Source organism: Musa acuminata, chromosome BXJ2-1 (genome assembly GCF_036884655.1).
Source record: "Musa acuminata AAA Group cultivar baxijiao chromosome BXJ2-1, Cavendish_Baxijiao_AAA, whole genome shotgun sequence".
NCBI lineage: Eukaryota > Viridiplantae > Streptophyta > Magnoliopsida > Zingiberales > Musaceae > Musa > Musa acuminata.
Genome location: NC_088338.1, coordinates 4,046,051 through 4,109,305, shown reverse-complemented (window position 1 = coordinate 4,109,305; position 63,255 = coordinate 4,046,051). Strand labels below are relative to the sequence as shown.

The following is a 63,255-nucleotide window of genomic DNA, read 5'->3' as shown; positions in this document are numbered from 1 at the left end:
GGTGGCTGGTGCTTGAGAACTACCGAACTAGCTGGAGTTCTCCCAGTTAATTTATCTTGGGATGTATGGGTCATTGTAGGTTGATTAATACTTCAGGTGTATATTCTGTGATGTGACAATAGGTTGTTGAATTGGAGCTGTGACGCAAACAAATGCCTGAGACTACGGCTGGTTTGGGTTTCCACAGGTGCATACAACTGCCTGCCTTCTTGTTATTCTGCATCCATTATCATGCTTCTGTCATTCTCGGTGGTCACCCTGATAATATATTTTATAATATATTGAATTAAGGGTAATTTTTTAAAAAAATCTTTAAGTTTTTATTTTTCTCCTCATAGAACATTTATTTTTTACTTTACTATCATAGAATGCTCATTTTTAAAAAAGATGAAATTATCCAATGACTATTGCTCACCTTTGTCTTATAGTATTGTCTCCCTCACCTTTGTCTTATAGTATTGTCTCCCTGTGATCGACTTCATCTTAATCATTCTCTCATTTTTTTATTATTGTTGTCCTTGTTTGTTATTGTCGTCATGACTTTGTTCGTTGCCTCTTATCTCATTATCTTTTGTCAAGTCGATTATTATTTTAAATGATTGTGTCATTGTCTTCGAACCTTATTTTTATCTCTGCAAATTGAATCATCTTAGTTCTTTTATTAAATACTTCATCGAGATAAGATGTATTTGTCTTGAACCTTCATTCAACTTTGGTACCATATACGATGAGTCTGCTCTGTCATAATAAGGGACCTATAGAACGATATGATTTCGCTCATACCTCTATAAAAGTCTTTATAAAAGTGTCTTTATTTGGTGTAGCCTTAGGTTGCTCCCTCACTTGATCTCGCAATGCGTTTATCAACGTGTAAGATTATGTGATTATTCATCGCTATTCACTCGCTCCGTTAAATTTTATGGGGTTATTATTTTGAAATATCCATTCTCAACATGTGTGATTCATTGTACATGATTCTCTCTTTAGAAAATTGAGACATATCCCTTATTGATATCAATCCCGTTGGAGCAATTTTCTTCTAAGTCTCGGAGATCGTCATCTCCTTGAACTATTCTATCTTAATAAACTGTACACTATTATGTTTTTACGAATGCACTTGTTAGATTGCGACTCTAGGCCAATACAACCCTCACTATGTCTCTTAAGCTTAGTTACATGTTGAACTTGCTGCACACTTTAACCTCTACAAATATATCATTCTTATGCCGAAGAAAAAGTTTCAATGCTTCATGACGTCGAGTTTTAGTCTTAGGATAGTTATGAATAGTCCATCATCTGTATATAAGCTTTTTGCATGAATATCGACTTATTTGTGTTAGCAATTCTCCTCACCTTTGTAAGTTTTGCATAACTTTTTTGGTCACCGAGCAATCCATATTTTCTTACACTATCTCATCCTTTATCAAACACCTTGCTTGCCTTGAGTATCGTCAAGTTTGGTTGCTATCGTCGAGTCATAGCTTGAATTCAACCATCCCAATCTTTATGCGTTATGTATTCTTCCCAGCTCATTTGTCCTCGTAGTGTCTCATGCACAAAGGGCTAGGCATTCCTTTGAATGCCAATCTTGGATGCTTGCTCCTCAAGTGACTCATTTTCCTACGTCGCAATGCTCGTTTCCCTCAAATGATCCACATGTGTTGGTTGTCCTCAATGCAACCCCGCTAGGTCTCCATGTTTGTATGCTAATTATTTCTAAGTGTGTTTGTCCTACTCTAATACCATTTGTCATGAACTTAAACTGATTTTACCTAAATCATGCGGCACCCTTGTGTGTCCTTCCGTAAAGGATCAATCTCGAAAACTCATATAGTCCCTTAAGAACATATAAAAAAGAAGACGGATTAAATAAAATATTTAACTCGAGATTCCACAAACAACTATTTTAGCAAACACTTCATAAACAATGTAAATTATAAATATGAACTTTGCAAGCTCATAAGTAATACAAATTACAAACATGAATTTCACAAACTTTTAATGGTCAAATGATAAAGAGTCCAAGATACTCCATCACGACCAAAAATTCCTATGCCACTTGGATGTTATGTTGGTTAATATTCTGCTCTTGGATGTTATGTTGGTTAATATTACGAAGGTGAAGAAATGGGCTGAGGCCTCGAGATGGCAAGATGAAGACTAAAGATCATAACATTTTTAAGAAAAAAAAAATACTTTACTGGAATTACAAAAAAATAATATCTTAAAATTTATTTAGGATATCTGCCTTAAAATTAAATCTCCATACAACAAAAATGCTTCATGAGTTTCTAAGTACTAATCCCGATGACAATATTGGCCTGTAGAGAGAATTTTGCCCTTAAATTAAATCCTCATACAACAAAAATGCTTCATGACTTCCAAGTATTGGCAACCATTTGCAAACTCCTGAAGACACTTTGGATGACACGTTGCTTTGCTGAATGCAGCATATATATAATCACTACTAATGTCACAGACCAGCTCGGGTGTCACATGATAGAAACCAAACACTGAATGAGCTACGGAACCAAGATTTGATGATTGCCAACAGGGGCGTATTAGAGACCTAAACGAAACGAGCTATGAAGAGGAAAAGGCGTAGATAGACATGATTAACAGTGCCCACGAGACCAAAACGATGGAGAGAATGCACCATTAAGGAGCCACCACGGAATTCCCAAAAGGCCCCATGACCAATTTAGTGAAAAATCATATGAAGCCAAAAGCATCATCACCTGCACTACTCTTTGTCACTTTCTACTTCGCTTTTTACATATGCTACACCTGTCCATCCACTCCTACCACCTAAGTCACACCTTAAGAGGAGGGGAAGGAACAACAAACAAACAAACAAACATAGAAACACACCTCAATTCTCCCCTCTCCTCCACCCCCTGCCGTGCCCCCCTTGTCTACCACCGTCACATCACCAGCCTTGTTAGTCTTCGTTGTCGTCAGAATCGCCGTCTGAGGAGCTCGCTGAATCGGAGTCTGCACCAGCAAAGAATTAGCAACAGGAAGAGTTAACAACAATGGCGGACGTTGAACGTAATAAGATGCACTGCGGCTTCTGGATATACCGCTCGCCGAAGAAGAATCACTGCCGGAGCTGCTAGAGGAGCTGTCATTGCCAGTATCCTTCTGGATTTCCAACGAAGGATAAGTAATGGCGGGCAATTCGTCGCCGATGTCGACGTCTTCCTCAGCTGTGTCTCCTTTCTTGCTCTTCTTCGCTGCAACTGCTTCAGGCGTTTCGTCGTCAAACACTGGAGACTGCAAAGAGAGGTGACAATGGTATGAGCAAAAGCATTCACCAAGACACGCATTGGAATTGAGCAGAAGGTATCCTCGTCATTACCCGCTCACCACCACCACCGCCTTCATCTGGAATCAGGGCAGGGGCAGCGACCACAGAATGGCCAGCGGACAACAGCCCGCTCGCAATTGCTTCCTGCCTCTTCATCTTGCTCATCAGCTTCTTGCAATTGCACAAGAATCGATCGAGCGCCCAAAGGGTCTCCGTGTCTAACGCATCGATGTCCAACTCGATCTCATCCCCGCTCTGCATCGCGTCCACGTTGCCCTTCCTCACAATGTGCAGAACGTGAGCCATTCTCTCCGGCGGCAGGCTCTGCAACCCCTCGCTCAGCCTATGCTTCTCGTGGAAGCTCATTGGCCTCTTGTCGGGGTCCTTCGCCTTGGGCTTCGGCAGCTTTCCCGGCGTCGTCCGCACGACATTTGGTTGCTGCTGCAGCGGCTGTGGCTGGTTCTGCGGATGAATCACAGGAGGAGAAACCGGCACCGGTGATGGGATTTCTGGGATCGGCGACGGTGGCGGCGGCGGATCAGGAACCTCCTCACGCTTCATGGTGCTTCGCTGCTTCTCGTACGCCTGGTAGACAGGCCTAAACAGCCCCTCAAAGTGTCGAAGGAACTGGTCGGCGAGCTTGTGCACCTCATGCCCCTTCGGATTGTAAAGCAAGGCGTTGTTGAAGGTTAATCGGATGTCAGATGCGAACTCCAATGGTGACGGGTAGAGGCCATCATTGAGCTTCTTCTTCACCGTCCCAAGGTCCATCGGGCTCTTGATGATCTGGTGATAGTCATGGAGGCCCATCCCGACGACGTCCACCGGCGAGTTGAACCAAACGCTCTTCTTGTGCTTCATCAGTTTCGACAAGATATGGCCGCACTTCTTCATCATGGCCGCCAGGAGCTTCTCCAACTCCGGAAGCTTCGGGCTTCTTGGGGAGACCACAGGTAAGGTCGCCTTGTCGCCGGAAACCCTGGTCCCCTCGGCCGAGGCCGAGGCCGAGAAGAAATCTGATGACGCACCAAATCCGGCAGATCGGGTTGCGGAGTGCATCTCCCTCGACTGGATCCGGCTCATGAGGCTCTGGACCTGGTCGAGCTCAAAGACCAGCCGCCGCTTGAGCTCTCTCAGCTCCATCTTCGAGCAGGTGGAGATGCTGAAGGTCACATAATTGCCGCCGACGCCGGCACCGGGATTTCCCCGCTGGTTGAGGCCGGTAGGTCTTCGGTTGAACGAAGAGGAATTGTCAGACACGGCGGGAGCGGAGGTGGCCGGCGGCACCTCCTCCAGATCCATGGCCCGAAATTGGTCCGCCCGTCCGCCGGCATGGCCGCTGGGAAACAGGTTGGGGCAGGGTCTAGGGTTAGGGTTAGAAATGGGGTTCTCCCTCATATAAACCTTCGGTTCTCCCCAGCATGGCTCATTGCTGCTCGCGAGGAGCGCCGACGCCATCAACGGCGGGTGTGGACCTCGGATCGGCCGGGATCCAGCGAGTTCTTATCGTTCCGGCGCCGGGAGGAAGGGGGTAATCATCGGAGGTCGAGGCTGGGTGTGGGGTCCGTGGCCGTAGGCCGAAGGCACCAGCCGCAGTAGCGGCGGCCGGGAAATGGAAGGGTGAGGGAGAAGGACGACGACGAGGGTTGCGTCGAGGTTGGGAGGACAACCCTCGGCTTGGGCGAGGAGGTAAGGACTGGGTTGCTGCGCCTCTTAAAGGCGAGGAGATCTGCCCCGAGGGCGAGCCGGGCAGCGTCTCGACCGTCGGTTCACGAATGTGGCGCGATCGAGCGACGGAGACGGGGCCCATCGGGCTGACCGGGACGGTGACCGGCCCGCTTGTCACGGTCCGGGTTGATGGGACACGTGGCGGCCATTGGTGTGGCTCTTTTCCGTCCTCGTCAGGGTGAGGTTGGGTTGAGTTGAAGGTGGAAGTTTCATTTGTTCGAATGTCATGCGGGCAAGGTTTCATTTTATTTATCTCAACTCGTGAAGGACGACGGGGCCCAAAGGAAGCGCTAAGAGCTGGCACAGGAGGCAAAAAAAAAAATCTTTCGATCCCACGTGCACTAAGCTCACGCATACCGCGCGCCACCAACAGGTGCCCGCGGGGCCCGCCGTGGCATACGCCGTAAGCGGGGTAGATTTCGGGGTACTCGAAAGGGGGGGGGGGCGGGGATGGGGGTAGAAAACGGCTTACAACTCGCAGCAGGACCTTCCACCGCCAAAGTTTTGCTGTCCGCCAGCGAGGCGACGAACGCCAAGGAGGGGGAGACGGTAACGTCGCGAACCCTCGCAGGGGTAAGCAAACCGCTACCGGTGACGCTATCAGTAGCGAGAAGGGGGAGGCTTCAACGAGACCGCCGGGGTGGACGGCCAACCAAAAATTGACGGCTCACGTGCCGGAGGCGCAAAACGGGAACACCCTTATCGACCAGCTGATGTGGCACATCTCAGGCCATAAAAGAAAGAGGAAGTGGGATCCACCGGCACGTATCAGTCCTGCATGACGAAGACATCTTCTAAAAAGCCTCGTCTCCTGCAAGTGCTATCAACACATACAGGCTTATGTTACATATACTCTTTAAGGGTTGCAAGGAGACTGAATCAATATCTCATGTTCTTTAATTAAAAGTCCAATGCCTATTTTATAGAAGGCTATCGGGGTGGGTCCAGCCAATTAAGTCAACAATTTGAATAGCTAGCACATAGCAGGAGTAAGATTTTATCCGTCCACGCTATGAAGGCCAATAATAATCAGGAATATCTCAAAATTACAGACAATTATACCAACACTAACACGTTTGTCTTTGAGATCATTGTTACGTAACGTCTCAAGTTCCAATAGTTCGATATAATTAAAAAAACATCCAGCTTGAACATGCCAATGGAAAATGGGATGGCAAAGTTTGATACAAGTGTTTCGGTACGTTGATCACATCTTAACAGCTTAGAAACTGCCTGGTGAATGCGGTTTAACATCTGGTAATCGTTGCTTACCTGCCAATGCTGTAACTTCCCAATCACAGACTAAAAGAAGAGAAAGATCGAGTGGGTAGGCTAGAGGGCACTTGGGCCTAGAAACTATAAAGTTAAGCTAAGGTTGTAACTCAACAGTAAGAATACAAAACCTCGTATTTATGAATGTTAAAAATGTTGAGAAGGATTATCTACGACATTGCTATTAATATCTAAAATTTTTACCAGCTAAACTAGTTAACATTCTAAAAATAAAAAAGTCTCATCTTGTCTAATCACATGTATGTCTCTTGAGAATATTCACATATCTTTACAATTCTTTTACATTTTATGATTTATCAAAATTATGCCTAACTATTCATAAATGATATTTTTTGCTAGTTTTTCCTGGTGCTTCATATATCCACCCAACACTCTCATCACAACAATGCAACCTTTTGTGCATATTGCTTTAAAACCACCCCAAATTCAAATCCATATATAGTACAACTAGTACTGTGATCACAACATTTGACATCATAGTTTACATTTGACGCAATTATGAAACACCAATAGATACATCAAAACTTTAACGTAGCTAAGTACATAACTTAATGTACTCCTGTTTTGTGGCTCTGTTCTTGGACAACCAACTCGACATGAAAGCTATAAGAAAAATAACAGCCCATGGCATAGTCGGGACCAAGGAAGGTTGATGTACATGTTTGCGCATTACTAAACTAATCTTGCATGTGACGTTGTGCATTTACAGAACAAATGTGAAGTGTCGGTTCAAATCATCATAATATAACATGTTTGTGACAACTGTGTGCCTTCTAGTAGTATATGGACAATAACATTAACAATAAGTTGCACGATGCCAACTATTTGGGTTGAGCTACACAAACATATTTATATAATCTTAGATGATTCTTCTTTATTTTATCTATTAAGATTTGATAACCGACCAAAATGTGATGTAAATCGAGCAAAACTCAAATTAAATTTTAGCAGAGTACTTGTGAGATTTAACCTAGCGGTGACATACAGCTCTATCCTACTTTAACCATGTCCAATATTATGTTGCCTCCGATGCCATTTGTCACGATCTGACTTGATAGGATAATTGATCTATTTAACTTGTTAAGTCTGAATTTTATTTAACAAGGACGTTATAAGCCTAACAAATATTTTTTATTTATTTTTTAATTATATAAAAGTCAGATGATCATACAAAATGTTGAGTCCCTTCATACTTTACTCTCTAAATAATATTTTTCATCAATCTCTTTCCCTTGTTGAATAATAGTACCTAAAACTTTTATTTCAAAAGCTTTTTTGTCACTCCGTCTACTATACTTTTTGTTAGGACCCTTAATTGGCCCTTAATGTTTAAGGTTTTGCCTCTACGACTCAAGTTTAAAATAAATTTAACTAAACTCTTGTCAACCAAGATAATTTTTTACAAACAACACATACCATGAGATTCTTGTCTATGCCCAATAAGTTGGTTAACTATCAATGTATAAAAGCAAGAACTAAAGTGGATCCTTAATACAACCCCCAAAGCAAGTAAACAAAGAAGCATTTGAAAGAGTTTTATGCACCTAATACTTACCCCATTAACATTCAAAGATCATTCCATTGATACCAGAAAGTCTTTGAGAATGTCCCAAAGTACATGGGAGTTTCCAGGTCAACAGAAAAAATGCTTTTCTAATGGATATAAATAGATCAATTACCAAGACTTATGCTGCACCAATTCACATGAAATGATTTGAGTGATTACAACTAACACAACCAAGTGGCAATTTTTAAGAATTCCATCTATGAAACTCAATTCTTTATGGGAAATTAAAGATACAAGTAAAGTTATCGAAGTAAGTACACAGCAAGACCACATTGGGTCTAAATCAAATACACACAAGGTAAGAACACGAATTCGTGTCATTCTTGTGGGGGAAAGCATTGAGAGATTTAAGACAACACTACCATGAATCCAATTAAATCGACAATCGGAAACCTACATTGGCTGAAATTTTAAGGTTCAGCATAAGAAGTTGTGTTATGATTTGGAAAATTCTCCTCCCACATCATCCAGTTCGATTCGTTCTCATCCACAAACCAGAACAAACAGGATTGAGCAGCATAATCCTAGAGATTTAGGGCAAATAACATAGAAGAGAGGGGTAGGAAAAATTACCTGCGGAAGATGGTAAACGCCCATTGTTTGGTTTAGGATTAAGCGGATTCTTTCCCGACTGCTTCACAATCTCACGCTTCTCCACCGACTCTTGCCTCTTAGAGTCCTACAAGAAGGATCACGTCAACGGAACGTAGCGAGAGAGATCCGGAATCACTTCACACCATCATAGAACGATCCGGCCTAATAACCATCAGGAAGGGAAACAGAAAGGCGAAAGAAACCGGAGAAAGGGTTCAGCTACTTGCCGAACTCGGTATTCCTCCTCTCCCCGTAAATAGGGTTCAAGGAGAGAAAGGAAACAAGGGAGAGAAGAGCAATCCCTTTGGCGCTTCTTCGCTGATCCTGGATACATGGCGGCAGCAGAAAGAGGAGAGGTGAATTCGAGCAGTGGGCCACTGTCGTCGCGCTCACCACCGTTCGCCATCATCATTCGCCTCTCCAGTATGTATATATATACATGGACGAATTCGGGAAGCACCGCTAGATTAAAATGTTTTGAAATATAATCCTTTTCTTTAAAATGATCGATTTTCTTTTATTTGACCATCACTCTGAATGATTGTTTACAACCTTTACATGCCCTTATCGTCACTCGTGAAAAGGGCAAGGGATTTTTTTCTGTCTCATCGATCATAAATGAGAAAGGAAAAAGATTGACTCGTGCTCTTTGTAGTTTGTCACGAGGGAGCAAGAAGGCGAATGATAGTGATAAGATATATTTTGGGTTCGAGTCAAGTCATAATTAATGTCATGTCACGCTCTCGCTAGGTCAATAAAAGGAGCATTCTCACATGTCAAGTCAAAATTCGTACCAAGATGTTCCTTAGTACGTCCCATCCCGAAAAACTCGGGAAGGTGTTATATGACGTCGTTCCACGCTTTCCGGGATGACGACCGTACAAAGGTACCATCTCGTCTCTTGAGGATCGACCGTTATGCAAAACCCACGTACGGTCAATCCTCGTACAGTAGTATAAAAATTCCTAGCCGGCATATGGTCCAAGGGAAGGTAAAAACAAATCAACCAAGCACTGACTTACTCGTTGAGGGGCCAAAATCGGTAACCACCCAACGAGGGCTGTCTGTGCAGAAGAGTGACCACCCCCCGAGCCACGAGCATCCCAACGAAGAGCTGCCAACCAACGTTCCGACCAAGAACCACCAACCAGCATCCCGACCGAGAGCCACCAACCAACATCCCGACCGAGAGACGCCAATCAACATTCTGGCACCAACACCCCGTCCTGAGGGCATGACCGATCTCGGCGTCGGTCGAAGACTTCCAACATCGACCAGTGGACCAGGCCGTGCTCACTCATAAGCTATAGCGCATCAGTTCATCAACAGCTAGTAAGCGAAGCATGCAACATCTAAGCCGATGAGATAAGCAAAGGCAATAACAATGGGATCAACGAAAAGAAGATAAAACAACCTTTTTACATAACTAGAGACGTTATTTAAAAAAAAAATTAAGTAAAGATACTTTAAAAAAAATTTAAAAGTAGAAACTTTTTATGACAATTCACCATATAGCTTTTATTGAAGCACGGATAGTGTCATGTAAAAAATCCAAATTATGTAAAATCATAAGAAATTATATAAAATCTACTATGTCAAAATCCAAAAGCCTTACTTGGAAATGGATGTCAGTCACGTATGTGCCTACTTACGTTATGAAATGTTGGAGCTTTCGTGTCTTTTTAAATAATGTGTGTGTGTATATATATCAATATAACAAAACAAAACAGATGAATTATATGAAAATCATGAGCAAATATAAAAGGTCTACGCATATGTAACTTAAAGTCGATTACAGGAGTCGAGCCCAATATTAAAACCGGCAAACTAATCCTCTCTAAATTATGTGGTCTTACGTGAAATCTAGGATGCTACTTCGGCACTCAGTCTCTGTTGGTTTTGCATGGCCAGATGTCAGCTCCACAGCCTGCTACTTCCCTTGGAATCCTAATGCGATGGTTATCCATGTTTGTAATGCTCTGCAATGGCGAAGTCTGGTTCAGTCCAGGCAAGATGTCTGCATTCTCTGCATCATTATTTCCCATCCCTGTATTCTGGAATTGTCCAGCACATGGAGTGCCAACGTAACCAGGATCATCTGCTTGGACTTGGATGGCCGAGAGGAAATCTGGGGATGCCCGGGATGGTTGCTGAGGATTCAGGAACTGGGGTGATCCAATGTTGGTCTGGAGGAGATGGTCGAGACCGCAAGCCAAAGCACCTCCGGTGACCAAGTCTTCTGCCATCTTCACCTGAAATGGTTTGGCAAAACATTGTTCTTGTCTGTTATAAGCTCTGGGAAGTAACTGGAGTTCATGATTTGCTTTGCAATCTAACAAAGAAAGATTACCTTGATTCTCAACGCTTCCACATTTGACTTGAGAATGCGATGATTTGTGACTGCTTCAGTGAATTCATCACTGGCATCGGTTAGTTGCTTGAATAGGGACTCATTTTCTCCTCGGAGCTGATCCACCTGACAAACGACATGGGCAAGAAAAACTGAAAGTTTGAAGTGGATAAACTGGATAACTTGGCTTTCATTCTGAACATACACATTGTGATTACTAGAAATGATTTCCTTTCTTTTTATATGACTGAGATTTCCACTAAGCAGTTTTTAACAGATGTTTCGATATTAGAATATCACAAGTACCTGTAACATTATAACAAATGAAAAAAAAAGAAGAAGATAATTCTTGAGGATTTCCAAACATTTAGCATGGATGAAGGAAATCTTTGGATTTTCTGCAGCTTTTTTTTTTTTAATTCATTCAATGTGCCAATAGTGACCGGAAGGAGTTAAGACAGGTTTGTATGGGGAAAATGATGGCATTGAATCATGGAACACATTGTTCATCATGCAGAATTTGGAGAATAAATGGTATATCCATACATTCTTTTAGAAATTCCACTCAGGCATAATTTGGACAGGCAATGAGCAGATGACAGATTGCATTGGTAGTTAGCTGACTTGCATATATAATATATTTCTATGATTCCATTTGTCATGTGCTCCTTTATGTATACTCTTATTCCTGATATGAAAAACTTGCTGCTAAAGAGAAAAAAAAAAAAGAATATGTGAAGGTGTTTTGGCATTTATACAAAACACCCAATTTGGAGCATGAAGCCAATTTATTTAATCAGTGCTATTATTTAACAAACAAAAGTGTGGCACATAATTTACCTGCAACTCGAGATCAGCTAAGTGGGCTTGCTTTCTCTTTCTTGATCGCCTAGCAGATTCCCGATTCGACGCCATCCTTAAGAGCAAAATAAAATTATGAACATGATGAACAATAAATTATTCTTTCCTACATCTTCCATGTTCTAAGTAAGAGCTACTAAATGAAGTATTAGGTTGAGTTCTAGTCAAGGAAAATGCAAGGAAAACCGTTTTCTTTCAATGAGTCATGAGACGACATACAACAAAGAAAGAAATATAAGCAGATTCTAACATTGAAAAAGCCATGATTTTATAGATTTATTACCAACAGGAACATTGCAGCTAATTGTCTGCTAGAGAATAGAATATTTTGGACTTCAATCAGCTTAACCATCTGTCTGTCTTTCTTTATTTTTGCTTTCCAGAAAGTGCACTGGTTGAACAATTGGTTTATTTTTCCTCTTTTTATTATTATGGAAAATTAATAGGAAGACCAGATAGAAGATCCAAGGAAATCATGCTGTTTGATGTACCTTCGTATCCGCTTGTTGTCTATGACATCTGTGCTTTGTTCGTATTGCCCACCCTCTGTCTCTAAGGACTCCTCATCTGATTGCTCAGACCCACTTGTTCCTCCAAGAGTTTGACTAACTTTTGCTGTAGGCTTATGAGATGAAGTTGGTGTCTCAGCTAAAATAGAATTGAAAAGGAGAAGCAAGAATTTTAGTTTGCTCGGAACTTGGATAGCAGAAAACTAAGTTTCAGAAATCGAATCGCCACCATTGAAGTGATGAGTTTTCCAGAAGTTAATTCCAAGGAACAGAATTCATGATTCCAAAATTGAAAAAAAAATGGATTCACAGATGTACACCTACAATTAGTAAGAGTGGTACAGCTGAAATGTCCTTTTACAACCACGAACTTATTTCATGCACAAATCTTCTTCATAACAATGGGCTGCTTTCTTCATATCAATTCAACTGAACTATTTTTAAGAAACTCAATTAAATTTAGTTGAAATAAAAGAAACTAAACAACTTTTATCTATTAAATAACAAATGAAATTCAAATTCTGACGACTTATGCTCTCAGATTGGAACTGGGTACTAAATAGTTATGCGCAATTTCTGGCACTAATGAGCTTGGTCCACCTGATAGGGAGCTTTTCTGTGTATTTTTGGCCCCTAAAATCAGTGAATCAGAAATTTTTCCATCATAATATTATTCACACTAAAGGGATATATTTACAGCAAACAAGGGGATGCATGTCCTTTATACCTTTTTTTCTTCTCATCCTCACCATTTCCTTCTCTCATAGAAATTCTAATAAAATTTATTCTCTGACCGTTCATGTTGACAAACTTTCAAGAACCATTCAATCAAACTACCAAGATCTAAAATGATTCAGTTCTTCAAACCTTAATGACGTTCAAAAAGCTGTAAAGAATGAGTAAAAGATAGGTTACTTACAAAGGAAGCATATATCTTGATTGGGTCATTAATAAATGATTTAGAGTGGAAAAGATCAGAATAGAATTTTAGAAAGCTTAAAAGGGTCAAAGATTTTATTACTTCAATTTTTGGTGATTGAGGTTTCTATAAGAATATACTAGGGAAATTTGCCTGAAAAATTTACACTTACTCAAATATAATGTCTATCATAGTGAAATATGTAAGAACAATACATTCAAAAATGTAACACAAGATGATAAAATAGTGACAAGTGAATAGAAGTGCAAGATACGAGTGAGAACAACAGGATTTCATTAAGTTCTCTTATACAATGACATAGTATTGAATTAAGTGACTACTAATTCTAAAAGCTTAAGCTGATAAAAACTGATCAGACTTATATTTCAACTCTAACAAAAACAGGGTTAAGGATTCAGCGACTGAATTGAGGAGCATTCTTGGAGATCAAGAAGATTATAAGTCCTGATAGTAAGAAAACCTAGCTCAACAAAACTGTAAAAGGAAGTAAATCTGACTGTACATGCTATCTCTAATTTGGATTTGGTATCAAAATACTTCAAGAGCAAACTGATTGTGTTTGTAGAACCAAAAGGATAATTCCATGGTGACTAGTTCTTTCATTGTCCACCCATCTCCACACAGTTATGTTGTTAAAACAGTCTGATTTCTCAGGCTGAGCTATTAATGCTTAGGCACAGTGGCAGAAAGGTTCTCATGAACAGAGAAAGACATATCACCAAGAAGAAGATGTAAAGAACGGATCATATACCACACATGGATGACTGAGACTCGATGGTTGCAGAGATATTGGAGTTCTTGGGCGTCAGGTTGTGAGACCATGCATGGCTTCCCCCGGTGAGCAACTGCCCTCCGCCACCAGCCAAATGACAGAAAACGCCGTCCTGCTTTGATTCCCGTTGCCAGACGAGAACAGAGATGATGAAGGCACAAACGGATTAGTCCAGGGTCGAAGAAGAGATCGAGAGGGGAAGGGAAACCGCCAAGAAGCCACTGGAAGAGGGGGGGCGCTCACCCGATCGACGAATCCGAAGCCCAGAGACCCGGGGTGGAGGAGATCCTCCAGCGACGGCGGAGGCGGCGAGCTCAGCTCGTCGACGTCGCCGCCGTCCGCCCGGAAAAACGCCTCCAGTGCCAACTCCGACGGGCTCTTCTTCATCGCGCCGCCCTCTGCCTGCCTGCCTGCCTGCCTGCGCTTCTCCCTAAGTCGATGCGCTTCAGCACAACGTCGATGCAGTGGGCAATAAAAAGGAAAGTGAAAGAAAAGAGAGATGCAAAAAGACATAGGGACAAAAGAGGAGGGACGGGAAAGGGGACGGCTCGACTAAAACGCCATCGTCGTTTGGTCATAATAACCAGAACGCCCCTCTCCTCAAGACAGCCTATTATGCCCGAAGAAGGGGTAAGCAATAGGTTGGGCGATGGGGTTATTTAGGGGATTTAAGGCGTCGGGTAATGGATGTCGATTTGGATCCGCACCGACCAACGGAGAAAAGCAGGGAAAAGTTTGGGGGTTGCCATCCGATGCGCATAACTCGAAGTAGAAAGAAGAGACGGCTCGAAAGCGTTTCTCTATATGTTTATCAGTTACCCACTCGCGTACCTGCCCGGTGACCGGTAGCAACGAGGGTTTCGCTGGATGACTTTCGTGGGCCCCTTCCAGGGTAATCGACGAACCCGTCGGTAGTGCGTCGCTGGAGGAAGCTACGGCTTTTATGTCGTTGGCTTCCGCTTTCTCGCCACGTGGGACTCTTCCAGGTTCAGCTGTTCCCCCCTCCGCTTTGCTTTCGTTGACAGTTTGTTGACGTGTCAGTATGCGGCTCGTTTCGTGGGACCGCAGGGAGTAGGCTCTGACGTGTCTTGAGGTCATAACGTTCGTAGTTCTCATCATCTCGGCGTGCCGCGGTCCAAAAATACCGTTATAAAGCATCGTAACACAGTCATCGCCGAGGATGGTGATTAGTGGTGTTTATTTTAGATTCCATTAGCTGATCCACTCAAGCCAAATAAACAAAGAAGAATATATATTTAAAATTCAATCTGGTAAATTAGTTTATATTAACTTTTGAACTAGTTTGTTTTTATATAGGTTTACAGTATTTTTGTGATGCCATACTTCGATTCTTCTGTCTTATGCTCAAATAGATTATTAACTGACTTAATGACATAATAACGTGTGATGTTGGTGAACAAATATATCATGACTGGTGAATCAGTATGGCTCGGTCCACGAGTCGATATCGGGAGTCTTCTGCTTGCTGAGTTGGGCGTCGAGATAGGCCGGGCCCTTGCGACGGAGTGTTGATCAGCATTTCTCGGTCCAGGTACCGTCTACGTTTAGCAACATCTCTATGTTTCCTGGCTGGTTGGCAGCCCGCTTTCGTACACTGGATGACAATTCCCAGGTTGAGACGCTCGTGGCTCGATGGTGGTCGCTTTCCTGCAGGAATGGCCTTCGTCGGGTGATTCCCAACTTTGGCCCCTCCGACGAGTAAATCAGTTGTGGGTTGAATTATTTTTGTCTCTCCTCTAATTGGATGCCAGTCAGAGGTTTTTATATTATTGTACGAGGGTCGGTCGCACGCGGATTCGACGTGGTGGCTGATCCTCGGGGGATGAGACGGTACTATGCGCCCATTGTCCCGGGATGCGCGGGATGGCGTCAGACGGCACCATCCTGAGCTTCCGGGACAAGACTTACCGTCTCGGTACGGATTCTGACTTAGCGTATGGGGGTGCTCCTCTTGCTGACCCGACGTCGGTATCGATTCTGACTTAGCGTGTGGGGGTACTTCCCTGACCCAACTGTAGTGTGTGGTGGCATACGTGTCCTTGACCCAAAGTATAACTTATCATGTGGGTTAGCTTCACCCCATGAACTGGTCAAATATAAAAGATTGAGTTCCTTTTGGTCGGTCATTACGTAGAGACAAATTTGGGAATCAGGAAAAATGAAAGCACTGATGTCAGGAGGGCTTACTTCATGTCATAAAGTTCATCAAACAATTTTGTACTGGAATAACCACAAACAGATTACGAAGAAATATGCAGCATAGTTAAGGTCAATATATTGAACTGGGGAAGGTATGAATTAACACCCTATCTTCAGGTCACAAGACGACATGAACGGGCTGCTCTGGAATCTTTGACTCTAAAATCCCAATAACCGCTCAACCTTGGTCAACCTCGTTATTAAAACGGATCATATCATCATCGGAGGTAATTAAATAACTACCATTGTCATGACTCGGGCCTGATGGGTTAACTGGCCTATCAACTTTGTTTAGTCTAAATCACTGGCCAAAATGCTTAAGCTGAAGTTAATAGTAGTACACTCATTAGACCCTTATAAGCCAATCTTAGTCTTACCCACTTTCGATGTGGGACTAATCAGGATGTTACAACCATGCTAGTGATGCCATGTCTCTCACCATCGACGTCATCCATCACTGATTGAATATTAATTTTTTTTATTTTTTTTATTTTTTTATTACCATCGTAGGGATAAATTGATATAGATGTTTTATTTTTATAATTATATGAATACCAATATAATTTTTTAAAGTATATAAAATAAAAAACTAAAAATAATTAACTATATTGAATAATATAAAATTAATTTAATTAATTAACTATTTTTAATATTTTGATCTTTATATTTTAAAAAATTATATCGAGATTCCTATATTTACGAAAGTAAAACATTAAGATTCCTATATAGGATTAACAGATAATTTCACATGAAAGATTTTTCTAAAGTAATAAGGTTAAATATTTCACTCTTATAAATATAGAGATCTTAATATAATTTTTGAAAATAAAAATCGAAATATTAAAATTAACTATCTTATAAAGATTCAATATAATTTTTAAAAGTAAAAAAATCGAAATATTAAATTAATTAATTACATATATAATTAGCGCAGCAGAACCTATCACGTCGCACGAAGCTACGCCACCGTTAACATCTGAGACGTCCACCTTAGAAGAATAAGGTATACAAAAGTGTTTGTCGAAGTCCATCGTATATCACAAACCAACTCACGTTCGCAACCCTCAATTACATACACACATGCATACATACGGAGACATACATATATTATTTGCCGAGAAAGAAAGCGGAGTAGGAACGGTTGGGTGTCAGTCAGCCCACGACCAGGGAGTGGCCGTCGTCGTACTCCTTCAAGTCTTCGATCTTGGCCAGCGCCTCCCCCAGCTCGCATCGCTTGTCGGCGTCCGTGTCGGAGCAGGCTAGGGCTATGTGGAGCAGCTTCAGCATCTCCCCTTCCCCTCCCTGCGTCCCCTTCATGTTGCTGTCGAACACCTCGCCCGTCCACTCCTCCCTCACCACCGAGTTCACCCAGCTGGCCAGATCCGTGCCCACCCTCCCCTGCCGCAGGTAGTTCGCCGGGAACTTGCCCGTCAGTATCTCCAGCATCAGTATCCCGAAGCTCCACACGTCGCTCTTCTTGCACGGCTTCCCGCTCTGCACGCACTCGGGGGACTTGAAGGCCACCATGATCTGCGAGGCGTGGGTCCTGTTCATCACCGGCACGAGGGCGTAGTCCGACAGGATGGGCTCGAAGGCGGAGTCGAGGAGGACGTTGGAGGACTTGAGGTGGCCGTGGGGCACCGTCAGCATCGGCAGCTCCTCGTACAGGTAGGCGAGGCCTCTGGCGACGCCTTTGATTATTTTGAGCCGCGCAGGCCAGTCCAGCGGCGGAAGGTTCGACCCATGGCCGCCTGAACGCACGGGTGACGTGAAATGTGTCATGTCGTGGTGCCCAACACGTGTTCGAGGAAAGGTCTCTGTATGGGCTTACTTACCGTGAAGCATGTGAGCCAAGCTCCCATTGAAGACGTAGTCGGTGACCAGCAGTTTCTCCTCCTTGCGGTAGTAGTAAGCCACGAGGGGAAGAAGGTTGGGGTGAGACAGCCTTCCCAGCCTCCTCATGTGCTCGTGGAAGTCTTCTCTTCCGACTCCGTTCATCTCTTTGAACCTCTTCACGACCACGGCCGGGCCTTCCAGCAGAATGGCCTTGTAAGAGGACCCGAAGTTGCCGCTGCCGAGAACCTCGGCCGACGCCCTGAGCAGGTCTTGGATGTCAAACTTCACCGCGCCTTCCTTCACGAATATCAACTTGCCCTGCTCCTCCTTGGGCACCTTCTTCCCTCCGCCGTGGTGCGCTGGGCGATGATCCGGCTTGTCTGCCGGCAGGTGCTCGATCTTTATGGATTTACTGGACGGGAGTTGGGTTGTTTGTGCTTCTTCTTCCTTCTCCCGGCGCCGCGCGATAAGGATCAGCGCTGCAACGACTAGCAGTATCGAGATGGTTATCGATATGATGGCGATTATGAGCGCCGCCGAGAGCTTCGTTGAAGGCGACCCGCATGCGTCGCTGAGAGGTGCGCCGCAGAGATCTTCATTGCCTGCATGGGTGAGAAAGCGTCAGTTTGAGCTGATAAGCATCGCTTACTCTATGAATGAATCTGAAAGGTGTTCATGTGATGTTTTCTCTCGTCTTAAACACGAAAGCTTCACAGAATCATTTGAGAAATGGAAGAGGAAAAGGATTTTGTTTTCTCAACATATAAATATCGGATGGATTGTCCCAAATGATGCTTTCGAAGGATCAAAGCCCAATGAAGTCACCTAATCACCCTAATCAGATGAAAAGAGAAATCAATCCTTTTTTGTTGTTGTTGTTGAATTCGATTCGTCGTTCTTAATCAATCAAGAAAACTGATCGATACAACCATCATTCCTAATATGATTGAGGACAGATTCATATGCAGAACTTTGGGATAAATATTGTAATTAGATAGCCACAAATCCAAAAAGCTTACTTTTGGTTCGAAGCATGCATATGAAGACTTGTTATGCAAATGCAGAGGAGGAAGACGCACCCTCGAACCAATTAGGGCTCATCTTGGCGAGCCGGTGGGGGATCGGGCCCTCGAGGTTGTTGTACGACACGTTCACTAGCCACAATCCCGATTGCCGGAAGTCCGGAATGTGGCCCTCGAATTGGTTGTCGTCCAGCCTCAACTCCAGCAGCCTGGCCGCCCCCACCAGCGAGCCCGGGATGCGCCCGGTGAATGCGTTCCGAGACAGGTGCACCTTCTTCAGCCACTGCATCCCCAAGAACATGGCGTCCGGTATCGCCCCGGAGAACTTGTTCCCGGACAGGTATAGGGACCTCAAGGCGCGGAGCTTGGACATGTCCGGGATCGACCCCTCGAAGCTGTTGTTCTTGAAGCTGAGGGTGCGGAGGGCCGGCAGGTCCACGAGCACGTCGGTGGTCAGCGCGCCGGACAGACTCATGTTCTCCAGCTGCAGCCCACGCACGCTGCCGTCCAGGTTGCAGAGCAGGCCGGCCCACTGCGTGACGTTCGCCCTGCACGGGCTGGATCCCGCGACCCAGTTGTGCAACGCCACGTCGCCACCGCCGGAGGCCAGCGTCTCCTTGAACTTGAGGAGCACGTCGGCGTCGCGGGCCGCATCGGCGGCGGCGTCCTGAAACGGCGCGAGGAGGAGGAAGAGGAGGAGGAGGAGGAGGAGGGGGGGGAGGGGGAGGGGGAAGGGGAAGGGGAGCAGCAGGGGCCGCAGAGGCCATGGCGTGGCCTGGTCGGCCATGGCGCCGCTCCGGGGCCTAGCGGCGAACAGGTGGTGGGCAACGTAGGCCGTCAATGGTGCAATGGATAGGATCGCGAAGGAGGACAGATTTAGATGGCATGGCTTAGGAGAGAGGGAGAGGGGTTGAGCGATGGGGGGAAGAAGGGAGGGTGGTGGAGGAGACAGGGGTGGACGTGGGAACGCCTAAAAATAGAATTATATGGAACAAGAAAAATACAACAAAAATGTTGGTTGGTGAGGTGAGATAATAGAAGGTATTCAAGTGTTCCACTTGGCACGTCTAACTGTGCCTTCAAAAAAGGCATCGAGCTGTTCCCAGAACAACACACCACCCCCCGCCCCCGTCTTCCGTACCCAAAATTGTACCCCACATCGGCTTAACATCTGATCACCCTCTGTTCCACAATATTAGATGCAAGTGAGTCATGTCGAGCAATAATACTCAACTAATTTTTTAGATGTAAATATTTAGGAGAAGTAGTTTACGAAACATGATAGCTGCTCAGTAGCTTATTTTAAGAAAGAATATATCGACAGAGGACGCTTTTCACAGTATGGTGGTGGGTTTGTGGTGATCACGTCGGGGGAAGGACGCATCAGGCGGCAGCTAAGCATAAGATGATGAGCACAAAGAGAGTCTGATGTATAATATATCAATCCATGGAGAATTAGGAAATGTTGTGTTGGCTTGGCATGTGTTGATTTCCACATGTTAATTCTTTTATTTGATTTGCATTACAAGGATGTGCTATATTTTCAGCAAAAGTAAATTAATCCATGAATTTCTGTACTAAACATCGATATAGGGTTCTATTAAGATTAGAGCATAATAAAATATTTGCAGCACTAGCTAAACCCCTTATTGACATAGCTGTTTTAGCTCCTGTTGAGTTGGATGAATCAACAATTTCTGATTTGATGACAAAAGAAATCCTCTTGCAAGAGTTGAGAATGAAATAATAAGCAGATCCAATTCTAGGTCGAAACATAGCTGACTTCAGCATGTGAGACTAAAAGATACAAGCTGCATAGTAAGCATTAGCTATAAAGATACAAGTTTGACACTATAGAAGACTCTCCATATTCTGTAAATGATTTTAGACATCAGCTTCAAAGAGTTGGATGAGTTAACAAATGAGGATAAGATTTTTGAAGTACATAAATTCATGTCATTTTTCTAATGATAAACTGAAGTGTCGAAGAGATTCATATAACTGTCAATCACCTTCGATAAGCTGATAAATCCCATTGCAGTATAGTATCAGACTTCCAGTAGATCCTCATGACAAAAGTGAACTTGATGAGGAGTTCATTTTTTAATGGATACTGCACTGGAACCAAAACAAAGAGTTAAAAATACAGGCCATATGAATTTGTTAAATACTATCAGCTATTTTGATCTACAATGATTGAAGACTTGCACAAGTGGATTACCTCTTAATAAGAGAGCAAGAAAACCATAAGAGCGAGTCTGCGCTGGCGCCTTGCCTACATTTAGAACATAAATGTAGCACGACTAAATCACATGCATCACCAATGTACAAACATGAATAGCATGCAATCTTCATCATGTTGAAACACTACCAAACATTGGTCAGCCATTCACAAAGGACAGGGCTTCAAATTGTATTACCCCCCACAGGTTTTAGTGCAGTGGAGAATAGATGCCTGAGCAATAAGCAGAGGAAATCCATTTGTAGGTAAGATAAAACAGAAGCCAATATCACAGGAAGCCAGTTGAGATTCATGAAAGTCTGCTGGCTTGGCTGTAATTATCAAGCTTCAAGAAACAGATAGCAGTTTCTTCACATCTCGATCAAGTAATTTAGTTTAAAACTGTCAGGATTAATACAAGTCAAAAGGAACAAAAGCAGCATGCTCAAAGACGAGAATTCTTGCAATTCAAGTTATAAATATATCAGTTTACAACATAATTGTTCCCGTATGCGAGATCTGACCTGCTGCAGCAAAACTTTATGAGAAAATTGTCTCATAATGCCATTGAGTCAATGGCTTTGATGCTTTCACAATCAGAAGATCTGATCAGTTCAGTGAATTGATTCAGAGTGTCAGCAAGCCCCCCAAAAGCTTTGATCAGCCGATCAGCTTGGCGCCTAGGAAACTCTATCCCTGCAGCATTGGGCTTTGACAAATCCACTGGAGAAGTATCCAGATCAAGATTATCTTCCAGTTCTTCTCTTAGTATGGCATGAATTTGCTGAGCACTCTCCTGCAGCTTACTTGCCATGTCTCGTGTCTTTTCTCTATCCTTCTGAATCTCATCCTCTGAGTTCTCCTTAGAACCTGAAAAGTTCGACATGAAATAACTTAATGGCACCAAAAAAAATAGAGAGGTTATATATATGGAGTATAATCATCAAACTCCATAGTCTTGAGTCCCAAGTTTGTTGGACAAAGGTTTTAGAGGTTAGAATTTTGAACTTGTCCAAGCATATGCTATTTCATCATGGCAGTAGCAGAATGTACTACTACTGAGGTGGAACAGTTTCCTAGAAGAGTACTTGGCCTTTTAAGAGATAGATGCCATATGCGAAAGACAACACCTAGCAAGCAATACAATGAGAGTTTGCTAAAAGATATACAGCAGTAGAGAAATTTAACTTTTTCTTAATAGTTCTGATGGTATTTGCGAGAAAGAAAAATCGATGCTGGGTGCAACACTTGAAAATGTAGGGAATAAATAAAAGAGAAGACATTCCATAGGGAACATAAATAATCTTTAGGAGAGGCATAGAAGAAATACAGAAAACCTTGAGGTGGAAATTGCAGAGTTGCATGAAATGGAGAAGCAAAACAAAAGGTAATGAACTAAGTTGTCAGCCATTCCAAGATAGTGGTCACAAGTTACGGATCAGCACAAGACACTTGGTCATAAACAAAACCAGGTAATACAAATAATAAAAGAAAAGACATTCCAAAGGGGATACAGCTAGTCTTTAGGAGGCACAGAAGAAACATACAAAACCTTGAGGTAGAATATGCAGGGTGGCATGAAATGGAGAAGCTTAACATAAACCGCTGAACAAAGTTGTCTGCCATTCCAAGATAGTGGTCATGCAACTAACAACCAGCAGAAAAAATTGTGGCTATAAGTAGAACCAGGCACAAGCACAAACATGTGACAGCCGGTGCCACAGATATGGCATGGCAAGGCACGAGTGGCTATTTACTTTGCCTGTGCAAACTTTGACTGGTTTCTCTAGCGTCCAACAATGCATTTTATCAAAAGATGTCATAAGACTAATAACATTCTTACGTAAAAGGTGGACTAGCAATGAAGCTCCTAAATAATATTGCAGATTGCTTTGGCTAAGCTAAAATTTTCAGCTTATAATTTGTCAAGTCAATTACTTAGTAAGTCATAATAACGTGTTAACTGCATGGAGATATTCAGAAGTATGCATCAACAGGCACACACTGCCACTTATGAATAGCTAAAACACATTGGTAGTCATTCATCATAAATACTACATAGCCAAAATATAGCAAGCTTTTACCCAAGCGTTTTGGACAGAGATTCACCGAGTACGAGGAAAAGAGAATCTAAAATTGCATCAATAAATACATACAAAATATTCCACTTCCCAGTTATGTTTACGGACGCCAATGGAAAAACTGTTTATATATGTTGAATTTCTTCCTATGCAATTTGCAGCAATTACTTCTTTTCTTCATTGGTAAACAAGTCTTGGAATTGCGTATATTATGACATGATGCATTCGCGATATATAGAATTCAACTACTTGTATGATGCCAACCTATGCTCACGATTGATAAATCTATATCTTCCCGGCAAACAAACGAAAAGGTTAATGGCCAGAATGGAAGTTGTAAATATACCCTGAGCATTATTGACATCCAGCATTTCCGCCTCCGCCGACAGAAGCAGGTCCTCCGAAGCACCGGCTGCATCAACAACATATTCTGGATCGGCCTCGCCCCGCCCCGCCCAGTCCTCCTGCAGCTTAAGAACCGCGCCCATGGAGCTAAAGACCTCCCGGTCGAACCAAGTCGGGAGCCCCAGCTGCTGCCTTCTATCGCCATCCAAAACCCAGTAGGAGCCCTCCCCGTGACTGGCTTCCCACTCCCTGATTCTCCGGTACCCGGCGAGCAGCGACTCCCACCGCCGCTTGCACTGGTTAGAGGATCGAACGACGTCCAGGGCAACGCAGTTGTCGGAGATCATCTTCCACTTCTGGTAGGAGGAGAGAGCCTTGAGCCAGTCCTCGTCCATGGCGGCGATCTCGCCCACGAGCACCAGCGATTCGTAGGTGGTCCAGTCGGGGGCGGCCTGCGAGCGAGTGCACCGAGAGGAGCTCGCCGGCGCTGGAGGGCTACTAGTGGCTGCGCTCCTCTTCGCGCGCTGGTCCTCCTTGTTCTTCCTAGGGGTGGCCGGTGGAGCCCGGATAGTGCCGGGGTGCTCCATTTGCCGGCGTAGACGAAGATGCTTCAAGAAGATGCTACGATCTCGAGATAGAATGGATTTGACGATGCTTTCCTGTGTGCGGGTCGGGATCGGCTGTCTTCTCCGCCAGTAAAAAAGGAATCGGCCGATCCCAACCGATTCGACGGATCCCAAATACCAGCGACGGGGAGAGAAGCGGAAGAAGAGTAGGCAGAGGAGGGGAAGATCACCAACTTGGTCACCGGGATCTCCCGCGCGTTGGCCTGTCGTCCCCGCCGCCTCTTATGACCGGCTAAAGAGGGTGGAGTGCGTGGTGAGAGTATCCAACGGGAAGGATTAAAGAAGGCTTTTTATTTTTTGGGTTTTACATATCAATCCTTTCAAAGTTTGAAAATAATCTCATTACCCCTCCAAATATATATATATATATATATATATATATATATATATATATATATATAGAAGATTTAGATTTTACATATACTTGAATATTTAAATCTTTCAATTATGTTATTTCTGTTAATCATGATTATTATAAATTGAAACTTTTATTCTTTAAATATCTAAAATATTTTTATTACTTTCACCGAGTATTTAACCATACAATTAAATTTAAAAGAGTAAGAGATATAAGGCTATAGAATTTGTTTGGTGGTATGAAAAAATTTTTAGCTTGACTTATAAATATCCACGCAACATGACATGCTATGACATGACAATTAAGCCTAACTTTTTTTTTTAGATCCGATAATATAATATTTAAGATGTAAATATATTGGATAAAATTTTGAAGTAAATCTAATACATTATTGATGTTTTAGATATAAAATATATAAGACAATACTTAATGTAACATTAAAATTACATTCTTATTTTTTATAATTTTAGAAAAGAAAAACCAAATGTACAATTGCATCCCGAACCCAAAAATATCCCTCCAATTGGCATCCGCAACCTCGGTCAATAATCAAATGTTTGATTTATATTTTTTTGTTTACGAATAGTAAATATGAATTTTAACTAGTAAAGACTTTCATAAGTCATTTCCATCTCCATACATTTACACGAAAACTCCAATATACTTTACATATTACTATACTACATGAAGAATTTTAATTTCAGCAGCTACGGTATGTTGTTTTGTTTAATAAATTAAGCTTCCTCTTTCACCAATAGAGAAAAAACATATCCGAATGGCTAATTACTCGTGAAATGTGAAGATAACAATGAGCGTCGTATATCAATGAACATGACAACTAAGCAATTCAATGGAATTGATTGTGATGCTCTGAAAAGGATAAAAAATTCAGTGAGTTCAAGAAGTCCTCAATTATATCCATAATCAGAATCATCGCTCCTGCGAGAAGTGCTCATATCTCCACCCATCCTCATGTTAAAGCTAGGGCGTTGAACGCAACGAACCAGCGCTTGCACCACCTCGGACATTGCAGGACGGAACTCAGGCTCAGACTGGATCAATCAAAAGAAACACAGAAATAAGTGACCTGTGAATAAAATGGCAAGTAGCACCACTGCAGATATAACGGTTTCAGGACAAATCTATGCATGATTGTTGATCTCAATAAGAAAAAAAGGTTATTTGTGAACTGCATGGTGTCATGCTTAAGATGTGCAGTGAAGAATTGTCTCACTTATCAAGATTCTCAAGCAGTGACTGTAGTAAAATGGAGAGGCGTAGAAAGCACTTTACCTGGATGCAGAGAGCAACAACATCAGCAAATCGAGATAGTGACTTTGGCGGGTAAAGTCCCCGCAGTGCAGGGTCCACCATCCGTGCCAATGCATCGATGTCATGAAGTTGTGGTGCTGCCCATCGAACTAATGACTGCTCTAGTCTTGGCTTAGAACTGAAAATTTAAAAGTAAAGTTCAAATAATGGAATGAAGGTGAAACCACAAGCAGTGGCTCCTCGAATGCACGACATCCATATAGAAGTTGAATTGCAACAGAATAACATAGGAATTACGCAGATAAGTAAATGATCTCTAGACAGTTTGTCCTTATTTAATGCACATTTTGGTCTCTAAATGGTGATTAAAATGTGACAAGTATAAGAAAAAAAAGATCAAGCATCTAAGCCCCAAGTAAATAGCCAATGGCCCTTATTCGTTTTTCTTATAATGAAAAAAAAAATCTCAATAGCTTCAATGGACTAGCCTAAGTGAAAGATCATTTCTGTGTGCCTTCACAAATCAATGATATTTGATATTAAAGATCTCCACATCTCAGCAGATTGCAATACTACATGTTGATAAACAGAAAAAAAACCAAATCCCAGCTCCACAAATCAAGATTCTAGTGACTAGCCCTGTATTTGATTACCTGTCGTAGGGCTTACGACCTGTCAACAACTCTAGCATGACCACTCCAAAGCTGTAGACATCACTCTTAATTGTATAGGCAGAAGGTTTTGTGCATTCAGGAGCATTGTATCCAGGGCCCAAGTTATCATTTGTATCCTGTTGCAAAAAGACAGAAGTCAGTGACTCAGAATTGTGGCCCAAAAGTCAAGCATGGTTGCATCACACGATGGAAGTGAACTTAGTTGAAACCTCAAAGAAGACTGTTAGACCGCAATCAGCCAAGCGTGGGTTTAGCTCAGCATCAAGCAAGATGTTTGCAGACTTGATGTTTTTGTGAATTGCAGATGGGGAGCAGACTTCATGCAAGTACCTGAACAAGCATAAAGTGATTGTCAATTTAAATAGGCAGATATGTACAATATGGTAGCAGACTCATGTTCTACTGAGAAATACCGGATGATAAAATTGGTATACTGAGAAACATGAAGATTGACCATGTTGAAATTTTGGCAATTTTGTTCAACTATTTTGGCTGAATATAGTGATCAGTAAATTATATGCCAATAAAGCCATCTAGTGTATTGCATCTCTCATGAAAAACTGACCAGAATAGGTGTCTACTGAGTCTTTGGAATAGGTTATCACAATCATCTTATAAAGAAAATGCTAGTCCTCCCTTCTGTGTCTAGACAAAATTTAGAATTCACAGGATAATCGTACTGCACAATTGGATGACTCAGTCATGTGAAGAAGGTTACAAAAACTTCAAATTTAGGGAATCCCATGATAGTCTATTTTGAAACTGAAATACAGGCTTCCTAAATTGATGATCATAACTTGAGGTATGATTGAGAGGCCAAACACAAGTAAATCATTGCTTTTCCAAATACTTTTCTTCCTTTTGTTTGTTATGGAATGCAGTAGATAGTATTGCAGAAATACTCAGTAATAAAAGTTCATGTTGAGCAAGTTTCAGGCTTGGAAGGTAATTCATGTTCGTAGAAAGGTTAATCCGTGTGTTCATCGGTTAGCTAATCATGCCAAATGTAATCAGATAGAGGTTTTGCGGAGGGACACCTGACCTCCTTCTCTATCTTCTTTTTTGAGCTCTGATGAGCAGAGCTTAGGATGTAATAGTTCTCTTTCTTAATTAGCAATTTACTGCAGAGAAGCACGGTCTTTAGGTACATTTCCAATTGCAAAACTGCACAAAAGGCACTCAACAATTTAACCAGACAACTATTTGACTCTTAGCATTGCATGTGTAAATTTGCTCAGATATATTAGATTTATTAACCACAGAATAACAGATTAAAGAGCTAACATACTCACATTTAAAAATCATAGAACAGAATCAGAAAGTATTGCTTAGTTTGCAAAATTAAACTGTAAGAAGTTCTTAACTTACAAATTTTGTAACATAAACTATGTTTCACAAGACTTGATGCTGCAAAGAGAAAAAATAGTGACTGCGTTTCATTTACTTTTGGAAACATTAACAACAGTTGCTGATTATTCATTCTGTTCAAAGCCTGACTTGACAATGAATATATGTGGTAGAAGATAATATGCAATGTAAATTAGACGTACAAGGGAGAAAATACATGCTCATTATCACTATCATGCATTTCCACTTAAATGGCATGTTAACGATATCTACTTACTCTAGAGCACAAGCTGTCCCAAGAGCAATTCTTACTCGAGTTTCCCAAGTCAATGGTTTGCTATAATCATCCGACAAATGTAAGAAACCATGAAGAGAACCATTCCGTTGGAGTTCGTAGACTAAAAGTTGGTAACCAGGCTCTGAGCAATAGCCCAGAAGTTCAGCAATGTTTGGATGGTGCAGCTTGGAAATGCCAGAGACTAATTCCTTAAAGTTATAAGAAGACCTCCCAGATAAACTTAATGCCTCTATCTTCTTAACAGCCAAAACCTGGCTAGCAACATAAGTTATGAATATTCAACCACAATTAATCAGAATTATGAAATATTAAATAACAAAAAAGTTTGATAACTCAACCATGTTAGATACTGATCAGTTACAATGTAAAAGGTATATATCATAGGAACAATTTGCAGCACACGACATCGATTTGTCTTGTCATTATGTATCATCTCCTTTAGCATGGGAAAAATCCAACCCGAATATTGACCAACCTGATCTAAAACTTGACCACTAAAAATAAGAAAAGTTGGCAATAAAAAAACCATAGAAATTCCTGCTCAATTGCCTGACAGGTCCTGCCAACTACCTGGACCAACCTGGCAACTGATCTACTTACTAATCATTCACCACATGTTTATAAGTTGATCTACTTCCTAATGAGGCAACCAACCTCTGGAATTCTTTTTCCTACCTCAACAGTCTCTCTTTATCTTTTTCATCATATTAGACAAAAGACTTTCTTAAGCATCAGAGGGACTAGCAAGTAGGAACCTCAGTTATTTTAACCAACTTCAGGGCTAATCAGCTTGAAGATGACCTAGTTCTTATCAGCTGTCCCTCGTCATTTGATTTAGACATGTCCCCTGATCATCACTGCATAACAAGATAATAAGACACAAAATAGATTCCTCAATCTTCATTACTTCATTCTGTAATGTTGCGAATCCTTAAACACGGCACTCCTAACTATATCCTCACTTTACCTACCAAAGAACTACATGTTCGCCAATGATCATAATCTTAATTCCCTCCACCCATATCTATGGTAATCCAGGACATATGCATCTTATTGTCTCATTTTACAACAGATACACCTAAAGATTATTATGTCTGTGCACTTTGTGTGCACATATCCTTGTCAGCAAGGAGAAGACGATAATATCCTGCATTGGGATGCTCAAAGTTATGCAGTCCGTTTGTAATATGATGCAGAATATATTGGTTGCCCATGAATCTTGTTACCAGTTCCTGAGGTACCACTTGATACAACTATAAAGAAATAATCTTCAGATTATTGTATTCACATCATCTAGGGAAATAATCCCGCTACAATTATATTATTGTGTTCACACCATCTAAGAAAATAATCCCTCTACAATCATTGACCTATTGATTTCATTCCTAACTCCTAAGTTAAGAAGCTGATTAATTATGATCACCCTTGATTTAGGATATTGACAGGTTTTGTAAACTTGTATGAATAGCATTGTGCAGTAAGGGAATATAACAACGAGCAATACTTTCCTTTCCTTTGTGTGAAGTCTTTCTTCTTATCCCTAACCTCTCTTTATGGTATCAAAGCCTCTAGTTATCATTTCCAACTCCTAAAAGTATCTTCTTTGAGGTACAACACCCACAAGCATTGTCCACAGCCACTGCACACCTGCAACCAAATCCACAATCGCAGCAATACATCCTTCTTCACCCTTCAAACAAGGTAACCAAAGTTTCTTCTCAAACTTTTTTTTTTTTTAATCTTTAACTCCATCTTCACGACCGAGCTTGGTGAGTTTCAAACCAACAATTCGGTATCCATCAACCCCACATTACAACTTCCATTGAAACTCACCAAGCTCAACTATACCTCTTGGAGATCTCAAGTAATCAACCTGCTTTATGGCTATGATCTTATCGGCTTCATCGATGGAACAAGCATGTGCCCTCCTGAAATAATCAAAACCTAGGAGGATCTTATTGCAAACCCAGAATGGAAGCTTTGGAAAAGACAAGATAGACTCCTACTTCATGCTATCACAGCCTCTATCTCAGATCAAGTCATTCCTTTAATTTCTTCCGCAACATCATCAGTCGAAGCTTGGTCCAAACTTGAGAAAATTTATGCCAAGAAATCCAGCACAAGGATGCTTGGTCTAATGAGCACTCTTGCAAAAACAACAAAGGAGGGAAAGACAATTGACGAATATATGCGTTCTATCAAGGTAAAGACAATAAGTGCTAATGACTTGGCACTTATTGGATTTCCTTCAGATGAAGATGAGATTATTATTGCTATTCTTAATAATCTTGGTGATGAGTACAAAGAAATCAATGATGCAATAAGGGCTCGAGATGCACCTAAATCATTTGAAGAGCTTTATGATAAGCTCTCTGATCATGAGAGGTTTCTCAATCAAGAAGAGCCCAAGAAGGAAAAAGCAATCATCACTGCTCAATATAACAAAAAATCCAACAACAAAAACAAAGGAGGAAACAATGGTGGCTATCCAAATCAAAAGGGACAAGCTAACAAAGGGCAACATCAAAACTACAAGAATTTTGCTAATAACAAACCCTATCAAGGTGGCTTCAATCCAAATTGGCATCCTCCATATAACAATCAACCGAAAGTTGTTTGTCAACTTTGCAACAAGATCTGTCAGAGTGCCAAAATGTGCAAGTCACGACCACAACCACTATACAAGCTGCAAGCCAATTTCATGACCAATGGATCTTCTAGTAATAATAGAAGTTGGGTGATGGACTCCGGTGTTTCTCATCACTTCATATTTGATCTGCAGAATCTCTCCATGCATTTAGAATATGGTGGTACAGATAATACAATTATTGGTGATGGTAATGGAATTCCTATCTCTCATGTTGGGTGTAAATAGATTTTTCATATCAAATGGAATCCTGATGGGTTTATAGCAAGATATAAAGCTCATTAGGTAGCAAAGGGATTTCACCAACAACCTGACATCGACTTTACTGATACATTTAGCCCAATTGTAAAACCAACCAATTGTTCTCACTATTGCTATTTCTTGTGGTTGGCCGTTGGGGCAACTAGATGTCAATAATGTCTTCCTACAGGGCACTCTTATTGATACTATTTATATGCAACAGCCTCCATGATTTATTAACTCTGACTTCCCTACACATGCATATAAACTAAGAAAAACTCTTTATGGACTTTGTTAGGCACCACGAGCATGGTACACTAAATTACGCAAATATTTGGAATCATACGACTTTGTCAACTCAAAATCTGATTCATCATTATTCATTCTTCACTATGGCAATATCACTCTACTTCTACTTGTCTATGTAGATGATATTATAATTATAGGGAGCTCGCTTGACTTTGTGTGACAATTAATAAGTGCCCTCTCCAACCGCTTTTCTATCAAGGATCTTGGTCTCCTAAATTACTTTCTTGGTGTTGTGACAGTACCTACCTCATTCGGGCTTTTCTTATCACAACACAAGTATGTACGTGATTTATTTGACAGGGCTAAGATGGATAGTGCCAAAGAAGTTTTCAGTCCCATGTCCACATCATCCACCTTGAAGCTTAATGATGGCTCACCCCTAGTTGGCGCTACTCTTTATCGCTCTACACTTGGTGCCCTGCAGTTACTTTCCCTCACTCGACCAGATATTTCATTTGCAATCAACAAACTATCTCAGTTTATACATTGGCCATCATCAAACCATTGGACTGCAGTCAAGCAGTTCCTTCATTACCCAAAAGGTACTTTAAAGTTTAAACTACGGTCTTTTAATTTGTAAAGACTCTCCATTAAGTCTTCAAGCTTTTGTTGATGTAGACTAGGTTGGAAATCTTGATAAGTGGACGTCGACCTCTGCTTGTATTATTTTTCTTGGAGCTAACCCAATAAGTTGGAGTTCAAAAAAACAAAAAACTATTGTTCGATCGTCTACAAAGGCTGAATACCATGCTGTTGCATCCACTGCTGCTGACATTAATTGGGTGCAGAACTTGCTTCGTGAACTTCAAATTGGACAATCATCTCCTCCAACTATATATTGTGACGATGTTGGTGCTATTTACCTTTGTGCTAATCCAGTCTTTCACTCGCAAATGAAGCACATAGTCATTGACTTTCATTTTGTTCGTGACCAAGTTTCTTAGAAGCAACTCCATGTTAGCCATGTTCATACTGCCAAACAACTTGCAAACTCCTTAACGAAGCCGCTATCACATCAACATTTTACTTGACATTGTTCCAAGATTAGTATTCATGATGGAAGACCAATCTTACGGGGGCCTATAAAGAAATAATCTTCATATTATTGGGTTCACATCAGCTAGGGAAATAATTCCTCTAAAATCATTGACTTATTGGTTTCATACCTAAGCTAATAGGGTGATTGATCATGATCACCCTTGATTTAGGATATTGACAACTTTGTATACTTGTATAAATAGCATTGTGGAGCAAGGGAATATAACAATGAGCAATACTTTCTTCTCCTTTGTGTGAAGTCTTTCTTCTCATCCCTCACCTCTTCTTAACAACGTCGCTTCCTAGTGCATAATTAAACTATCAGTTCTCCGGGAATATATACAACCATCCCTGTGTACAATCCTAGTAGAACTTAATGCTCAATCCAAAAATAACAGATATGTCCAGTTAGCTCTGCAATTGGAACAATAATGCCATGCACAGCGTAAAAAGGAAAAGGTTTATCATTATTAAGAATCAACAACCACAATTCATGAAAATACAAGTGAGCACTAACAATTGCAAATTCATTGAATCAACTATTTGAGTGTCAGACAAGTTCTAGGTCTCCACTAATTTTTAAACGAGCTTATAACAAATAAAATTTATAATTTCATTTAAAAATGAATCCCTTTTTTTCTTTTTAGACCCTCTTCAAGCCAATTTGTTATAGAATAAACCTCATTGATGCATCATGTTTTAACCTTTAGACACTTTTTAGTAAGTTCATCATAATCTGACCAAAGTTATCTGATAGGATAGAGGCAATAAAATGTGGGTGGTTGAAATAGTGTAGGCAAAATTATTTGAGGTTTTTATTAATATCATACTGATGTAGGATAAACACATGCAAGGGATTTTAAAATGAGACTAAAACATCTGATTGGTTAATAATCAACAAGGCTGTAAAATCTTCTTATTATTTTTTGAAATTAATGTTTCAAATTTAACTAGCATGAAAGAAGAAAATATTAAATAATTTTGAGAATTAAAATAAAGAACAAATATGAAGCTCACTCAGGATCTAGAAATCACTTCTAAGGATGAAGAGCCCTCAAGTCTCACACATAGGTGACTTCATGGCACCATTAGTGAAGCAAAACTTCTTTTTACATATTTAAACTTCAAACACTTCACCATTTCATTGCTTAGCACCTGTTTTCCTTTAAATGAACCCTCCAATTTTAGAATATTGTATTCCTTTCATCAGGGTTGATCAATCACCCATTTTGTTTTTCTAAAGAATTTCTACTTCCAATTGTTTAACAAATGATCTTTCGTACTTAGGTGACTCTTGATTGGAATTAGCTTTCTTCAATCAAGCCCAATAATCTCATTTCTTCTTCTTGGGCAAGCTTTGTAGTTAGCCTAAAGGCATGCCAGATGGCAACCTATTACATTTGTAAATAAAATAAAATATTGAAAACAAAAATGGCTCCTGCATCACGCCAATGCAAGATCCAATTCGCGTTATTTCTGCATAAATATCTCATTAATGATAGCCAATATAGATATTATCCATGGCCAAACTTATATATTATTCGAGGACATAATAGCTAGTGTAACACCCGGATTAGTCTTACATTGGAAAGAAACAAGCCAATCTTAATCTAACTAAGATTGGCTTATAAGAGTATGATGAGTGTACTACTATCAACTTCAGCTTAAGCATTTTGACCAGTGGCATAGATCAAACGAAGTTGATGGGTCAGTTAGCTTATCAGACCCAGGTCGTGACATTTGGTATCAGAGCCAACCTAGTATTTAAGCATGGTGAAGGAGCTCGAGTAGAAAAAGGCTACCCATGGATGGAGTTAGAGAACTCATCAAAGCGTAGAGCCACCATTGAGCTATGCCTCACATGTACCATACTAGAGTTTGATCTAGGTAATGTTGGGCTTTGACGAGGACGACAAGCCCTTGAGTGGAAAAAATTGTAACACTCCGATTAGTCCCACATCGAAAGTGGGTAAGATTAAAATTAGCTTATAAGAGTTTGATGAGTATATTATTATTAACTTTAGCTTAAGCATTTTGACGAGTGGCTTAAGCTAAACGAAGTTGTTGGGTTAGTTAGCCTATCAGGCTTGGGTCAATGCAGGTCTACATAAGTTAGATGGTCGTTTTGTCATTTTTTTATGAGTAGAGATAAAGTTTATGCTCCTCTTGTAGGTAGGAAACTTTTCATCTCACCTTTTAAATATGAACATGTATATGGATGATTAGAATGTGCTTTATCGAAATTAACATTATCATTTCCAAAGTACAACGTCCTAAACCATTCATGTTATGCCTTTTGCATAAAAAGGTTGATATATACGTGTTTTGTCCATCTCTACCTATGAACGAAGATACACATGTGTATACACATTCTGTATGTAAAAATGTAAATGTATAAATATGTTAGTATTGTAAATGCAAGTATTTATTAAGAGAGGAACACGGTTCACAACTTACATATGTGAAAAATATACTTCCTGATGATCAAGCAATCTAATATTCTTTTTAATTGATGCCAACAATTTGAATTCAGTAAGTCCTCATCGTAAAGATACCCTCAATAATTCATGCATGACAACATTTTGTCCATGTAGGATTCTGTTACAAAGCACGCAACCATGCTCTTCTATAGTTTGAAGTTTGAACTAAGCTACAATCCAATGTTCAAGATTAGATTGAATTGAGAAACTGAACCAAGACAAAACATCCTTGTACTTACAGACAAAGTGAGTTGTATTCAGGATCAGAATTTAAAGCAATAAAACCATATTTAAGGACTGTTTTCTTCAACACGTACGAAATCCATGAACTAGGAAAATCAGCTTTACACCTAAAGAAATAAATTAGCAGCCAAAACACAAATATTCAAATGAATATCACAGTGCAGGAATTTTTAACTGGAATTGCTTAAGTGAATGATGGATAAGGATTCAGATAGATTAACCAATCAAATAGTTCATAAAGCAAACGAGAAGAAACACAACAAAAAGGCAATAGTTAGATTCATGCTCGTATGACCCTAACATGACAGCCTTATTTCACTGGCAGCTGTTGCAAAACATAGCACATTACTCACATTTCATGACGTTTGTACTCATGGCTGTGTACTTTCAGAGCATATGGATATTAAAGAATAAACCAAGTGCATAACACTCCCACCAATGCCGCATCTGGAGAGGATCAATATGCGTGGTCTTACCCAAGGTTTGCAATTTTATATCGTACCAGATTATCGAGCTCAGTTCGATACGGTACGAGTATACCGAGCGATGCGCTCTGGCATACCGTTCGGTGTGTATGTATGTATGTATATGTATATGTATATATATATGTATATATATATATATATATATAATAATAATAATAATAATAATAATAATAATAATAATAAGTTAAAAAATAAAAAGAAGGGCGACGTCGCCTCGTTTTTTCTCCTCGCGTGGATGAGGAGAAGTCGCCGATGATACCGAGGCCTCGTCGCCTCAAACGAGGAGGCAACATCTCATATGCGGCGTCCGGCGAGGGAGGGCGACGACGGATCTCCAGGTTCTCTCTTTTCTTCTTCCCCTTCTTCCTTCTCCCTCGGCTAATACCGCCCCGTAGCGGGTGACGACAATCGAAATCAACCGTCACCGACCGATTTCGCATGGTAACGGGGCGGAAACAACCCCAATCGACGATATCACCTGGTAGCGAGTGGTCCACGTACCGGTTTGCTAGTGGATCGGTACGGGCGGTATCATTCGAAATTAAAAACCTTGGTCTTACCCTTACAAATGAAATCACTCTCATAAAATATATTAAGGTTTTAAATTTCGGATATCGAACAAGTACCAGTTCCAGTATGGATCTGAGTCATACCAATGTATTGTTTGGAAAATAAAGACGTTATTGTCCGATACAAACCCTGCACCGAATGATGTAGACCTTGTACTAGTGCACACCTTGTACTAGGTGGACCAGATGGTATAGACCTTGTACCTAGTGGTATAAGCCTTCTACAGGACGTACGACTAGGTTGTACTGTGATCCACATGCCGGTAGGCTATCAAACCAGTAAATATTGCAGGTACTAAACCATACATGGTGGTACTGTAAAGTGTAAACTTTGGTATATACACCATTATTTGTGTGATAAGAGAGAAAGATAGAGACAGCTATCTCAGGGCATTTTCAGATAAATGCAAAATTTTCCAAGCATAAATGTACCTTTCCATCAGCAGATTTTGCCTTGTATGTGCGTCCAATGTTCCCTTGCCCAAGAAGGCGGCTAGCACTGAAACTCAAGGTAGCAGCTTGCAAATCTGCTAAAGAATAAATTGTGGGACTAATGTGGTCTGTGCTTCTTCTGGAATTAGATCTTTTTGCAAACTGATTATCACTTAACGGTTTTTGAGTATCAGCCAATGGTGTTTTTAGATCCAAGGAAGGATTTTCAAAAGCTTTCATGTCAACTGAAGAAGACGAATCCTTAAGCCCTGCAAGCAGATTCCATAACAGATTATGAAAGGAGCATAATTTTTTTAATAATGACTGTGAAAGAGAAAATCTCCAAGAGAGACATATAAATGAACTAAATGAAAACAGAAATTTTGACTCATCAGATATGAGTTCCAGAAATTATCATTATCAGAATTCAAGACCAAATCAAAAGTTGCAAATTGACTTCTTTTTGACAGAAAAAGGAGTAGAACAAGAATATTAGTATTGACAGAACTGAACAAAAGTCAAAAAACTTCGGCAACCAGGTCGATTTTACTATGTACACATCAATGGCAATATAAAATGTCCACCAAGTTATGGTAGAATCCATTAAATAAGAAATCTCTAGTCAATCATCAGATAATTCAATAAATTGCTTGTACAAAATGGGCTTCATTACAATATAAGATGCTATTAAAACATCAACTAGCAAATAGAATCTCATCTAAAATACAGAATTTAAGTTATTCAGTTCTTATGCACTTTCCGTAGACAATAGTTAAAGAGAGTGAATTTATTAGGAAAGAACCTAAAACTTCAATGAACTTCTTACTGGGGTTAGAGCAACTTGAACAGTAACAACCCTGAACTTGACAAAGAATTCTGTGGGACAATAACTCTCCTGCTAAACTAACAAAAAGATAATGGTGAAATGAGTTGCCATGTTTCGATCTCTCACCATAAGATGGGGTAACATATAAATAATTACCATAAATAGCAAAATGAATCCTCTCGACTCCTTACTAGAATTTAGAACTGAATAATCACCTTCAGATGTCTGTTGAATCAACATGCCTACTCTATATGGAAGTCAACTTGCTTCTGGATTCAAAAGTAAACCAAGATCATATCAGGTTGTATATTTCCATTAAAATGCCTACAACAAGAACAAGCATAAGGTCTCAACTATCTAGGGCTTGGTACATAGATCTTTTTCCATAAATATAGTTATATATAGCAACACTTTTGTTCAAACAATTATCAATCTCTTTTTATTGTTTCAAATAAAATTTTATTAAGCCTTTCTCCACCCTCGTGCCATGATTCCAAATTTACTCACCTCAGCTAACCAGTAATCTCCAAACCTCCCTTAAACACAGCATGCCATCTTGAATGGTCTTTCTCATTCTTAGACTTCCTCATTAAATCTTCAGTACTATCTTAACATTTGAGAAATGTAATATTTTTATTTCTTCAAAAATCTCATGCTTCCACCTTGATATAGTCATCTCAGCAACTCTTTGTACGTATGGTTTTGCAACTACCAAACTTCTCTTTGTAACTACTAAACATTTTGATCCATAAAGCACAGGTAACCTTATGATTGTCATATAAAAAGGAACACGCGACGATCATGCCACTCCAAAGGCCTCTACAATTTAAGCATTCTACTTTCTATTATATGCCTATAAACAAGATCCTGATTGACTACCAACAATGTGGACCTTCTGTGTATTCTATGGTTAACCTTCAAACTATTCACATTAAAATAAACAAGGATCCATGTAAAATGAACAGTAAATTTCACTTTTAAGCTTTAGCGAACCACATCATATTGCTGGAGTAAAAGATTAAGTGCCTAAATACAATCACTTAGATTTGTTGCTCCTAATGAATATCGGTATCCCATGTAACATGCTTGAATATCCTTTATGTCAAATAACAGGTATCTTCCCATTGAAACATTATTACCTATACCTGCCACTAATGCCAGCACAACTCTTGGTGTATCATCAGCGATATGCATGACAAAATTGACTATCTACAAGCTACTAAAAACAACTTAACACATCATTCTCTTACCAAAAAATTACTTCAGCATGATCTTACAAGTTGGATTTTGCACCAGGTGAGTATTGGTAGGCTGTCAGATCCAAATTAGATAGTGATATCATATGAGATTCTTTTTCGATTTGAGTTTTGTAGAATGAATATAGAATCATATATCCATGAGTTTACAGTTTCTTTACTACAAACAGAAATCATATATGAACAGCCATATGATAACATTACAAAGTTTCTGGAGCTTTAATGCGATGGAAGAAACAAACTAAAAACTTTTTGCATACTAGAAGCGTAAATGATACTACAATCAGAATTTGTATAAGAGCAGCTATCTGATAATATAACATAAAGATTCTGGACAATTTACAACATGAAAGAAACTACCTGCAAACTCATCGTCTACCAGAGGTGTAAATGACCTGTTCTGGCTATGTTGTTCGTCAATATAACAAGATGAAGCTGAAGATCTTCGCTTAAGCAGAGCCATCATAATGAGAATCGCAACTAAGACAGCTATCACGATCACAGCAATGGCTGCAGCTTTCATCCCTGAATGTTTATTTGTGGATGAGCTTCCACCAGTTCTGTCTGCAGCTTTAGACATACCTGGAGGAGCTGGTCCAGATGACCAAGAATTTCCATCAACCCTTACGAAAGAAATTAGTAGCCATCAGAAAGGATTAGACAAAGCAGCAAATCCATAAAACTAGAAAAGAACCCAAAAAAAAAAAGGCTCAATCCTGCTCACTTAAGATTATCTATACTTCTCAATTTGTTGGGAATCCAACCCGTGAAATGGTTGTTCTGAATATTTCTGGAAGAAAAACAAGAAAACCTGGTTAAAGATTGCTCAGATAATTAGTGAGTTTGCTGGCTTATAACAAGCAAGCAACTCTAAAAAATTTAAAGAATTCAACAGTAAACCATGAGAAAATATATACTAGAAAAATAGGATGTATTGGCAAAAGCACAACAATCTTAACAAACTACTGAATGAGACTTCCTATTCCAAGATATAAACTGTTAGATACGGGCGGTACGGGCGGTACGGGCGGTACGTACCGGTCCGCCAGACTTTCGGTACGCGAACCATATGTTACCGTTCCGACAACTGCTACAGTGCTCGGCACGCCTGAATATACCGCTCGGTACACCTGGGTGTACCGAGCGGTATACCATACCGTACCGGTACCGAGCCCAGGTCGAAACTCCGGTACGGTACGGTATTGCGAACCTTGCTTGAAACTATGTTACTTTTGTATTTCTGATTCCTTGAACACAATTTTTAGCATCATTTATTAACTTCTAATAAGCATCCAAAAGATTTCTCTAAATCAGATGATCATCTTCACTTGATAATTCCAACTTAAAGTGAGTAGAAATGGATTTATATTAAAATTATCCATATTTACAATCATGGCAATCCAATTACTTTTCATATTCAACAAAAAGAGAAAAATGAACCATTAGCTTCCAAGGAACCTTCTTTTAGTATAATTAAACAACAAATGATATGTAGTTACACTTGAAACAATACACCATCCAAGTTTCCAAGCGGATGAAAGGGGCATTGAGTCATGATCTAATTATTCATCAATACTTACAGATCTTCGAGAGAAAGAGGGGCAAGAACACCAAGTGAACCACTAAACTGATTGTTCTGTATATTCCTGTAAATTCAAATATACACAAAATTAGTTCAACAGGAGCTCAAGAAGATAGATTAAAAGAAAACTTCTGTTCCTTACAAAGTTTTGAGACTTGAGAGAGATCCGAAGCTCTGAGGCAGGTTACCTGAGAAGTGGTTGAATGAGAGATCCCTGATGTCATAATAGAGTATGGTCATATGCACAAAGTCCATATAAGAAAAAATGTCATATATAATTTAATTTCTGAATTAAATTAAAAAGACAGACTCATTATTTAATTTCTGAATTCTTAGTCATAGCAAAATTGTGATGTTGGGAAATCACTTTGTGAGAACTCACGATTTTTTAAGTGAAAGATCACCCAATTGGCCAAAATTCCAAACAACATAAATATGAAAATGTATTCAATGTATAACAGGTCAAATCCAAGGACTAAAAAGAAATGACCTTCACGTTGACTATTAAAAAATACATAAACAGGTGAACAATATAAGTACATAAACTGCCTTATCTTAATGACTATTACTCCTTTTTCACAACATGCCTTTGTTGTCATATTAATAAACCCTCACCAGTCCAGCAGTGTAGATAAGTGCACCATCAATTTAACGCCCTGGTGTAGTCTCATAATGGATATGACTTTCATGGTATTTGCCAATTCCTGAGGCATATTTAAGCATGGTATGATACAGTGAGATTGGTTTAAGGAACCCAACTAAGCTTCACCAAAAAGATCCTCCTAAACCACAACCACTGCATCACTAAACCAACATTAGAAATATGCAGATCAGCATCACTAAACCAAGATTTATTCTCTTATCACATATCTAGGAATAGAAATCTCATCTAAGATCTGTATTCTTATATTTTTCAGCGGAAACTATTTCCATAATAAGACTTCAGGTAGAAGGGATTTGCTCTTCTAAATACGGTCATCAAACAAAGGAGGTAGCATAGAGGGTGGCTCCAATTTCTTTATGTATATTCTTTTGAAAGAATCTGTAGAACAAATTAATCCATGTATTTGCCAAAAGAAGGCTAGATGTGCCTATATAAACACATGTGAATAGATACACACACGCATCCCAATATATGCAATATATAACATAGAAAAGTATATACCAGTCAAATCGTACCGAACCAGACGAAATTAAAAACCATAACCAAGACAAAAAGATGATAGATTGAGGAAAAAGAATTTCAAATGTATTAATGGTATAACTTTTTCATTCTAATGGGATCGGCTGATAAGGATCACTAAAACCAAAACGTATAGTTTCATAAAAGAAACTACTTTGGTGGGTCATAAATCACTGGAAGTACAATAGCAATTTTTTTTTCTTTATTTCAAATGAATTTGATTGTCTAATTACATAATAATAAAGAAGAAGTTATCTTACAGCAATGAGAGACTATGAAGTTTTCCGAACACATCAGTCAACTGACCACTGAGCTGGTTATTGGCAAGATTTCTGCATTCCACCATCAACTGACTTATCATTAAGAACCAAGGATGCACGTAGGAGCTTATGCAACGAAAATCAAATTCATCTTACAAATAGTTAAGATCAGTCATCTGAGAAATTGAATAAGGAACCCCTCCAGTAAGTGCATTTCCAGCAAGATTTCTGCACAAGATAAAATGTCAAGCTAAATTCTGGCAAACATTGATATTCTATTAATATGTTAGCAATTTGACCATACAGAGATTAAAATCTCATGTATATGCAAGTCATGCAACCATAGAGTTCCAAATAGTAACTGAACTTGATTTCAACTACGAAAGTCCACCAAACTGATTCATTGTAGATAAAATTTAGGTTTCACTCGACTTTTTGTACTCTTGCAACATGCACATAAGGTTAGAATTGCTAGCTAGAGAATAAATATGATAGATATATGCATGTTTTAAGGTGGGACTTACATATGAATGGCATTAGGTGGAAGTTGGTAAGGTACATCGCCCTGAAGATTGTTCTTGCTCAAATCACTGTACTAAGACCAAGAAAAGGCATGTTAGGTTGCAACATCAATATGTCTAAAGAAATAGCAAGTTAGTTCTTACAAATAAGTTACTGAAGTCAAGCTTGACAGTTGGTAACCCATTGTACCGGTCAATCCAAGACCTGAGAGTTTTCTGGTTGACAGAAATATATATCCAATTAAGTGCCATCAGTAAAGCAATGGCAAAAATATAAAGCAGCTTTCACAAATTGCCTACCAAAATATTAATGTGAAAGGGTAATCATTAATAATCACTCTTGTGAAATGAACCAGAATATTAGATTATACCAAGGCACTAAAGCCTGCAAACCGAAGAAACAGTATGTGTTTCTTTTTCTCGATCATTTACCATCCTCCTATAAAAAGTTCCATGTACTGTTTTTCCTTTAATTTTAAGCTACAATAGTAAAAAGCATAATGCAGTACATTATTAAAAGCATAATCAAGCAACTTTCTTTTCTTCACAGTGTAAGAGTTATTGATATTTAGCTGTTAGAGTCGTAGCCTGGAAAATTCTAACACTGATAATTTTAACATTTTGAGCAATGTTCTGAAGGCCTGCAACACTGTATGCGCAGCCCACAAGTCACAAATCTGCATCTGCAGCTTATATTAGAGTTTAAAACATTCATCATAATCATAGTGAAGTATGTACGGTAACAAGTTACAACCAAACTTTGAACATTAAGTATGTTCAGTTCCTCCACCACCACAAACTCTAGTTGAATTCAAGCAGGTAACAACAACAGTCAAATTAGATAATTAACGAATAAGTATAAACATTTCAATGTGATTTAATTGAAAAGTAATAAGAAAAAGATGAGGTTCAAGAGACTAATGTAATACTTTTCATGGCATACATATTACAGCACAAATTGCAAAGAGTGAAACAGCCTATGTGAAAACATAATCTGCACAAGCAGTGACATGATGAGGATAGACAGAATACATGGTTGCATCTTTGGCATGTGCAGTCAAACCATATAATTACTAAAAGACATTGTTTAAGGTGATCACATGATCATCTACATATATGACCACATAAAGCACATTTTAGAGAGTTGTCTTGGATAAATGGATGGCAATGACTGAACCACAGCAACCAAAGCCAGGAACCATAAGAATCCAAGAAAAAAGAAATTCCTTACATTTCTGTCACGGATGAGCCAGAGCATTTGATGCCTTTCCAATCATTGCCACAGGGATCACCACCGCTGGAACCCCAACCGGTCAACTGAGAGGGGGAGTTTAAGCTGCTATACATAACATTCAAGGCAGAAACTGCAAAAGCAACAAACCAACAGTATCAAAGGAAAGCAGAAAGCCCAAAATCTGAAGAGTGTTGATTATTTGGAAAGGACCATATCGATGGATCAGAACCATAGTTATGATACTCAGACTGAAGGGAGAGACTATTCAGACACAAAAAGAAAAAAACAAGAACAGGACACCCTACTGGTTTGGTTTACTAGTTGGAGAGTATGAACCTTAAAAAGACTGAAAAACAGTCGACACTTTATTGTTACAAAAAAAATTGATTTTTTTAAAGGTCAGTTAAGTATTTTCATTATAAGGATAAAAGAGATGAAAAGCCCTATCGTCCTGGTTATTCTCTTGTTAACATCACCCTTACCATTCTCTTTTACTATATTACAAAAAATTCTATTCATGATATTATCCATATGTTTTAGATTTTTAAAATGATATATTAATATATTCTATTTTTAAAAATAAATATTAAACCTAAGGTAACTACCTATTCCATTCTATATATTAAATATATTATATTCATGATTTTATCCAACCAGTTAAGCTAATAGTTTAACCAATGGCCCATCTCAATCTGGTAACTACATAAAACAATAGAAGTTACGCAGACAGCAGCTGTTGTTCATAGAACATAAATATGAATGCAATTACACATGCATATACACAAATTCAACACATCAACCAGGGGCACGCCCAATTAACTCCAATCGCATTAAGAAACTAATCAAATTGACACAACAATATATTCTTTTCTGATCTCAGGTGTAATCTTTAATTCCTTCCATGTCTTCCGGGTTCACTTAAACATTCCATCTAATGTTTCATTGCAATACTACATCAATCGATCGTTAACAGAATAAATCTAATCATACTCGCAAAGAGGAAGAACAGTACACAAGACGAGCCATCGAGAAGGGAGAAATACGGAAATCGCTTACCATCAGACGAATCGGTCCTGCCGCGGACCAGATTGGAGAGACGCAGAAACAACAAGAAAATCAGCGATGGCGGAAGACAGCGAACCATCTTGGGAGGAGGGGATCTAGGGCTTGGTCGATGTTTCCATGGTGAGGCGCACAGCTAGAGGTGGGAGAAAGGAGGAGGGTGCCGACGCCGTGAGAAGGGAACCCTCGCTTGCTCCACTGGAATCCATTCGCTTGTTCCTATAAAATTAAGTTTTCGCAGCGAGAGATGGAGAGGAAGAAGGAGGTACCGGAAGGCGGCATTCGAGGAGGGGCAACGGAGCCGCGAGGGTGGCGGAGAGCCTCTGCTTTCTTGCTTTCCCTCCCTCCATCCCAACAAAAAATCAAAAAAACCGGCAGTTGGAGCGTGCAATGCACGTGAGCTATAGGAAGGGTTATTATTATTATTATTATTATTATTATTATAAATTCTCATAAAAAGTTTTAAGCTTCGAGAAATACAGAATAATACCCCATTTCCAAAAATTTTGATAGACAGTTGTTGTCACATTTAGGCTTGATAGAATTTATTTGTCTATGCCTCTCTCACTCGTCCACCTCTACCTAGGTAGGCCTCTAACGATCTTTATCATTGATCACCTATGCCACGAGATGAGGGCTATGAGGATAAGGTGGCACCAGTCGCCTTTCATTCATTGGCCCCTAGTTGTATATGCGTTTGTCATTAGTTGTATGTGTTATAGGTGAGGACAACAAGAACGAAGCACACATGGGTAGGTCCAACAGTAGGTCAGCAAGGTTCGCAGAGGCAAGGGTGAGTTCGATGGCGGCCAAGAAGGGTCCATGGAGATGGAGAGTGAGTCCGACAAGGGTAACGAGAATCCATGGAGGCATGGGCTAATGGGGTTCAACATGTCTAATGAGGATCCACGAAAGAAGAGGTAAGTCCGGTGAGAACCAACAAGGGTCTAGAGAGGCAAGGGTGAGTCTAACGGAGGGAAAGATAAAATGATCTTTTCACAAAATAAGGGATGCTCTATGGGAATTTTAAAAAACAGATATGTTGTGTAAAATTTTTGTAACAACTTTAGACTTTTTCCTAAAATTTACACTTATTATTATTGTTATTATTATTTTTATTATTATTGTCATCGTCAATATGCACTTAGTCAATGTGAAAAGAGTTATGAGTTTTACGTGACCATCTGTTTAAAAATTATTGATTGATAAATAATATATATTAAAGAATATATTATTGAAATAAAAATGTTGAGATGATTATACATATCTATGAATAATTAGGTATAGTTGTGATCAAAATTAAATTATAAAAAAATATTTAAGATGACATAAATATGTGTTAAAACAGCAAAGAGGATATATAATTAGTCAATTGCTAAATAAAAATTTAGAAAATAAAACTCTATTTAAAATTATAAACAACAAATTTAATATTTTTTTAATTTAATTAAAATACTCTTGAATACTCTTGATACTGATTGATGTGAAAAATATCGATGATGATTAGATCAGTCCAACTTGGTTCGACTCCGTGTGTGGACAGTCACTTGAGGGCTAAGGTGGACTTAGTATTCCGTAATTGATTTGGTTTTTAATATACTTCATTTGATACTAAATTAATAGATTTGGTTCTTAATATGGTTCCTTCGATACTAAATTAATAGATGATAAGGGTAAAATTATTTTAGTAAATAATTACTAATCTCGATTATCATTCCTATGATAATTTTTATAGTAAATAATTTTTTTTCTTTTCTCTCTCTTACATGTTTGTTAAATTATTGATAAAACTTTTTTCTTTTACGGGACATCGATCAATCATTTTCTTAACTAATCAATTTATTATTTTATATATCATTCGAGACTTGTACTAAGTTGCATCAATGCTAATACTTTGTGGACGAATATAATGATGCTTCACAATGTAGATAATTCTAATGAAGTTCATAATATATGGTATTAGAATGGGCAAACATATCTAACAAATAGTAAAAATTTATAATCTCACTATAATAAATTGAGAAAGATGGGTCAAGCCAAACCACTGCCCTCGAGCTATAAGTACAAACTGTTGTTAGAGTCGCTCGAACGAGAAATTTAATCCGGAGGGCTAGCTCCAAAGCATAAAAGAATGTGAAATCATCTTTATATTCTCAAACGAGTTTAAATATTTTATAGGTTAAAGTCTAAAACATTTGGAGTCTAAAATATTTCATATATATATATATATATGAAAGCTCCTTTTCTTGGTAATCTTATTTGAGGGGCTAAATATGATATTAAGAAACAAAAGATAAATATGTCAAAGGTCCTTTAATTGTTGACGAGTCGCGGCAACGCGACCCGGTCCACCGTTCGTGATTTCATCTTCGTTGACTCCCAATTCGGATCGCAATTGACGGCTTCGTCTCTCCCAACGTCCTTTCTTGGTAATCTCTCCTCTCGCTTCGACCCTTTTAATCCGTTTCAAACGAAAGTTCCGATCTTTCATTCCGTTTTCCTGCTCAATTTCTTTCGATCAAACCAAAATCACCATCGTCTTTGATCGACGGGACCGATCCCGGATTTCTAGGGTTAGAGTTCGGTGTTTGACTCTGTCTCTATCTCTCAGCTCGGAACCGTGTGGGAGAGGATGAGCTTCCAGGATTTGGAGTCGGGGCGGCCGCTCACCGCACGGAGGGATCCGTCGAACGGGCGGCAGGATCCGACACAGGCCATCGTGGCCGGGCTGTTCCAGATCACTACCGCCGTCCGCAACTTCGAGCGCCTCGTGAACACGATCGGCACTCCCAAGGACACCCCGGAGCTCCGCGAGAAGCTGTGAGAGCTCATTCCGATATGTCATCTCCTTTTTTCCACTCGGTTTTCGATTTGGTTGTCGAAAAGATAGGATCTTTGTCTGCTTGACAATTGTATTTTGTGGTTATGCCGTTGAGATGAATATGTCTCGAAAATAGCGTATTAGACTACCTCTATGCTTTTAACTATTATTACTATTGCTCTCCACTTCTCTTGACTATCGACTTCCCCTTTTTGGGATTTGACAAAGAAGTTGGCATTGATTTTTTTGGATTGATACCTAGTTGTTGGCATAAAAAATTTGTCAAATCTTGCTCTATCCTTCTCGTCTGTGAGCTGTGCTCGCTTATTCCAGCTTGATGGAACTTCATAGTAAAGAGAAAAGCTTTTGTTCCTGCAATAATTGTTGTCCTTTTTGATGTTACGTAATAATAACAGTCTTGGAGGAGATATGGGCACTTCGGTGTAGCCTTAAGCAAATTTTCTGTTGAAACTTCATGTTGCCCCATAGTTTCTGTTGTAGTTTTTTTAGAAATATGGGTACTTCACCTGATATCTATGGGCTTATAATCTACTACACCTCATACTTATGTTTACTACTTTTTTAAGCCTGACGAACTGGATGATTCCATTTTAGTTGGAGTCTCACAGTAAGGTTTGGTAAAAAATGAGTTTCATCTTTGGTAATTTGCTATATTTTTGGTGTAGCTCATTCTCATTATTGTTCTTAGTCTGAGACTCTTGAGGATCCTTTTCCATGGATCTTGTTCTCTTTCATGCTTGTTTGATGCAAGAATGTTTGTAGCTATCAGTTTAGTCTCTCTCTGAAGCTGTGTGGTTAAGCGATTAGGTACCTGCCCCTTTTGGGGCTCTTACAAGTTTCTGAATCTAGAGAACTAGACCATGTCTCAGAATAGCCAGTCTAGCCTATAGTCCTTTTTGCAGCTATGTACTAAAGGAAGAACCTGTTTCACTTTTTCCAATTCAATTGCAAATACAAGGGATGATTGTACTCTCTATTGCTTCTCTCTATTACTTCTTTTTTAACAGTTGGAGGAGCTTCATCTCCAATAATATATTATATTCCAGGCCACTTTAAGCTGTAAATAAGAGTCATTCATTCTAGTGCTTCATCAATGGTGATGAGCAGATGCTATTCTTCTTCCACATTTGTGAATCTGTGTGTGCACCCCTCTTCGAGGAACCAATGTATCACTAATGTAAAAAGCTTGTTTTGGTTGCTTAATTTGTCTTAGTATCATTAAATCATAACTTATTCAAGTTGTTACGAGAAATACAGTTCTTGCATTTAATTTAAAGAGAGGTAGTCTTGTTAAAGTAATGTTATTTTCCCAGGTTCCTAGGTATGAAGCAAAAGATCTAATTTTTCTACGGCCTGGTGCTTCCTGAGCAAATATGCAGAACCCATCTGGTTGTGGGGGTCATTTGCTACTATAGTCTTACACCTCTCAAGCTTCACAAGTTTGAAATTTAAAATTTACTGCTAAATCAACTTCACATTTGGCAGCAGTTATTGGCATCACTAACTGCACATTTTGGTGTTTTCTCTTTAGAAATTTTCTCCCAAGATATGATTTTATGTAAATTTTTTCTTAGTCTAATGTTTTACTGGCAGACACAACTCAAGGCTACAAATTGGGCAATTGGTTAAAGATACCTCTGCCAAACTTAAACAAGCTAGTGAAACAGATCAGCGTGTGGAAGTTAGTGTAAGTATTTGTTTCTTGCTTGTATTCTCTAGCTTGTTTCATTTGCTGAGATCACATGGGCGTTAGTGTTACCTAGAATTTCTCATTTACCAATATGAATAATATCATATTCATAGCTGTCATCAGTTTATGTACACTGAATTGTATTCTTTTCTATTTTTCATCAAAAGTGTTATTTGAACATTTTCCATTAATAAGTACAACGTATAATGATCTTATTAGAAGTGGGCATATTTAGATTCAGTAGTCTTCAAACACAGTTATCTATCTTTTAAATACAAATTCTTGTAATGAAAGTAAGCATCATATGTGGCATCTGCTAGAAATTACTTTCTTTTTCTCTGTACACTGTTGCATCTCCCTTTTTATCTCCTCGCCACTTCAGACACTATGATCATTAAAATCCAACTGTCATGTTCATATATTTTCAACGTTGAATGAAGCTTTTAAAGCCATTTTATAAATAATTCCGGTATCATCTTTTGTTTGTCAAAGTATCATATGGTGAGTTTCTAGTACGAAAGAGGAGTAATATATGTTCTCTCCCATTTTTAAGTATTTATGCTCATCAATTTTGGATGTGTAGTACATTGTCAAGGTTTTACATAGTAAAGAAAGGAAGCATGAGTTGACTGGGGATTTTATTTTTGGTTCTTGACTTGTCTAGCCATTGAGATAAACACCATTTGATAGTGTCACCTTTCCCATGTCCTACATCTTCTAGACTCTTCTTATTTTGAGACAAATTTTGGATAGTTGTTTGAGCTTAAATTGGAATCAAGAAGATTGAACTTTTCACCTGCAACTAACCTGAACCTTTTAGTGAAAACACGTTTTTGTCTTAGCCTCTCTTTGCTATCATGCACTATGCTTGGAGAAGGTTGGTATCAAGTGGGCAGCCATTTAACAAATCTTCCATAAATTGTCAACTTTGAGTTATGACCTTTAGGTATTACTATATTGTTGGAAAATGAGAGTAAGCACATGTTCATGTTAGTGCGTTCATAGCAGTTCCTTGTTCGGAGCTAGTGCACGAGGCTGCCACCAATATGGGGTCTGAGGAAGGTCATTGTACCCATCCTTCTAAATATAGAAAGGAGACATTTCTGTGAATTGACAAATTTGTGGCTCCATCTTTTTCAACATTAACAGATCCATCAACCTGTCTCTCTTTGTTGTGTGGAAAATAAGCATTATTTTCTTTTTTTTTCCTTCTGCTTAACCACTGAATTGAATTATAGGCAAACAAAAAGATAGCTGATGCGAAACTTGCAAGAGATTTCCAAAATATTTTGAGTGAGTTTCAGAAACTTCAGAGGCTTGCAGCTGAGAGAGAAACTGCATTCGCCCCATTGGTTCCCCAAGCAGTTGTTTCCTCAAGGTACCTGATATATTTATTGCTTCCATTTGGATTTGGGTCTGAGCTGTTGCATGTTTTCTGGCTCTCATCAACATAGGCAAGTGTCAATATATTTCTATTTTTCCATGAAATATTTGCACAACTTGCTTTGTAGCCAGAATGACTTGTGGTTTTTAGATATCTGCATCTTTTTTACCTGGTATGGGGTCTTGAAGGTGTGTTTTTTTAGTTATAGTTCCAATTTCATATTTTATCTCTTCTGAAGCATATTGCTAGTCTACTTCACCCTGTCTCTATGTTTATATTGAACCTTAGAGCTGAATGCTTCCTGAGGATTAATATGGATAGCTACTGCTAATCATGTTAATATAGATGAAAAAAGAAGAAAAAACAAGAAAGAAGGGGTAGGGGAGGGTGTATTCAAACTGGTAGATTTAACAGTGGTAATGAGCATGATTGATCATCGACTGTACTATTCTTATTTATACTCCTGTGGGCTGTTTCATGTAAACCTTGTGTTATTTCCATCAAATGGTTCCTTATATCGTGGCTTGGTTATGTTTGTGTAGTTATGCTGCAACTGAAGCTGATGATAACTCTAATAGGACACTCGAACAACGCGCTGTGCTTGCAGAGTCTAGAAGGTGTGTTAGTGGCTCCTGTCTTTGCTTTTTATTCTCTTTTAGTGTCATATTATATGGCGTGCAAGTATCTCTATGCTCTTTGCATGGTATTTTCAAATCTCTGTTCTATTTTGATATTTGTTATTATTGTGAAACTACAGTTGACATGTGCAAGAGCTTAACATTTTAAGTTCACCTTGTTGTCTAACTTGTACACGACCTTATTAGTTGCTTCTGTCATGTGCTTGTCTACTAAGTTAACGCTACACTATAGGTTCCCCCAACTGGATCTCAGAATTATGTTGTGGTTGTCTCTTATTAAACATACCTCACGTCTCAAGTAGTGATTTAAAAAGCGCTATGCGCCAAAAGGCGCCAAGGTCCAAAAACGCCCGAGGCACTAGGCGCTCGCCCGAGCGAAGCGAGGCACTAAAATATAAAAATATATAATATAATTAATATAATTCTTTAAATAAAAAATATGCTATTAAATTAAGAAAATCAAGTACAAAATCACAATGTCATATTAATAAAAAGTCTCAAAAATCGAAACAATAAAATTTTACATCAAATCTATTGAGTTCCTCTGTACACTTGCCATTTATTCTGAAACCTAACAATAATTTTAAATAAATAAAAATTAATAGTATTAAAATTAAAATAATATATTATTAATCTAACAAATAAAAATACTATTATTAGTATACAGTTAGTAGTATACTGTTAATATACTGTTAACAGTATAGTGAGAAGAGTGTGAGAAGACCGAGGCTGTTAAGGGAACGACAGCGGTAGCGGTAGCGGGAGCGGGAGCGGCGAGCGATAGCGGGAGTGGGAGTGGGAGTGGGAGTGGGAGCTGCGAGCGGCGAGCGACGACAACAGCGATGAGTGACGATTGTGGCAGCGGCGAGTAGTGACAATGGCAACGGTAGCAGAGAGCAGCGACAACGGAGAAGAAATCTCGACGGCAAAATCGCGAGTGTTAGGGTTGGGGAAATCGTGAGAGGGAGCCTATCGGTGATTTAGTTGGTTCGATTGAACCAACTAAAGTATCGGAGACCGAACTAAAACACTGGTTCGGTCGCCTGGTTTAACCCGGGCGCTCGCCCGAAGCGCCCGGCGCTTGGGCTCGGGCGAGCGCCTCGGCGGCGCCTCGTTGAAGCGAGGCGCTTGGACATGAAGCGAGGCGCTCGGGCCTCGCCTCGCCCGAGCGCCTAGACGAGCGCCCGAGCGCCTATTGAAATCACTGGTCTCAAGATACAATATTTTTGGGCCACCATTGCTTTCTTTTTGTCAACTGAATGCAATCCAACTCCAATTTGAGACTAACTGTCACAATCAATATAACCTAACATATAAAGTGTGCATTGGCATATCCAGGAAGTACATAATCACAAGTTCTTGGCTAAGATCATATGAGTTATGGAAATCATTGCTATTGCAATTTATTTTTCTGCTGAAGCGTTAAAATGTGCCAAGATGGTGTAACTTAGGGTAGTCCAACATTGAAACTATATGAGAGGATCCTAAGCTAAATTCCATCCTTGGGGAAGGGACATAAGAGTATGGCTCATTGCTTTTAATTTGGATTTGAACTTTTTGGACCATGTAGCTAGGGTCATGGCCTGCACCATCCAAATTATTTGATTAGTAGGTTATCTGGATCATGACACCATAAATTGGCTACTACATACCAATTGGTTTTCTCTGTTGTATATGCTCAAATCCTGTTGCTCAGCTTACAGCTCACATACTGTTGCTCATTCAGTGATTTTTGCATTTTCCATCTTTTTGATCATACAGGCAGGAGGTTCTGTTGTTGGATAATGAGATTGTTTTCAATGAGGCTATTATCGAGGAGAGAGAACAGGGCATTCAGGAGATTCAGCAGCAGATTGGTCAGGTGAATGAAATCTTTAAGGACCTTGCCTTGCTGGTTCATGATCAAGGAGTTGTCATCGGTAAGAGACTTTTATTTTACATTTGACGATTGTCTTATAGCTCTTGTGCTTCAACTAACTCTTATGGTTTTGGTTATAGATGACATCAACTCCCACATTGACAACTCTCATGCAGCAACCCAACAAGGAAAAAGCCAAGTTAAAAAGGCGGCGAAAACGCAAAAGTCAAACTCATCCTTGGTAAAATCAAGTTCCTGCCTTCTACTTCGTGTCATTTGCTACAGCTTTTTGTGATCTGGTTGCTTGGTTTACGTGCAGATGTGCCTGATTATGGTGATTCTTGGGATTATCCTACTCATTGTGGTCATAGTTCTTTTATCATAATCATCGAGGCCGTAACATACTTCAATCTGGTCAGTTTGTCCAATTCAGTTTCTTTACAGATTAGCTGTGTTTCTGAGGTCATCCTATCATGAACTATGGTGTGCAGAAGCCTTGGCCGAGGTTGTAATACGTTTGTTTCCTAAGAGTATGTAAAGGTTTGAAACTTCGGTTGTTACTGCTTCCTACTCGTTGACATATGGTTTGGTGGTGTCAACGTGCTTGGTTTTGTCCCACGGGTGCCATTTGTGCAATCTTTGATGTTGCCAATAATCCAATTATCTTGGTTTTCATGGGATTCTCAGCTGTATAAAGTGTTTCAATGCAATAATATAGTAGTGTGTGGATGTGATTATTTTTGTTATTTAATGTTTCATTATCTCAAGATCAGTTAAGATCAATGGTAGTAACATTTTTTCGTGGTGTAGTGATGATGTATCAAATCTATTTATTAATATTGAATGTTTAAAATCTTAGTCAATATATTTTGAAGGTGTCAATTAGATTGGTTAATAAAGATTTTGATAGTTTATTATAAGATTTGAGCTCGATAATCATTTTTTCACTTACATTTTTTTAATTCATTGAGTTTTGTATAAAATAACATTTTATGATTTTTCTTCAAGATTGAACTATATGGCGATAAGAAGAAAAAAAACAAAAAATTAGTATGCTGAGAGAAAAAACAAGAACTAAATAATTTATAAGAACAATAACAATATTTAAGGTTTTTTTAGAATTTTTATATGTTTTAAAAATATAAAGTAATTACTGATAACAGTTAGCGGCGAGCTTAATTAAAATTTTTTGGATAAATTCAATGGGAGGGTAGAAATGTAAAAATGAATGGCTTCTTAACTCTCAAACTTTCCATCGCAGCCGTGATGCGCGCCACTTGTCACAATCTTCACCGCCCATGCTCGGTAATAGTGTTCCCCCCGCCGGTGGAATGGAGATGACGGGCATGGCCGCCTCGGTTCGCTTGGTGCAGATCGAGAACGCTTCGCTCCGGTGGCAGATCCTGCCCTGCGCCAACTGAATCGGAGGCGGAGAGCAACGACCTCAATCGCCCGCACTGTCCAATCTGCCCAATCCCGTCGGTCGAAGGTCAGATCCCGTCCATCCCTTCTCTCTTCAGATATATCTCGTGTTAATCGTTCTGGAGAATCGAGTCGGTGCGGTGGTGTCTGAATTGGGAGAGGAGACCGTTTCCTTCCTCTATGTTGCGAGCTCTGGTCTTACCTGATCTCATGGAACAAAAGGTTTTGAACGTTTTCTATTTCATTCATTTACTGGGTTGGTGATGCCTTTCGGCTGCTGAAGGAAGTAGTCCGCTAAAAATTGTGATTCTTCATTCTTCATTCTGCTTTTGATAGAGTTGTATTTGAACCATACAGATTTCAATCTACTTATTCATCAATGTTTAGATTCAATGGCGTTGCTTGAATTCCAAATCTACCTCACATGGGATGGCTAATTACCGTTTATCCCACATGGGATGGCTAATTACAGGTTACCCTTGTAGTATAGTTAGACATTAGTATCTTGGTTTCTAGATTTAAAAATTTTATATTGGAATCTCTGTAGTTATGAAAGTGAAACATCTAGTTTCGCCCCAATGGGGTCACGGGTGACTATTGTGGATGATGAGAAAGAGTGACGATGATGTAGATGCTGATGTTTTGCATCTACGTCGGTGTCGCTCAACAACTGCGTTGACACCGACACAGATGCAAAACGACGAAAGGACCGCTTGACTTCTGCATTGGTGCCAACACAGATGCAGAGTGGCATCACTCTTCCCCACATCGTTGTCGGTGCCGATGCAAATGTTAAGCGGCCCTTTCGTTGCTTTGCATCTGCGTCAACACTGACACAGTTGCTGAGCGACATTGACATAGATGTAGACTGCAGAGCATCGACATCTGCGTTATCACGTCACTTCTCGTTGTCGCTCTCCCTCCTCATCCACAACAGCCACCCGTGCCTCCCAATAATGTCGTCGTTCGTCACCATCGAAAACGTAACCGGGACATTGAAATTACTTTTTTACCTATCGTTTTCGTGCTTTTGTCGGTAAAACTAATGACGTTAGGGTAAATGGAGCTACATGCTTCACTTTCATAACTACAGAGATTCTAATATAAATTTTTTAACTCTAAGGATCGAGATATTAAAGAGACTTAACTACAGGGGATAATTTGTAATTAGCCCCACATGGAAAGTGGGTTAAGACTCAAGTTGAGATGACTCATAAGAGTTTGACAAGGATACTACTATTAATTTGGACTTCAAAATTTTGGGTCAGTGATAATGATACAATTATTACGTCAAGTTGGATCATGACAAATGGGTTTCTCGAAAGAGCTTAACTGACTTACTTTCTGTACATTCCAAATTGCTTAACATGTACCATTGTCTTTTTGTGGATCTCGGATGAGCATAGTTTGACTGCTGCTTTCCATTTGTTCCAAAGCAATCTAAAATTTCAGTATACTTGACTAGGACATGTGAGACTAGATTAAGCTTGAGATTGGAACTTAGCATGTAATAGATATACAAGTGCTGGTCACTGAGGTGCTTTTTTGCTGAGTTATTCTTGGGTTTGCTTTTGTTTTCTGGAAACTCAGAATTTGATGTAATCAAGAGGATGACGAAATGTAGTCATTCTTATAGCAAAGATTAGCATGAGTTGTTTCTTAAGTGATGAAAACTGTTGGAACTTGGTTGAACCAAAAAATTGATATGCAACCATATGCTGATTGTTGACCTGTTCATGTCTGTATAAGTGGTGATTTTAACTAGTCATTTTCTCATAAATAAATATCATAAAAATATAATATGGCTTATATTTGAACATTTTCCTATAGGAATACATGGACTATTTCTCTTATACTTGTGTAACTTGTTCAGTGTGAGTTGATTAAATTATTTCTAGACTTTTATGTGGTTTCCGTTTACTCTGTCTTAGCAAGATATTCCACTGTGCTTACACTTACGGCATGACCAAATTTGTTACTAGAGGTTGTCATGATCTTTCTTTATCTTTTTCCACCCCCACCTATTTTCGTATCTTTTTAAGCAAATTTTCTTGTGGAACATAATTTCGATTCCAGAAGATTCTATATGATACAAACTGTATTTCTGGTCTTGGACAATGTGTATTAACATTATCTTAACTTAATAAACTAAATTTTGCCTTTTAGATAGAGTATTCAAAATCACTATGATCTTTTGTTTCTTGGTCAATATATTTTGAAATAAAATTCTTATTCTTATTTGGTCAATATCTTGTGTAAACTCTATTTTTGGTCTTCCACGGTGTCTTTAGAATTATCATAACCTAATAAACCAAAATATCATTTTTTAGATAGAGTTGCTCAATATTTCTTGCATCTTTATTTTCTTGGTTGATATATTCTTATTTGTTGTACTTCCACTAAATTTCCATTTGATAATTTTGTGTAGTTTTTAATTTAGAGGGTGAACGTGGCATTACATTAAGATTGCTCTTTTGTGATTTTGACAACCACAGTTCAAGTCACGAAAACCTCTTTGGTTCCAGGGATAAGGTTGCAAGTGTCAACTCTCTCTAGACCCAAGATTAAGAGGTACCTCATGAATAGGGCTGCTTTTTTCTTTTAATATTCAGCTTTTTTATGTTTTTTTTACTTGAATCCTGTACAACTGTAACTTTGGATCCAATATACATTTAAAATTTTTGCAAAGTAGCTGCTAATATTTTGTGATGCTCTGTAGTAGAGAATAAAAGGTTTGTCAAATGAAAAAAGGGTAAGAAAAAAAAAAAAAAAAAAAAGATCACCAGTAGGTTCTGTTCTCTCTTCAAGAGTATTTATCCTACTTTCTTGCCATTCATATGACTTTTTTTTAGCACTAATTACTCATTGGATAGAACTAGAGTTATTCTAGCAGGAATTATGGTTGCTAATAGCAGTACTGAGAAATGTTGATCAGAAAAGAAAGAATGGAATTTGAAAGCATGGATTTCCTGAAATTAATAGGTTCCAATGCTGTTAATTGTGTTTTAACCACTTGCAGGTGGATAACCTCTCTCTCTACCTGGCATATTACATGATCCTCGCTGTTACTACAAATAATTTATGACCAAATCAACTTCCTGGCTCCAGAGATAACAACTTAAAACCTTTTCCAACCTTTTGTAAGTCAAAAGAGGTCAAGGTGGTGCTTGTGGTCCAGTGCAAATCTCTCTGGTGGAGAATATCTGGAGGTAGCAGCTTCAAGAAGCAACAGCAAGTCACATTTAAAGGTGATTTCCTCTTTCAGAACAGCAATTATAGAGTTCTAACTATTTGAGACTTGGCTATATGGATTCTTTTATGTTCATCAAACTCTAATACCCTTAATTAAATCAGAATCATTTAAATATTTATTTCTAGTTTGATACTTTTGGCCTTTAATGACGTCACACTTTGTTCTGTGAAGGAGGAATAGCAGGTGATTCTTGTTCATAGCTATTACAGATGTTAAGAGCATCAGTTTCCTCTTTTCAAATGGTGAATAATAGAAGCTCTTTTTCTGCTTAATTCTACAACAATTTTAGGGCACTGCCAATTGGAGGCGATCAAACTCAGTTCAATGGCTCGATCATTGCTGATAACGGAAGAGGTTGTGGAATGTTGTAATTGGTATATTTTTTTCCCCCACCTTTCAATTACTGAAACAAATCCTTGTGTCAATGAACATGTTAAGCTTTGAGATAATTTGTTTGTTTTTGTATCTATAAACTGCAGGTGAAGGCTGTGAAGTGAATGACAATTAGCATCTCTCTGCTAAGGTATAATCCCATTCTTGATAATGCTTGGAATTGCCCACTGCCTCCAAATATGAAAAGAAAAGATTAAAAAAAATATTTTATTTTTCCATAAATGAGTATTTTACACTTATAATGAGACTTAAATCATCAATCATATAATCATCCATCCCAAGACAAAATAAAAAGAAATAAAAATTATATTCCTTCCATAGATAATGATAATGATAATGATAATAATAATATGTGCATGTGGAGGACAAGCTCTTCAATCCTCTCTTGAAACCTCCTAAAGCCGGAACACAAGCTCGGCCACCACAAAGGCTCCTCTCAATCTCATCCAATATCCGTCCTGTCACTATAGCAATTTAGGTGAATTAGGGATTCACAAAATGTGCCCCTATTTGAGAATTTTCAAAAGAGCATAACTTGCATTTCAATTCTTTATATAGTTTCTTTTCTTATTTTTCTGAAGTTGAAAGGCTATTTCATTATTTTATACATAATTTTGTAATATCCTTTTTATATAAATTATAATATTTTATAGTAAGTTTCAAACTCCACTCTGTTCTTAAAAAGATTTTACATACTCAATGACACAAAAAAAAATGTTATTTAAAAATTTTACAATAAATTTGTGCATAAATACTAATGCATACCATAAATGTACGTATATGTGTTGTGTATAATGGATTTGTTTGTAGATTGGATCTCCTCCAAGCTTTGCACTGCTCCCATCTCAACCGTTCATCCATTATCTCTTTTCTCCAGGTATGGGTCCACCATGGATGAACGGTTGAGATGGGAATTGTACGATTTTATTTACCCTGCATGAATTGGAGAGCATCTGCCACGGAGTAGATTCTCCTCATCCCGTCTCGCTCCTCTCTTTCCCTCGGTTCTCCTCCCCATGCCTCCCTCCCTCCAAAATGACGTCGCCGCCTCCAGCGTCTCTCTCCGCCGCCCCTCTCCGCTTCCACCTTCTCGCCTCTACAATTCAACTTTCCTTTCCACCCAAGTGCTGTCCGGTTGCAGCCCGCAACCTCTCCATCCGTCGGCGCTTTCGATCCTCCTGCGCTTTTGCCTCCCATTCTCCTCCGCCCTCTGCCGCTAGCCAGGTAACGCTGATCCAAACCCGAATCTCCATGTACGCGTAAAAGGTCTTACCTTGACGCTTCGAAATTGCAGCGATGGGACACGCTCACTGCCAGGTTCGCCGGGGCGTCCAACCTCCCTTTCCTCCTCATCCAGCTTCCCCAGATCCTCCTCAACTACCGCAACCTCGTCTCCGGCAACAAGGCCGCCCTTCTCGCCGTCCCCTGGCTCGTGAGCTGCTTCTCGGTCGATTAAGTCCTTTGCACAACCACGAATTTGATGATGGAATATGGATGTGCGTATGGCAGGGGATGCTGACGGGACTTCTCGGGAACATGACCTTGTTGTCCTACTTCGCCAAGAAGAAGGAGGTGGAGGCGATCGTGGTTCAGACGCTCGGCGTGGTGTCGATCTATGTCGTCCTGGGGCAGCTTGCGATGGCCGAAGCCATGAGCCTTCCGTACTTCGCTGCCATATCAGTGCTCGTAGTGTCCGGGCTCGTCTTGAACTTTGTGAACTACTTTGGCTGGCTTCATGAGGGGTTGTGGCAACTTTGGGAGGACTTCATTACGGTGGCTGGGATCTCTGTTCTGCCTCAGGTGAGTTGTTTGAACTTTGAAGTTTCAAATCCAGGATTTGGTACGTTAATTCTGAAGCTGATCAATTTCTTGTTCTGGGTTTGCAGGTGATGTGGTCGACGTTTGTTCCATTCATTCCAAAAAGCATCTTGCCAGGAACAATATGTTGCATTATAGCAGTAGGGGCTATCATTTTGGTATGTGTCACCCATTTTGGTTTCTTCATAACAAGTTGATATGTTGGTAGACTACTCAATGGAATCTTGTTTATATGCTATTAACTTCTAGGGTTTCCATCAAACGCATGTTTCTTAAAGATGTAGAACTGTAGAACACCTTATTTAACAAGAAAAAATCTTCTGAATTTTAACAATACGAGACTGAAGTAAACAGTTAACATATATCCTGGACTATAGATTCTGCTTTACCCATTGAACAAGAGCAAGGTATACCATTGTTTATGATACATAAACATGAATGCATAGAAAGTCAGAAGATGATAGGGTACTTTTATTTTTTCTTCTTTAATGTGAATGCAGCATCAATGCAAAACTATTTTCTGAACTAGTTTTTAGATCAATTTTGGTCCTCCAAATATGTGACATTTCCTTTATAGTGCCTGCTTTTTGAGTTCCTATGTAATTACTATCAGCTGTTTATGTTTCATGGGCAATTCTTGATTCTGCAGTTACTGAGACATGCAGGCACGTCTGGGAAAACTTTCGGACAGGATGGTGAAATTCATCAGGTCAATATCTGGATGGACAGCCACTCTACTTTTTATGTGGATGCCTATTGCACAGATGGTATGAGAATGTTATAATTGGTTTTTTAAATTCACATCTTTGTATCTCCGAAGCACATTAATTTTGTTGCTGAGCTATTTCTATGTACAGTGGACAACTTATCTCAATCCAGATAACATCAAAGGCTTATCAGCTTTCACTATCTTGCTTGGCATGATTGGGAATGGTCTGATGATTCCTCGTGCACTATTTATCCGTGACCTGATGTGGTACATAATCTTTTCTTTTCACCATAGTTTTATGTGCTTCTGAAGTCAGATCTCTACCTTCTTTTGTTCACAAGGAGATATCTGCATTTCTCTTATTGAGTTCCTTCAAGAGTAGTATGGCAATTGCATCATCTTAATTTGTATAGACTTATATCATTTTCCAACTATCATATTATCTCCATGTCTTTTCGTTAGGGTGGGCCTCATCCTTCAATGGAATTGGAGAGGTCAATTTGTAACAGACATATCACTTTTTTGTTTTAAAGTTGGACTTATATATCTTTTAACTGGCATTAAAAATCATCAGCCTCTTTAATGGTATAATTGAGTATATTTATTGGTTTTGATCGAGACAAGTCTTATTCATGTATTTGAATCTCGCTTCTAGACAGCTTGTTAGCATTTGGCCTTATTTGAAGTTCATATTCTCATGGAATTGCTTTTCTCATTATGTTGCATCACCTTAAATTGTATGGACTTATATCATTGTCCGACTATCACATATTATCTCCATGCCAATTTTGCAAGGGTGAACCTCATCCTTCAAGGGAATTACAGAGGCCAATTTGTAGCAGATGTATCACTATTTTGTTTTAAACTTGGACTTGTATATCTTTGAACTAGCATAAAAAATCATCAGCCTTGTTAATGGTTTACTTGAGTATATTTACTGGTTTTGACTGAGATGAGTCTTATTCATTCATTTGCATCTTGCTTCTAGACAACTTGTTAGCATTTGGCCTTGATTTGAAGTTCATATTCTCATGGAATTTCTTATCTTGTTATGCTGCAAAAAAAAAAAAAAAATTATTTTGTCAATGCTATGCTGACAATACAAGAGCTTATAGAGCAAATGGACATCAGACCTGCTAGAAAGATTGGCTGCTATAAATTTTGCTTGTCCATAAATATAAGAAAGGCATTCTTATATGCTGAATTGTTTATATAGTTTTAAAGGTACTCAGATTTTGATAGGATTGTCTTTTATATCCATATCTTGAATAACTTCGCTCCATTTGTTTTAGTTGTAATTAGTGACACTTGTGGGCTAGGTGTATTAATTTGTCATATTTATCTAACATATATCAAATTTGAATGTTTGCTTGGAATAGAATATAGTGATTTCAAAAGACATTTGGACAAGGTGAGGCAAGGCCCGGGCGCCTCGCAAAACCCTCGGGCGTAGTGCTTTAGTGAAACGCTACTCGGGCACTCACTTGAGCCCAAGCGTCAAGCACCTCAAGCGAGTGCCCGAGCCAAAGTTGGTTGAGTGGTTCGATTGGACTTATAAGTTGGTTTAATCAACCCAACTAATGTAGTGACCTGACACCCCCCAACCCCCTCCCTCACCCGACCCAATGAAAGAAAGCAGAGGTGAAAGTGAAACCCCACGTCCTCGCCTTCGTTCGCTCCACCCGTCACCATCGGCAACCTTGTCCAATCTCATTCGTCATTGTTGCATCTCGTTCGTCACTACAGCTCGTCTAAACCCTAAACCTCGTCCGTCGCTGTAGCTTTGTTCGTTGCTGCAGCTCTGTCCACCATCATTAGCAACCTCTTCCGCCGCTTTCGTTCGCTCCGTTCGATGCTGCAACTCCGTTCACTGTCATCGACAACATCGTCTGCTGCCTTTGCCTACCCTTGTAGCTTCATTTGTTTGCAGCTACAGTTTTGTCCGCCGCCTTCTCCTTCCCCCACCTTCCTCCACGGTTGTCGGTTACTCCTTCCCTCACCTTTCTCAGTTCCCTCTTTAGAACTGTTTAGCAGAGTAGATTTGAGTCATGATTAAACTAGATCAGTAATCAAATAGTATCAAAATCGGGAAATTGCTATATTTTTCTTCATAGCACCCTTGTGTATTGGAATGAGTGCCTTTCATCAAGAATGTCGGCATCCAATTGTAATCACATCTCCATGGTGAAAGAGAAAGGAACGAGACTAAGGTTTGTCACCCATCTGTCAGATCATGCTATTCCAACCCAGAGGAGAAAGACAAAAGAATCAGAATTGTTTAGCACCATATTGATTCACTCTTTAGAACTGTTTAGCATTGATTAGAATTGTTTAGCACCATATTGAGTTACTCTTTAGAATTGTTTAGCACTGGTTATAAACCTATTTAGCATAGGTCTTCATCAGTAGAAACCTGTTTAGCATATTTCTGTTTAGCCATATATTTTTTAATTATAATATTCGGGAGCACCTCTCTTTGCTCCAATGGGCACCTAGGCGAGTGCTTAGCATCTCGGGCATTTTTGGACCTTGACATCTTTTGGCTCTAGCGCTTTTAAAAATACTAGAATATAAGAATCTTTTTATTTTTGTTTAAATGGCGCATTCAGAGGATTCATCAACGGTTATCATGGGTGCAGGTTCACTGGTGCATCTTG

The 63,255-nt window shown here is 39.4% G+C and overlaps 7 protein-coding genes across 14 annotated transcripts in view; 2 read left to right on the top strand and 5 right to left on the bottom strand.

Annotated features, from left to right (window-relative positions):
* Positions 1 to 2,586: 2,586 nt before the first annotated feature.
* LOC103984773 (transcription factor GTE7) lies at positions 2,587 to 5,011 on the bottom strand. The gene is made up of 3 exons (XM_009402336.3): positions 3,362 to 5,011; positions 3,084 to 3,276; positions 2,587 to 2,994 (listed from the first exon to the last, which is right to left on the bottom strand). The coding sequence occupies exons 1-3, from the start codon at positions 4,766 to 4,768 to the stop codon at positions 2,942 to 2,944; spliced, it is 1,653 nt and encodes a 550-aa protein (XP_009400611.2). The 5' UTR covers positions 4,769 to 5,011; the 3' UTR covers positions 2,587 to 2,941.
* Positions 5,012 to 10,206: 5,195 nt separating this feature from the next.
* Positions 10,207 to 14,410, bottom strand: LOC135598509 (bZIP transcription factor RISBZ4-like). Of its 2 annotated transcripts, none has more exons than XM_065092384.1 (6): positions 14,168 to 14,410; positions 13,904 to 14,039; positions 12,195 to 12,351; positions 11,683 to 11,758; positions 10,843 to 10,968; positions 10,207 to 10,744 (listed from the first exon to the last, which is right to left on the bottom strand). In XM_065092384.1, the coding sequence occupies exons 1-6, from the start codon at positions 14,309 to 14,311 to the stop codon at positions 10,376 to 10,378; spliced, it is 1,008 nt and encodes a 335-aa protein (XP_064948456.1). In that variant the 5' UTR covers positions 14,312 to 14,410; the 3' UTR covers positions 10,207 to 10,375. The 2 variants fall into 2 exon arrangements, with proteins under 2 accessions (XP_064948456.1, XP_064948457.1); XM_065092385.1 differs by having other exon boundaries at positions 13,904 to 14,036.
* A 2,697-nt stretch (positions 14,411 to 17,107) lies between these two features.
* LOC103989304 (pollen receptor-like kinase 1) lies at positions 17,108 to 20,004 on the bottom strand. The gene is made up of 3 exons (XM_009408113.3): positions 19,060 to 20,004; positions 17,980 to 18,582; positions 17,108 to 17,895 (listed from the first exon to the last, which is right to left on the bottom strand). The coding sequence occupies exons 1-3, from the start codon at positions 19,787 to 19,789 to the stop codon at positions 17,297 to 17,299; spliced, it is 1,932 nt and encodes a 643-aa protein (XP_009406388.3). The 5' UTR covers positions 19,790 to 20,004; the 3' UTR covers positions 17,108 to 17,296.
* Positions 20,005 to 20,794: 790 nt separating this feature from the next.
* Positions 20,795 to 24,530, bottom strand: LOC103984802 (trihelix transcription factor ASR3). 4 transcript variants are annotated; one of them, XR_001977177.2, is made up of 4 exons: positions 23,651 to 24,530; positions 21,748 to 22,093; positions 21,224 to 21,277; positions 20,795 to 21,120 (listed from the first exon to the last, which is right to left on the bottom strand). XR_001977177.2 is itself a non-coding variant. In XM_065092382.1 (3 exons), the coding sequence occupies exons 1-2, from the start codon at positions 24,234 to 24,236 to the stop codon at positions 21,780 to 21,782; spliced, it is 900 nt and encodes a 299-aa protein (XP_064948454.1). In that variant the 5' UTR covers positions 24,237 to 24,530; the 3' UTR covers positions 20,795 to 21,277; positions 21,748 to 21,779. The 4 variants fall into 4 exon arrangements, 2 of the variants coding, with proteins under 2 accessions (XP_064948454.1, XP_009400641.2); XR_671669.3 differs by having other exon boundaries at positions 20,795 to 21,115; XM_065092382.1 differs by having other exon boundaries at positions 20,795 to 21,277.
* Positions 24,531 to 25,428: 898 nt separating this feature from the next.
* On the bottom strand, positions 25,429 to 44,810 carry LOC135598024 (protein STRUBBELIG-RECEPTOR FAMILY 5-like). Its single transcript, XM_065091549.1, has 16 exons — positions 44,586 to 44,810; positions 43,527 to 43,659; positions 42,440 to 42,511; positions 42,299 to 42,364; positions 41,931 to 42,002; positions 41,775 to 41,846; positions 40,474 to 40,545; positions 40,330 to 40,395; positions 39,474 to 39,539; positions 39,110 to 39,372; positions 36,668 to 36,936; positions 28,204 to 28,475; positions 26,789 to 26,909; positions 26,559 to 26,695; positions 25,927 to 26,083; positions 25,429 to 25,685 (listed from the first exon to the last, which is right to left on the bottom strand). Exons 1-16 carry the CDS (start codon positions 44,671 to 44,673, stop codon positions 25,542 to 25,544), a joined length of 2,070 nt encoding a protein of 689 aa, XP_064947621.1. The 5' UTR covers positions 44,674 to 44,810; the 3' UTR covers positions 25,429 to 25,541.
* A 2,069-nt stretch (positions 44,811 to 46,879) lies between these two features.
* LOC103984823 (syntaxin-22) lies at positions 46,880 to 53,749 on the top strand. The gene is made up of 8 exons (XM_009402385.3): positions 46,880 to 47,020; positions 47,203 to 47,411; positions 49,027 to 49,120; positions 50,362 to 50,501; positions 51,050 to 51,124; positions 52,907 to 53,064; positions 53,144 to 53,244; positions 53,323 to 53,749. Exons 2-8 carry the CDS (start codon positions 47,224 to 47,226, stop codon positions 53,386 to 53,388), a joined length of 822 nt encoding a protein of 273 aa, XP_009400660.2. The 5' UTR covers positions 46,880 to 47,020; positions 47,203 to 47,223; the 3' UTR covers positions 53,389 to 53,749.
* Positions 53,750 to 54,332: 583 nt separating this feature from the next.
* The window catches only part of LOC103984830 (maltose excess protein 1-like, chloroplastic), a 10,214-nt gene continuing 1,291 nt past the window's right edge, over positions 54,333 to 63,255 (top strand). Inside the window, exons 1-12 of one of the 4 annotated variants that reach the window (XM_065092381.1) lie at positions 54,333 to 54,492; positions 56,951 to 56,996; positions 57,445 to 57,673; positions 57,968 to 58,052; positions 58,158 to 58,201; positions 58,949 to 59,295; positions 59,366 to 59,503; positions 59,581 to 59,871; positions 59,958 to 60,047; positions 60,555 to 60,656; positions 60,747 to 60,865; positions 63,238 to 63,255. The exon at positions 63,238 to 63,255 is cut by the window's right edge and continues 45 nt beyond it. In XM_065092381.1, the coding sequence (XP_064948453.1) occupies positions 59,107 to 59,295; positions 59,366 to 59,503; positions 59,581 to 59,871; positions 59,958 to 60,047; positions 60,555 to 60,656; positions 60,747 to 60,865; positions 63,238 to 63,255 (947 nt within the window). In that variant the 5' untranslated portion in view covers positions 54,333 to 54,492; positions 56,951 to 56,996; positions 57,445 to 57,673; ... (1 more) ...; positions 58,158 to 58,201; positions 58,949 to 59,106. Of the gene's footprint in view, positions 54,493 to 54,569; positions 54,648 to 56,920; positions 56,997 to 57,444; positions 57,674 to 57,967; positions 58,053 to 58,157; positions 58,202 to 58,948; positions 59,296 to 59,365; positions 59,504 to 59,580; positions 59,872 to 59,957; positions 60,048 to 60,554; positions 60,657 to 60,746; positions 60,866 to 63,237 lie in introns of those variants that run through there. The other 3 variants (XM_065092379.1, XM_065092380.1, XM_009402399.3) reach the window with 3 other exon arrangements.

Coding starts and splice junctions, on each gene's coding strand:
- LOC103989304 (XM_009408113.3), bottom strand. CDS start 19,789: ATGGCCGACCAGGCCACGCCATGGCCTCTGCGGCCCCTGCTGCTCCCC. Junction 18,583..19,059: donor GAGCCCTAATTGGTTCGAGG/GTGCGTCTTCCT, acceptor TCACCCATGCAG/GCAATGAAGATCTCTGCGGC. Junction 17,896..17,979: donor CTTGGCTCACATGCTTCACG/GTAAGTAAGCCC, acceptor CCGTGCGTTCAG/GCGGCCATGGGTCGAACCTT.
- LOC103984823 (XM_009402385.3), top strand. CDS start 47,224: ATGAGCTTCCAGGATTTGGAGTCGGGGCGGCCGCTCACCGCACGGAGG. Junction 47,412..49,026: donor CCGGAGCTCCGCGAGAAGCT/GTGAGAGCTCAT, acceptor TTTTACTGGCAG/ACACAACTCAAGGCTACAAA. Junction 53,065..53,143: donor TGATCAAGGAGTTGTCATCG/GTAAGAGACTTT, acceptor TTTTGGTTATAG/ATGACATCAACTCCCACATT.
- LOC135598509 (XM_065092384.1), bottom strand. CDS start 14,311: ATGAAGAAGAGCCCGTCGGAGTTGGCACTGGAGGCGTTTTTCCGGGCG. Junction 12,352..13,903: donor GTCTCAGTCATCCATGTGTG/GTATATGATCCG, acceptor ATTCTATTTTAG/CTGAGACACCAACTTCATCT. Junction 11,759..12,194: donor GACAACAAGCGGATACGAAG/GTACATCAAACA, acceptor TTTGCTCTTAAG/GATGGCGTCGAATCGGGAAT.
- LOC135598024 (XM_065091549.1), bottom strand. CDS start 44,673: ATGGTTCGCTGTCTTCCGCCATCGCTGATTTTCTTGTTGTTTCTGCGT. Junction 36,937..39,109: donor GGTAGACGATGAGTTTGCAG/GTAGTTTCTTTC, acceptor ATCTGCTTGCAG/GGCTTAAGGATTCGTCTTCT. Junction 26,084..26,558: donor GGTCGTAAGCCCTACGACAG/GTAATCAAATAC, acceptor TTAAATTTTCAG/TTCTAAGCCAAGACTAGAGC.
- LOC103984802 (XM_065092382.1), bottom strand. CDS start 24,236: ATGGAGCACCCCGGCACTATCCGGGCTCCACCGGCCACCCCTAGGAAG. Junction 22,094..23,650: donor GGATGTCAATAATGCTCAGG/GTATATTTACAA, acceptor CGAACTTTTCAG/GTTCTAAGGAGAACTCAGAG.
- LOC103984773 (XM_009402336.3), bottom strand. CDS start 4,768: ATGGCGTCGGCGCTCCTCGCGAGCAGCAATGAGCCATGCTGGGGAGAA. Junction 3,277..3,361: donor GCGGTGGTGGTGGTGAGCGG/GTAATGACGAGG, acceptor CTCTCTTTGCAG/TCTCCAGTGTTTGACGACGA. Junction 2,995..3,083: donor TGATTCTTCTTCGGCGAGCG/GTATATCCAGAA, acceptor TTGCTGGTGCAG/ACTCCGATTCAGCGAGCTCC.